We start from the raw sequence: 66,655 nt of genomic DNA, 5'->3' as shown, positions 1-66,655 counted from the left end.
TTCGCTATGCTCTATGTTTCATACTACTGCTATCTAACACGCATAATGCAGTGTCTACTAGTGTGCCAAGGTGCGCTAAGCACAATACCCCAATAACAACCATACTTGCTTCTCCATTTGGCATAAACTTTGGCGCAATGGAAGCGAGCGCCCACGGCCGCGCCACGGCCGCGGTATCCAGCTGAGCCCCCCCCCCCCAAAAAAAAAAGCGGGCGGAAAGCCAAGAGGGTCGTAAAGAAGAAGGGGGGCGGTGGGGACGAGGAGGAGGCCGCAGGCCTCGGCAATGAGGGAAGTGATGGTGGTGAAAATTCTGATAGTGATCAGAACGAGACAACGAAAACTGGGGGTGACGACGCGGTAGAGAGAGAGCACCAAGAGTAGGAAACAGTGAAACTGCGTAGGTAATAGCCCAAATGACTTGCTTTTAGCAAACAGATACAATACACAAATTTGCTTTCGTGACTCCGTCAAAAACAATTCATTCCCAATAAAAGAGCCATTTGCACATGCATGATGTTGCGTATGGGCTTTACGGAATTTACTCGCCATGCTCGATACGAAGCATGTGGGCTCATAATACGTACGCTTGCAGGATCTTGTAAAAATATACCGACACCGATCTTTTTTTCCCTATACAAATTTTACGCTGTTACTTTTTTTTACATGCTTGATATCAAGCATGTGAAAAATAGTCTGTGCATTCAAGAGTTGCTCTCGTAACGGAAGGGTTAAGCTCCCATGAAAGAGCATCTAGAAGCCGTTAGCTGCCGCATTGGACATATAAATGTCAGATATTGCTGTGAAGCTCCCATGAAAGAGCATTTAGAAGTCGGTCGCTGTCATATTGGACAATAATAAACCCGATATTGCTGTGAAGTCTCTATTCATTGCCGAGGATTTCAAAAGCCCCTATGCTGACGGTTCGGCAGCATCTCAGCTCTACAAATATAATCGTGGATGTACCTCTAGAGCTCTATTAGGACATCAGCAGACAAAATAAAAATGGGTACTGTTTCGAACCGGTTATTTATGAGATCCCCGGGGCCCGGCCAACAGTTTCAGATGCTGCGTCAACTGCGCCCGTAGCTGTACAATCAAATAGGAATAGATTTACCAGCGCAAGCATAAGGCTCTGTTTGATGATGTAGCCTCGTGGCCACATAGATTACAGTCTATGCTGGGGGAATTCGACAAGAATGTAGCTTTATTTGAGGGAAATGACTCTTTTTCGCACGCATTTGCAATCACGGTTTCTAGTTTTAGAGCCTAAAAATGTCGGCAAAATAATTGCAAAGCAGAATACATGCTATTGAATATCAGGCAGATGCTCTGGGCTGCAATTCTTTTTGTTGAAAGGCACGTCAACATGTAGTCATCTACCGTTGATTACGACGTACAGGCAAGGCACACGCACACACAGAAGGCTATTGGTCGGTGGCACCATGCTCCTTCAGGTGACTCCGTGATTGGTGGCATGCAGCACTCTTCTGCGTGCTGCCCAAGACTTTACCCTTTTGCTACAGGCTAGATGTAGATCAGCTCGAACTAGAACCACAAGTAGCTAGCGCACGATTAATCTCACTCTTCAAATTTCCAACAGCTCAACAGGTTACGAGTCCAAGGCGCTTCGACGAAGAGTACCATGAAGAAGCCCGACCACCTGCTCCGTTCCGACAATTACTTCGATTGGGAGTTTAATATGAGGATGACACTTGCACGAAAGGGCCTCGGGGACCATCTCACCGTCGTGAAGCAAGAACACGAGATGACTGAGGCGTGGAGGTTGAGTGACCAGAAGGCGCTGGCACTCATCGCTCAGGGGGTGTCTCTGGAAAACCAGACCAAGATACGCACTGCTGTTACAGCGAAGCAAGCGTGGGACACACTGAAGGGGTACTACAACCGCTCTACCCTGCAGAATCGCGTGACGATGACCTGCAGACTGCACGAGTTTGCAATGGAGCCAGGACAAACTATGGCCAGGCATCTTGACCGATTCGACGAGTTGGTAACGGCGCTGGAGGCTGTTGGCGACGAAATAGATGGCGCACGGCAACTGGTAGTGTTGCTCGGCAGCTTGCCTGCTGAGTACAGCACCATAGTGTCGATTGTCGAGAATACCCGAGACGTAACTCTCATCGAAGTGAAGGAGAAGCTGCTTAAGGAGCACGACAAGCAAGCAACTCAAGCGTCGGAAGAGGCGGCATTCAAGGCCCGCCCTAACTCACGAACAAAGTCGAAGGTGCAGCCGAGGGCTACCAAGAAATTCGGTAGCCCATCCATAAATAAATTTGGTGGCAAGTGCTTTGCTTGTGGAAAGCGTGGGCACAAGGAGGCAGACTACAGAAGTTCTCACCAGAATGGCGGCGACGAGACGCTGTTCATGGTTCACCAAGGTGGTGGTGAAGGGTGGCTGATTGACAGCGGTGCATCTTCGCACATGTCGCCGAAAAAGGAGGATTTTGTCACGTACCGACCACTGAAGGAGCCTATTCGCGTAGCCGTCGCAGATGGTGCTGATGGAGGCGGTGGGTATTGGGAACATCCACATTCGAGGCTACCAAGACCAACGAATCGCTGTGCAGAATGCACTTCATATTCCGAAGCTCGATCGTCGTTTACTGTCTGTACCGCGAATCACTTCTCGGTCACTCGTAGTGAAGTTTGGAGCCACGTTTTGCTGGTTCATGCGAGGAAATAAGACGATTCTCAAGGTGCCAAGGTGGGCAAAGCTTACGAGCTTTATGTTGAGCCCGAACGAGCTGCTGTCGTGAAGCACAAACCCGTTTCGACGCAGTGGGAGCTATGGCATGCTCGTATGGGTCATGCTTCGAATGCTCGCATCTTGAGTACCCTTAAGGGCACAACAGGATTACCGTCGATCACCGCGAGAGGCGACGGATTGTGCTCAGGCTGCATGAAAGGGAAAGCACACGATTAGTAGCTTTCCGGGGAGCACAGGTGCGGTGAAGACAAGTCGCGTTCTCGAGCTCATCCACAGTGATCTGATGGGCCCGATGAAAACGGCATCGAGTGGCGGATCGAAGTATATACTTCTGTTTGTCGACGATTACTCCCGTTACATTGTTGGCTTCTTTTTGAAGAAGAAGAGCTAGGTGGCGAACTGCTTTCGGAAATACAAGGCCCTCGTAGAGAATCAGTTTGGCCACCAAATCAAGGCGGTCAGGTCGGACAACGGCACAGAGTACGTCAACAAGACGTTTGACGGTATCTGCAGAACAAGTGGCATTGTTCACCAGCTGACGGCACCGTACACTCCCCAGCAAAACGGCTTAGCAGAACGCACAAACAGAACTGTGATGGAAATTGCTCGCTCCATGCTGCATCACAAGCGCGTAAGTTTACAAGTGGGTGGGCGGAAGCGGTGAACACCGCAATCTACCTGATTAACCGTTTCGTGAGCAATGTGAATCCCCACGTGACGCCATACGAGATCTGTCATGGCAAACGCCCAAGTTTGGATTATCTACGAGTTTTTGGCTCCATTGGCTACGCGCATGTACACAAAGGAAAAGCGTACTAACCCTGACGCTACGAGTTACAAGTGCATGCTGATCGGATACGCAGAGCAGGCAAAAGCGTATCGCGTCGTCGACTTGGAGACAGGGAAGGTGAAACTCAGTTGATCTTTACCGCTAGATGAGCGTGAAGTTGATGGTGTCTACGCTGAAGCTCCTCGTGACGGACCAATTGAGTACATTGTGTGGAAAAACGTGGACGATGAACTTATGCAACCAGAGCTGAACGCCGGCAGCATCGACGTGGACATGGACCCTACAAAAGCGGAAGGAATCACGGACGATGACATTACCATGGAAGATGTCCAAGAAGCCCCAGCTCAAGTTGCTGCACTTCCCGTCCCAAACGGCTTTCTGCTCTTCCTTCCACTAGCCCCGCCGCCCCAAGGCGATTACCAGCTCCAGAACCTTCTCAACGCCAGGATGCTATGGCTTTTCATCCCACGGAGAGCCGCCGTGTTAGTGACCAGTACACGACAAGTATTGTGTCTTACAGCGGATCGGGCAACTGAAGTGACTATCGTGCTAGAGATTCCGTCGTCGCAATTGAGAGCGATTCGGGCACGATGGTGGTTTATGATGGCAGTCACGACAATGAATTGGAGACCGGAGATCGACCATCAAAGCGATCACGGACGGAAACAGCCCTTATTGCAGGAGAAGTTGCGTTTGCTGCAGATAAACCTAGCACGTTTGATGAAGCTATTACTGGACCCGACTAGAAGGAATGGCAAGAAGCGATTGCTGCGGAGCTCAACGCCTTGGAGCGGAATAACACCTGGATCACTATTCCGCGCACCATCACGATGAAGCTCGTCGGATGCAAATGGGTTTTTGCACTGATGCGTGATGCTGCTGGAAAAATCATTCGCTACAAAGCTCGAATTGTTGCGCGTGGCTTTACGCAACGTCAAGGTGTTGACTTTCACGATACATATTCTTTAGTGGCCAGCATGAATGCCATTCGTATATTCCTGTCGGTGTGCTGCCAAAAACAGCTCTTGATTTTTCAGTTTGATGTGGATACGGCTTTTCTATATGGCGTTCTTAAAAAGAAAGTGTTCATGAGAGCTCCGCCAGGAGTTAAAGCTCCGTCAGGATCTGTTCTCAAACTAGAAAAATCAATCTACGGACTAAAGCAAGCTTCTCAGGTGTGGCACAACACCATCCACTCGGCGCTCATCGAGTTTGGTTTTGCTACGTCGTGTGCAGATCCTTGTATATTCGTGTATCGGCATGGTGACGATGATGATGACAACGCTGGAAGTCTGGTTATTGTCTGTCTTTACGTTGATCACCTATTGATCTCATCGAAGAAGAGGCAGCTTGTTGAAAATGTGTGCAACTTCCTCCAAGAGCGCTTTCGACTCAAGGAGCTCGGAATTGCCAAATTTGTGCTGGGAATTGAGCTGAATCACAATGTCGAACAGCGCGTCCTCTGTCTTTCCCAAACGAGATACATCATGGACGTCGTCAGTCGTTTCGAGCAAGATGGTGCAAAAACTGCTGAAAATCCGTGCGAGGCGAGTCTTAAATTGTCGAGAGCAGACTCCCCATCGACTGGTAAAGAATTGGCTGAAATGCGTCGTGTGCCGTATCGGGCGCTTATGGGATCTCTGCTTTACATTGCTGTCTGTACGAGACCAGACATTGCTTACGCCACTACTCATCTTAGCCGATTTCTCGACAATCCTGGGCGGAAGCACTGGAAGGCTGCTATTCGTATATTGCGGTATCTGAAAACGACTTAAAACCATGGCTTGCGCTTTGATGCTTCGATTAGCCCTGGAAAACTTCGCGCCTACACCGATGCGGATTGGGGAAGCAACCTGGATGATCGACGCTCCGTATCAGGTGTGCTCCTGCTGCTAAATGGCGGCCCTGTGGTGTACAAAGCTAAACACCAACGCTCTGCGGCTTTGAGCTCTGCTGAAGCTGAGTACATGGCTCTATCGCTGTGTGCGCAAGAAGTGATGTGGGCGAGAACATTGCTACAGAAGCTAGATTGCGAACAAGTGGGAGCCACGATCATTCTCGAAGACAATCAGGGAGCGATTGCTCTATCGAAGAGCGTGGGGTACCAGACACGCACTAAACACACTGATTTGTGCCACCACTACATTCGCGAGCGCGTCCAAGAGAAGAGTGTTGCCGTAGAGTATGTCGAGACCAAGCTCCAGCTAGCGGACATCTTGACCAAACCAGTTGGGACGGCACAGTTTCAGTTTTTATGGTCGTCGACTGGTATTATTCCGGTGGTGAAGCGTGACGTGAGTGGGAGTGTTGAAAGGCACGTCAACATGTAGTCATCTACCGTTGATTACGACGTACAGGCAAGGCACACGCACACACAGAAAACTATTGGTCGGTGGCACCATGCTCCTTCAGGTGACTCTGTGATTGGTGGCATGCAGCACTCTTCCGCGTGCTGCCCAAGACTTTACCCTTTTGCTACAGGCTAGATGTAGATCAGCTCGAACTAGGACTACAAGTAGCTAGCGCACGATTAATCTCACTCTTCAAATTTCCAACAACTCAGCACTTTCGCGCTTTTTCGTTGTGAGCTTCAATAATTTTTCATCTTCAAAAAGGCCTGCTCTATTTCGCAGTAAGATGCAACCTTAACAGGGTACAGGGACCGACAGCATCGCAATAGAAAACAGGCTGCCATTAGAAGTAGTTTCTCAAATGATTCAGCCTTCATGCGAGAGCATTGCACGAACTCTTCCTTCAAGAGAGTGTTTGTTTGCATAGATTCCAGTCGAGTCTCTTACGGTGCACGCAATAGGAAGCCCCGGCAGGGAGAAGTGCGGTAGCTGCCGTCCCACAGGATACGCTGCTTCTTCATTCATTCGTTTACTTTCTTCATCCAGGACACCAACTCTTTTTCAAATCTTTAACTGTGCTGACGCCCCTCGTACGATCCGCTCGCTGCGCGATCCGAGCCACGGGTCGTGTTGATTGCTAATCGCGTATGCGCTGCATCTCCTATACCGTTTCGTCGGGTGCAGCTTATCTGCTATACAAAACCGGATGTTTTTCAATACAAGTTGCATTGGATGGAAATCGATACTTCTGTATGTACAATGAAAATCGTGTGGTATTAGAAACTACTATGATTATCACCACGATGTCGTGAGTCACGCTTCGACTAGAAAAGCGCGCTGTAATGCTAAGCTCTTAGTGGTGGCCCTTGCTAATCAGCGCAGCGAACTGCTCTACTTCCAACAATTCCCTGCCACCATTGTTGAACTCGACCGCCCAGTTGTAGACACATTTTGGCCCAGTGCAATCTTGCCGATCAACAACTCGGCCATGCACAATTCTCAACGTGATGTTTCCGTTGCTGTCTTGAACCGGAAGTTCTTTGGTCACGTTCCACTCAATTGAAAAGGATGGTTTTGTTTTTCCAATTTTCCAAGACCCTGTTTCGCAGATACAAATTCCAGCGGATTGGTACCATTCCAGCGATATTTTACCAGCCAGCGGATTGCTCAAAACTCTCCGTGTTCCGAATGCTGATTCTAGAGGCAATTGAGGCGATATCCTCTATCCTTTATCTGCCGGAATTCGGGCAGATAGTGGATATTTTAGCAGGCGAACAGATAAACCCCTGTTTTATCAAATTTATAAATAAAAAACTTAAGTCGGACAAGACTGTTGTTTGGAGACTGAGCAGGTCGTAGGACGCCCGGTGTCAGAAATATGCACGCACCGCTGCTTTGCCGTAAACTGTTCTTTGGAACGCGCTTGCTCTAGGAGGTATATATTCATCTCGACGTAAGAGCTGTAGAATCCAGAGTCTTTCAATAGGCTAACTTTTTGGAACGCTTTTTTGAAAAGGTGTGGATACCAATTAAGCATTTTGATAGCAGGCCAGATGGAGGGAAAAGCTGTTGCAATGTAGGAAGCATGATCTTGGCTTCCGTACTTCAAAATTAAAGATTCGCTGAAGTAATGAGCGACGAATCGATTAATTGTAGAGAACAACGTTTTGTAGGCACATTCATGCTCCGTACGTACAAACAGGTACATCCAAGGTACAAATAAATACCGGAAACGTTATCTTTCATACACTGAGCAAGAACTTCCTAGTGCAACAAGAGTCCAGCGATCTTTAATAAACGTAAATAATATACGTGCGTTAGCAACTGTAATAACTATTATGTAATAATTAACAATAACTGAAATCGATGTGGTAGGTGCCATCGGCAACACCAACGAGACCGGTCTCTCTTTGATCACAAATACTTCTGTACAGATCTCGAAAAAGACGTCGCGATGTGAAAATAACACACGAAGTTTCTTTCCGGGTGTCGCCATCAAATTTTTGGTCAAATGTGTTCAATATGAGTAATTTATTCTGAAATTCGAGACTTTGTTGTGTAAAAGCCGCCAAATTTAGTAAACCATCAATCCCCAAGCTTTCGAAAAAGCTATCAGCCGGAGTACATATGTGCGGGTGGGTCCACTCCATCAGAACTGAAAAAAGGAAATATCCCAATTAAATAATAAAAATAATAATTTTTATCTGACTGGCTTTTCTCTTCGTTAATTTGGTTTCGTCTGGAATCTTGGCTTACATGGCTGGGTCAAGTTTATATTTCTTCTGTAGTAGAAGTATGCATCGTTTTGGATCTGCGCCACCTTGAAGAATGCTATCCACCTCTGGTTTATCTGCATGTCAATTTTCCAGATCTCTTTCGGTGCGTAAGCGACTGGCTATGGGTACCACAAGCTTTTACTTTGTATGAAGAAGTCGTGTAGAGTCAGTAGAGCTCAAATCTGAAATCTTAAGGATCCGTAGACGGCGAGAGCACGCCTCATGCGAAATGCAAGTGTAGACACTCTTGCGACGCTCTGACGGCCCATATGTTCGTAGATGGTTGTATTCAGATGTATCGACACTGTGTAGCGCAGTAACAGCAGTATCTTCTGTAAAATGTGTTGATATAAACCGGAATGAACTCTGCGCGACGTTAGCCGTATCACCCTTAGGCGGTGAGACCTCTGGATCTTGTTCTTCGTCGCTCATGACTGCGGTTTAGGGTCTATTAATGAATGAGCGGTCTCGTGTCATACCAGTATGTCTAAAAAGTATTAATATGTTGTAACACGCACAACTGTAGTATAAATAATCGGGACAGAGTACATCAATGCCACCTTTTCACTACTGAAATGCATCCTTTTTTTAGAAGTGCTGAACTCCATCCTTTTTGTTTTGAAATAATCTGTTTCCCCGTTTCGTCCGCCAATTAACGCGCGACAATCGGATCGAGATCCGAGACAATCTCAGGTCGGAACGACCCTTCGACATGATACTTGGCACTGTCGATTGCTACAGTATCCCAACAGGCTTGGCTCATTCGCATTAACACACGTGTAGGGAAAGCCCACCTGCATTTTTTGGGTCACAACATATTTACGCGCAAATGCCGTAACATGTCTTTTAAATATAGACAAATGATGTAATTACTTAGGCTCTGTTTGGTTCCACAAACAAATTGCAATAATCAAAGCTCGATTGTAATCTCAACAAAAATAGAATCATATTCGTAATTGAAGATCCAAACATGCACCGCAATCGCAAGTTCTGCAAATGACAATTGCCGATCAGAATATTCGAGTAAATCAGTTGTGTCCAAACGCGGGTTGCCTGATTGTAATAATCAACTGAAATGCCAATTCGTAATATTCTACTCTAAGCAGAATTACCTCACCAGAAAGCAAAGGAAACCTTTGAACTTGAGTCACGGCGCGAGGTGTAGCGACGGCAAAAACATTGAACTGACAAACAACAAAGCGCGCCATCTTCCGTACGTAACTACCTATCCATACGCAACCTGTACAGCCCATGTCACTTACTGTGGTCCTCATAACGATTCGTACTTCATTCGCAGATACAATGTCAGCCCGTTCTTCTAGCGCTGCCGCACGTGCTTCTTGGGATTTAGACATGGACGTTTTCCTGGTTGAAGCCATGACGGACCAAGCAAAAGCTGGGAAACGTGCGGACTCTGGGTTCAAGAAAGAAGCATGGGTGGCAGTACATGAGTCGATGAACGAACGATTCAACAAAGAGCTCACAATTCAGCAAATCAAGACCCGCGTCCAAACGGTAATACGTTCTTCAGAATTTACGGTGTTCATATGTGATCTTAACCTTGTGATGACCACAGCTAAAGTCCAAGTATACCACAATTTTTCACATGTTGCGAGTTTCGGGCTTTGGATCGGATACCAACCACAATGTTGTACTCGTGCACGACGACGTATGGGATCGTTACGTCTCGGTAAGGATTCTAAACTGCATTCTGTGCTAATTGGACATCTTACCTGAACTTATGGTGTAAGGAACACCCCAAAGCCATCAACTTCCGAAAAAAAGCCGTCCCTTACTACGAAGACCTCGTAGACCTCTTTGAAGGGACATACGCTACTGGAGAGCACGCACTCAGTTCTGACGAGCCAATCGATTTCGACACAGATACAAACGTTCCTGAGGTACGAGGAGAATTTACAGCAAGTACAGGGGATTCAAATCCAGCTCCCGCTGCTCCGACGCTTCCAAACGAGGCAACAGCCACATCAGCTACGTCAACAGATCGGGGAGACCTGAGGGGCGGCAACAAGAACGATTCCCAGCAGAAAGGAAGTCGTAAACGCAACCGTGATAGCGGTGGCGCTTTGATTGCTGATGCTATCAACGAAGTTGCGACCGAAATGCGGAATCGCACTGCTCGAATGAAAACATTGACCCCCTCGCAGAAGGCTATAAAAGTCCCCCAGAAGACTTATGCTGAGCGCTTCTCTGCGTTCGAAATGGCACAAGCATTTGATGTCATGCTGGACGAAAACAAGGCTAGGCTCTTTGTGGTGATGGAAGAAGGAGAGGTTCGCGATATTTGGCTCGCAAACCAGGTGAGTTCGAGCCATAAACGACATTGAGTTGTCTACGGAAGGTGGTACGTTCCAAACGTTTGCATTACTTAAATGAGTTTACGTCAAGTCCGACGCATAGTCCGTGTAGGAGTCCCACATCGCTTTTGCAATTCTATCCCGAAAAGAATTTGTCTCTTTCGTTTTTGCACGCCTTTACTGAGCTGTTGTTCCAGCGTTGGTGTCCGTAATTCCACAGCTAGTAGAGTTGTCCTGCAAGTCATCAGGCCCGTATACTTCACCTTCAGGATCGTCATTTGGATCATTTTGAATGCGAATAAAGTTGTGTAGAACACAGCAGGCCAACACGATTTCAGCTTGCGCTGTGATGCTAAACTCAGGTGGCGTTGTCAATACCGGAAACCGTCGTTTTACCACACCAAAAGCGCGTTCGATGACGTTGCGAGCTTGTGCATGACGCAAATTGTAATACTCCTTATAATTCTGTGGTTTAAGAAACCAAAAGGTAGTTTCAACAGTGATATTTGAACTCATAACATCTCATGTCGTACCGTTCGTTTGCTTGACCCCACTCACGAAGGTGATAACGTACACCCCGGTATGGTGTAAGAACCTCCGTTGTTAGGCCATACCCTGCATCACCCAAGTCAAACAATTCGGAAGGAGTGGCGAATCCTTTTCGACGCGCATCTTCCAGTACCGTAGAGTCAGCAGCAGAGCCTGCATGTTGTGAAAACAATACAAAATAATAAGTGTTGACAGAACACATAGTAGCATGGTACAAATTTACCTTCCCATCCGGCTAAGACAAAAGCAAGTTGCATGTCAAATGTGCAAGCTGCAAACACGTTCTGGCTTAAACGCCCTGTTCGATCACGAAAAGGTTTTGCATCTTTTTCTGGAACATAGGCAGGAATATGTGTACCGTCAAACGCAAGGCGACACTTGTCGAACTGCGACGCATATTTTGGATTTTTTGCCAATTCATTAGACGGTGTCCTGGGCTGTACGATGTACTTCTTTGCGAGAGAGCACACGACCTTCAGAACACTGTGGAAGTGCCTGTGATTAATTTACATCGTCAATTTCATGCTTGCCACACATCACATAATAGACCTACCTGTGCACAGTTTCCCCACTGTGCTGGAAGCGTTCCATTAGGTCGCGGTTGGACGTGTTCTTCGAAAGACAGTAGAGAAACATCGCCACGCTCTCTTTCACCTCAACACGCGCCCACGGAGAGGCAGGTACAGCTTCTTCCACTTCAGTACATAAGCGCTCAAACACTTCCTTGGTCACTCGAAAGTTTCTAAAGATGCGCAAAGGGTGGCCCTCCTCTAGCTCGGCGACCCAGCCGGCGCCGGTCAGTGAAGACGTGTGGCAATCTTCCTTGCAGTAATATGTGGCGCCGTAGTAGGCGGCAGTTAGCGCGAGCACTTGTGCAGTCGGTTCCAGCTCGTCGTCGCTCTGTTCCTCTTCGATCTGTTCTTCGCGCTCGTTCATTGTTTTACTTGCGTCAAATCAGCTGTGAAGGGGTTGCATAGAATATTTTTTTTTGTGTTTGGATGCACAAACACAATAAATCCGGCGATTGTGATCACTGAAGTTTCTGAAAGCTAGCTCGGGGTGCCAAACACGCCAAAACACCAGTAATGGATTGCAATCCTAGGATACCATTTTGAGTGAAATTGTAATTTATTCTAGACCCGGATCCAAACGGAGCCTTAAGTAACCTAATGTTTCGTAGCGATACACATCCTACTTCAAAATAGCGATTTCGTGCATTCCATTTTTTAGAATTGTCGGTCAAGAGAAATACTGAAAGATATATAAGTATGTTTTACTTCTAAACTTTTGTACCCCATTCGGTCTGTAGGACAAATAAAGGACAACATCTTCTCTGCACTCTCTTGGCAATACTGTCACAACAACCGAGCTTATATGGCTTTGAACTAAAAGCCTAGTCTTTGTTCTATCTGCGCATGAGCCAGTCTAATGTCCTTCTTGACCCACGCGGTCATAATAGCAGCTGCGCCTGACTCAAGAAGAGGTGGTGACCAACGACTTTGTGGGATCCACCCATGGCGGATCCGCATTAGCGTCTGCGCGTGGAGGGTAGCAGCAAAAATCACTAATAACACATCAAACCGACCATTTCGTCCTACCGGGACAAAACTGCTGAGTTTACTTGAGTTGAGTATGTCGTTTAAGCGACGACTGCTAGTTCTAGTCACCGATACCAGTACATGAATTGTTATAACGGACGCACCATATATTCTAAATACGAAATCGCTTCTTACACAAAGAAACCCTACCGATCGTCTGATAAGACAATATGAGGTGCATAGACCACATCCGAATCCATGCTTGTCATTACTGCTAGGACAAATTCGGATTGGGGATTAAGTACTGTGAATCCACAGCGACATTAGCCACTTTCAACCACAACTCACACCAGTTCTAAAAATAATTAAACTCGACGAGGGGGTTAATGGCAAGTTTAGCTCAATTGTAGCTCTAGTAATCTTAAACGGTACGAAATCTATTCAGTGTAAATTGGATTGCAAGTTGGTCTTGGTGCTGTTGGATTTCATTATAATTTAAAGACCACACCTCACCCCATACTATTTATAGCGTAGCGGAGCCGCTAAAGTGCTACTCACCACATGTTTATGTTTGTAGTAGGAGCTGCGCTGCTTCAGCAGAATAGTCTAATTGGAATAATCTTAATTTATGTTGCTCAAATACTGATTGATCTGTTGGTACTATTTTTGTATGAATATATGTTGCTCTGTCTGAGCGTAAGGCTATGAATAACTGTCGCCTTAACGACTAACATAGCTTTAGTGATGACGGTCTGGTTTTAGTTTTCAAAGTCATTGGTGGGAATCAAGTCAGTTTCAAATAGCCCCTCCCCTAAAGCCATTGTGAGACCCACGTGCAAGCTTACATGCAGTCGGTCGGGGCCTCCCCCACCAATGACAGAGATGTTACCGAGAATGGTGACGTGACCTGCGATTCAGGCGTACAAAGCCCTTTCGTCGCAGATGATGACGCCGACATGTATAGCACGACCGTGTTAGCCGACGATGACACGCACAGTACTACAGAAGCACCTGACAACGTAGTGTATAACACTACAAACCGACACTGTGAAGCAAAGTACCTTCGTGTCCCAAGTATGCTAGCATTGATACCGAGACAAAAAAATGGAGAACTGTAAAGCTCATCTCAAAAGGAAAGTCGGAGAGGGATCGGAAATTTACGAAGTTTGTCACATTAAAAAGCTGGACAGGTAGCAAACTTTGCTAGGGTCGTGCTGTTTTTTTAGCGTGGATGAAAAAATCGTTGCTGATATGAGCAATATGATCGTTATGGATGAAATTGAACATTTCGCTGAAATTAACGGAGTCTTGGTCCCTTCGATAGGTTTGATAGTGACATCAAGGGCACTTTTCCAAAATACTTGCCGGGCCGCTCGAGAACAAGGTGATACTTTAGTTCTATCTACAGATGGGACCTTTATGATTCATTTTGGATGATGGACCGTTGTAGATTGCGGTGGTATTTGTATTGATCAATCCGCACCAGGATACGTTCAGCGCTTCTGTCCATCGATTTACATGTTTATGGGCACTGAGAGCACATTAGAACGGATGTTTGGTGCTTTGGCAAAAACGTTTTTTTCGATGTGGACGTGCACATCCACAGTGTAAGCATAGATTACTCGGACGCAATTGCGTCGGCACTCCAATTGGTATGGCCTGCTGTCGAGATTATCACATGTTATGAACACCTACTACGTCAGGGTAGCGAGCACACCCGACTCGAAAAAAGAAAGGGGTTCATTTAAAGTCGTGGTTAAGCCTCACATTCGTCTACTCCACAAGTGTAGATCACTATAACGGTTTAGATTACTGCCTAAGCGAGTATTTAAGAACTGGGAATCGCATGGCGAGCATGCGTTGGCTTTGTGGCTTCAAACGTTTATTTGACACCATGTTGGGAGCGTTGGAGTGTGAATAGCTCCACTATACCTGACTTCATGTCCACACAACAGCCCATCGAAAGCCATCATCGTGTGATAAAGTCATAATTTTCGATTACAAGAAAGCTTCGTTCATAACGGTCCTGAGCCTGGCGTGCTTCTGTATGATGTTACTAATTTTGCATTCGATCGACACCGTCACTTTGCAGAAGATAAGTGGAAATTAGTCAGTTATTAACTATCACTCATGGTTTATATTAATACTACTTTGTTGGCATGCAGGACCACTTAGCGGGCAGTCGTCAAAAAGCTAAATACAAGTTGCTCCACCCCAGTAATCATCGCATTACCAAGGCGAAAACAACTGGTCGCACAAGAATCTTTTTCAACAGCGAGAGAACAATGGTGATGCAGGTTGCTGCAAGCAACTTAGCCGCTGCTAAGGTGACGACCGAGGTTACAAAACTGTGAGTGGCTGTAAGCGTTCATCTTGCTTATATTCTAACACGTTGTCTTTGAGTGGGGTAGATTCGAGCAGTCCTTAACGGATAGCCTAGGCGCAGAGGAATCCATACAAACGTCGGAGGTGAAATTTCTCTCCTTGCAGTTATTGTGGATGACCCTCTAATTGAGGGCATGATCCCCCTGACACTATATGCTAAGTGGCACTACGACGATGTAAGTTTCCTTACATGTTTATACTAAGCTTAAAGCTTAACAGTTTTCTTTAATTCCTTTTTAATTTTACAGATTCAAGCTGCTCGAAGTGTTCTCCGCTGCACCTGCAAAACTACATGTACACGGGATGGGTATGTGCACATGTAATTGCGTCTCTGGACTTGCTTTGGAAAATCAAGACTGGGCTAACCATGGCGGCAATCCCGATGCGTGGACTTCCTGGACGCCCGCGCGCGCGGGTCAGCACTACAGCGCGAATCGGACTGGTATGACGTCGATCGACTGATTGAGCTGTTTAATAAAGATAACTGGTAGGCCACTTAAATGGCCTGAAGTCCAAGGAGATTGTCAAAGGCTCGACGTAAAGACAAAGGAAAGACCTACAAAGAGCATCGTGTCGGCCAAGTAGCAGTGTGCCGTCTATCTGAAACAGAGGGGGTGTATATTTGGAGCGTGGCTTTTATCCATGGTGGCTCATTAGAATAACAATTGGAAGAGCTAGCCCACGCCATTCGCAGAGCTTGCGCGCTTGGAACTCAGTAAGAGCATCTTCAGCAGATACCAAGAGTACATTCATTTCACTACCAGTACTGTAACAACATCTCATACATGACTTACTTATGTTCTGTTGCTCTTTTTCAGCACTGATATTGTGCTGCTCTATATAGAGCATTCCTACAACAGCCGTTCAGAGTGACCAACATTTATTTTACATATGAGACCACCCAAAAGAAAATGATACTTACGAACCTAAGTACGAATCGCGATTTAAGCACTCTAAACGAAAGCGGGGCGTCTCCTGAGCCATTATAAACTACAGAATGCTTAGAACTGAAGAAGTTGTGGTCGCTCAAAACAATTATCTCTATTTATGGGCCCTCGAAATGACGATACATTTAGGAGTGTTGTGAGCTCAATATTTTTTCAATTTTAAAGATTCAAATGTTATTCAAAAGCCCTTGTTAAACGCAATTGAATAAGGGTACCTTTACAGGTTTTTTCGATGGAAGTTTATTATAAATGCCACGGTTTCGGCTAAGTGCGAAAATTAATTGGCCAACTTTAAGCTCGATTATCTCGATGACTCTAAATAGTTCGTAAGAATCTTTTTGTTTGACGCAGTCTCATATACAGTGCCAACAAATCATTCCGAAATTCAGCAACAGAAAAAATTAGCACCCAGTCTAGTTGCATGTCGTGTCAAGGTAGATCCATGGCTCTAACAATTTTAATGTGTTCTTGATCAAAGTACGAAGGGGCAATTATTTGTGCTTTACTGCCTTTGGAACCCTTGGGGGGGTTGAAAAGCTGGAAATAAAATCACACAATAATAATCAAAAATCTTTAATGTAGAGATTAAATTTAGTTTTATATATTGTATTTTCATCTAAGTTTTGTATTATTATGATAATTAATACTGTATACTGTATGACATATATAAACATGTATGAAAATGTCTGCATAATAAATGGATACCGGAATTAACGTATTTCTTGCAACATCGTAAAAACGCTTTTGAAGTATAATCGTAAGAACTGAAAAAAACGTAAATACTCATAACCCTGCACTAATTTTCCCGCCAGAAGTACTGGTGGCGGGCAGCACCACTGGCGAGCTAGATTGCTTAAATATTCATTTTCTAAATGGGCAGGACATCACCCAACAAGAATCGCAAGAAGCACGAAGCGGCAAAAGCGGCAAAAGCTCAAGGAATCAGCCAAACACTCGCCGACGAGTACGACGTTAGCAGGACGACGTTGTGGCGCTGGGTTCAAAACGCAAAGCGTGTCGAAGTGGCTGCATAGGATATGCCCAACAAAACCTTTGTCACCGAAGGCAAGCGGGGCCCAAAGCATCGGTTCTTGGCAATGGATCGAAGGTAAAGCTTTGAAGAATTAACAATTATGTTTTATCGCTAACATTGTTCTTCTTCTTACTTATGTACCACATATTGCTTAACTGGGTTATTGAAATGCGCGCAAACAAGTCCCGCTGTAAAAAAAAATTGAGCTTTATGGCTGGTGGAATTTAGGTAACATTTAAAAACTCTTTTTTCTATGTACATTTTACAGGTGTGACGACCGAATGGCTTCTTATCATGGCAGCCCGATTTGAACCCGAGTTTTTTCTCTGGTCGCTCTGAGATGGCGGCAGTCATGTACCTGCACAGATTTCGCAGACGATACCGCTTGTCCATTCGGCGCATCACTCACCGGAGCACCAAAAAACGAATTGAAATGGAGGTAGCCTGTGTTTGCATTGTAAGAGCTCTCTAATTTGGTTTTATCATTCTGTATTGAGCAGTTTTAGAAAACTCGTCAGCAATTTTCTAGAAACATTTATAAAAATGAAACATTGTGGTGTCCCACATTGTTGGTTCTGCTAAGTTCGCGTCTGTCTTCAACATGGATCAAACGGCAGTCTACATCGACATGAATCCCAATCGACTTCGTGGGTGCCAAACACGTCGACGTCGTCCAAGGTAAAAAAATGTTTTCCTTTTATTATTCAACCTTTTCTAATATTTTATTATGTTTAGGGATGACGGAAAATGCTTTTAGAGCTTCTGTTTTTCTCTGTGCGTCCGCCACCGGGGATAAGCTCCCACCGATGATTATATTCGCTGGAGTTGTTGGTGCTACTGTCGAGGAGGAAGTGCAGCAAAATCCGTTGCATCGTCACCAAGCTATTCTGACAGTTCAGAAAAAAGATTATTGCGACGAGTCACGCATGCTATATTCGATTGACGAGGTGAGCCACAGTTTCATTTTTATTGTTGCTGAAGTTCTAATTTGAATGTTCTTTTTTATAAATCTAGGTCTGGAAGCCCACCGTATCTGGTACTCGATTTCTACTTTTAGACAGCCTAAAAACACAGAAGATGGACTCTGTTAGACTGAAGTTAGAAGGTGAATGCAGTACTGAGGTCGAGTTCATCCCGCCTGGAATTACGGGCGTGGCGCAACCGATGGACGTTTCTGTCATGCGAGTGTTTAAGAAGCGATGCCGTGAGCTCTATGTAGCCCACCACATCGACAACGGCTTCTCTCCCGACCCAGCTGCCCGCCGCGATCTCATAACTCGCATCGTTGTCCAAGCTTGGAATGAAGTTCCCGATAAGACCATTCAGAGGGGTTTTATTCGTGCGGGTATTGTTCGGTTTGAACCACGGGAGAGTAATGGTCGGTTTGGAGTAGCTAAACCAGCTCAATAAACTGTTTTTTTGGCGGCTTGAATGTCTTATATTCTACTCAATACTACAATAAAACGTTTTTGCAGCTAGAATATGGAGGCTGGTTGGAAGAAGGGGTGAAAATATAAAGAAATTGTCGTCTTCCAAGCTGTTTACGCGTCGTTGCATGAAATAGAGTTGTTTATAAGAAATACGTTAATTCCGGTACCCTGTTCGACTAATTTTGCTAGATTTGAAGATTCTGCGATAAAAAAAAAGTGATGCTTCCCAAAATCGTCGACGCAAGTTGAGCCTTACCATTCACAATTTCAGCTGTTCCAACCTGGCAGTCCTTCTGTGATTCCTTTTCGACGGGCATATGAACGAATGGGAACCCCTATAAAAAACTTCACTATTTGTGTAATGGGGCTATATACTGTAGTCTGACGACAAAGCAGAACTCCAGAGGTTGAGATAACAATTTTAATAAAAAAAATTCGCACGGAATACCTTATTACTGCAGCTTAGTAAATATGCAAAATATATCTACAAGACTTTGTGTCTTACAAAATGTAAGAATAAACCAAATTTGAGCGAATTTTTTGCAATACCTGATCCAAATGCCATATTATTGATTAGTCTTGTATTGTAATGTAAATTACTACGAGAATATCATATATATTTTTTTCAACCTCTGTACATTCATAATATCGAAAAATACAGAAAGGTTCTCGGTACAAAAGCGCTGGTGCTGATCAGACATGAAGCTGACGGAATGGTTGAGCGGATATTTTGCGTCGCAGGAGAGTCTAGCGGCTTCTAGTCAGGAGGGATTCTAGTCATGGGACCATGCAATTGCTGTAGCGGTGTATTTGTAACTTGCCAGATCGGGTCACGTCGATGGCTCTTGATACTTGACGTTGTCGCTGAGGTGGCTGAGAAATAAAGTAGGCGACCTTGGCATCACTCTTCCTATAGCTCCTTCAAATGCAGAGTCCACCGAACCTTTGTTGCCCAAAACGGTATGGTACAACGTGCGCGCTATAACTGCAACAAATAAATAGAAGTCGAAGAGTAGTACAGCAATAGCTCTCTTGTTTAATTGTAAGAAAACCTGAGCCAAGGCGCCTTTCGAAAGAGCAAACATGTATTTCGTTGGTTCGAAAAGTTAGACGGTAGTGTCGTGTTCATCTCTCATCCGCAGGTTGAGTAGTCTGTCACAGCCTTTCAATGTGCGAGTGTAGGGGGCTAAATCAACCGATAGAAATGACACGAATGAGGCCCTGATCACCTCACCGTCGGTAGCTTGCTTTTCCATTTGGGATGATTTTTCTTCCACAGTTCAGAATATGCCTGCCATATTTTATACCGAGGAGTTTCTCCGATCGTCCAACTCACTCGATTATCTAGCTTCTTCAGTTGATGGTACCTGTACACTTGGTCAGGATCGATATTCCTCTTCATTATTGATCGCCCAATCTCGTCATTATAGATGAAAGCGGACTGATACTTTACGTATGTCGCATCCCACTTGTCTTTCAAAACACCTTTCGTCTTCGTTTTGAGCTTATTGACAGCGGCCAAAACGGTCCTCTCTTCCGGGTACGCCTAATCGGTCGTCAACTCTGCTCGGAGAAGTCTCCCAGCGCTGGTATCCATTTTGGCACCACCTGAGAATTTAATGGCATTCTCGGACGAGGAGGCGGCGCTCAACACAGTGGCAATGGCCAGAATGAGGATAAAGAAGGCACGCATGGCTGATGGCTCGAGTCGCTCTTACCCTTGATGCACTCAAGTGCTTTGTTTTGGCTGTGCAGGCAAAATGGAAGTGTGTGGCATCTGCCCAAATGCAACGAATCTACGTATGTTTACTAAAAAGCCGATTACGGGCTCGAGGCATCATCAGTTTCTTTAACGTAAACTACAGCACGCATGCAGGGGCTAATGGTAACCAAACATCATATGATATTTTTGATAGTAGTAGTAATATTTTCGATATTAAATAGTAGTAGTAACTCATTTTTGCAAAAGCTAACATAATATTTTAATATTAACTCGGAGAACTGAAAAATATTAGCTACTAATATAATATTAAGTTGATATTTAATAATATCATATTGTCTCAGAAGAAAATATTAGGTGATATTTTTTTATATTAACTGGTCTACAGGTAATATTTTTGCAATATTAACTTCACCGATTTTGGAGTTACCATTAACCCTTCTAATACGAAGGCTGTTCCGGATTATCCGTGATTATAACATATGAAGTAAACTATACCGGAAAATCAGTACTTTATATCATGTATGCAGCCCTTTTGTCTGACACGTGGATTGCCTAGAGAATGTGATTGGCTAATCGTTAGAGATGGGCAGTACGAAAATCGTCCTAATTACTGTCAATTGCGATCCTCTGCAAAACCGTTGGGCATTACCCAAACGACAACACAACAAAATGTGAACATCATTCCCAAGTGCCATTCATTAGTCTTCTTCACTCTCGCTACAGACCTCGCGTCTACGCTTCTCTACAAACCGAATTTTGTGCTGCATCTCAGCAGGAATAGCCATGCCGTTGCGCCAGCTCTGGTGCCATACTTCGTTGCAGGTGAGAGCGCTACCGTGGTCTAGTCGGCGAGCCTTATTGCATAGAGTAACGCGCCCCTTCTTGACTCTTGAGCACGTCGCGCAAAAATAGCTCGTTTCGAAGCTGCGGACGCCAGGACCCGCGTACGCTGGGCAGACCTTACAGAGCCACTGGCGGCGCTTGTTTCCGTTTTTCTCTTCCGTCTTCTCGAGCGTGTGCGCGCTTCGAGGAAGTGGCTCGGTCACGAGGTCTGCTAAGTCATCGTCCCCGGCAAAATCTTCGCTTGTCTGACTCAACAGGGCAATATGTAGTCGCCGCATGAACACGGCATGCGTGGGAACGGGCTTGTTGAGACGACGCAGGGCGATCTTGTGAATAATAAAAGCATTTACCATAGCAATATCCACGAAGTCAAGAAAAATGGTCCTGTAGTACTTTCGCATGCGGATGGAGCGCTGGATTGAGTACCGTTGAAGGCGTAGTTGATCATGAACGTCCACACCTCCCATCGCTTCATGGTAATCTTCAACCAGCTGAGGGCATGGGACTTGGGAGCTCGATCCGCCGGGCTCTCTACGGGTGACGTGAGTAATTTGGGTGGAGCAACCAGTCGCTAAAAATGTAACTGGCTTGCTGTCCATCCACGACAGAGCTACGAACTCGGGGCGATCTCTCCATACAGCTATACGGTAAGTTCCTCTGGCCATTTTCTTCGGTCTCTTTTTCTGCGTAAAGTCAATCGCTTTACACCACCCTTTCCGGTCCTTGCGAATGGTCCCGACGTGGTAGTGGCCCATACTGAGGAGTTTGTCCGATAACGGGATTGACGTATAGAAATTGTCTGTACAAATAAGCCTCTGAGAAGGCTGTCCTTGTAGTACGCGCGTCACATTCTTCACCACAGCTCGCTGCGCCACAGCGTCTTCGTTAGCGTTCGCTTTCCCGCAGTAAATTTCCAGTCTACACATACAAACACACCATATTGTTAGCGATAAGGCGAATACAATATGGATAGTGCGGAACACATTACGGATGCACTGAACCAGAACTAGCACGGATATCCGCCACATGTGCCGGATATCCGTAATAAACGTACAACATACCTCGAGCAATACGCGGTGTCCGCGCAGCACGTCATGTAGAACTTCGTACCCCACTTGTTCGGCTTGTTGGACATGTACTGGCGCATTGGATTGCGGCGGTGACGCATTGGCACCATCCCCTCGTCGAGCGAAATTCGCGCACCGAGCCGATATCCGCGGAAGAATGTCTTCTGCAAAGCTTGAATAACAGGACGGATCTTGAACGCACGATCCGCACTGTCGTGCTGCCGGGCATTGTCGTTGAAATGCAAGTAGCGAGCAATGTCGTGGAAACGATCCCGACTCATGAACTGTCCGAATGTACCGCGGGATAGTGCACCCTCAGCCTTCGTAATCCAATGACGACTGAGACTCTCTCGGCGCGGCTCCAGCGTTCTCGCGACAAGTAGTCCAATAAAGCGAACAATCTCATGGGGCTGTATTGAGCTCTTGCGTTCCAACTTTCTTCTGTAATCCTCGGTAGTGAGTACAGCAGTCGACGGAACGGTCTCACGACGGAGAAGGGCACGTGCTCGCATCTGCTGGGCGATAGATTCCGCACTGCCTCGGCGAAACTTGTTCGTTTCATTTGCGATTTTTCGCCACAGCTCCTTCGGCAAGAAGAAATAGAAGATCGCCAATGGGTTTTCAGCGTAAGCTAATGCAGCGCGAGTTGGACCAGACGGACCTTCGTAGAGAGAAGAGCCCTCCCGCAGTACTTGACAAGACTGCTGCTCCATGTAGACGTCCCAGCCTCCTGCGCGGAGGTTATCCAAGTCTTCACTAGTCAGATCAAAGTCCACAGGCACATCATCGTCTTCATTCGCAAGATCGTCACCACTCTCGTCACTGGCGACTGAAGCAATGTCGTCCACAGATTCATCATCATTTCCATCTTGGAGAATGAGCTCTTCGTCACCTTCTGCATCCGAATCTAGGGCTCGCAAACCAGTCCTCTCCTCCCCTGTTGAAATCATCAGCATCGAGATCTCTGAATATAGTGTCCCCGCCGCAGGGCATTGATAAAGTCATCAGAGATCAAAAATCGTCAAGAGAGACACCCGGTTCGGAGAGCCAGCACGCGCGGGCATTCAGTGCTCTCGGAGATTGCCACTTCGCGGATTATCCGTCCCTTTCAGCAGGAAATATCTCGACCAGTCTGGTAGAGTAGTATCTGGAGCAAACTTGGGGTGGTATCCAGAATATGGGGGTCTGTATAAACCGTTATAAATACGTTAGTAAAGCTCAAGCAGAGGCCAACTGATATATTTACCAGCGCGACGTTGTTTAGAAGCTTGGCTCGACGCTGAAGACTCGTGTTGGCTGTCCGTTTGTGGTGTTCGTTCAACTGCATGCGCCCTGGACGTGTTGTCACGAGGGTTAGCCTTTGCTGCAGGCCTCGGCTGTCGTGGCGCATCTTTCGCTGCGGCTGAAAGCTCACTTTCACACGTCGTGTGTGGATTGGGGGTCTGTGCAGCACCAGACAACGTCAAAGCAACTGGTGACGCGGTGGACGGCGTTGGGTTTGGTAAAGGGTCAAAGGATAGCCACCCTTGCCTTCGGCAATAGTTCATTAGACTCTTGTCACCTATTCCAAAAGGGGTTAGATAGTAAAGCAGCATGAAACAGTGTTCATAAGTAACGTACCGAGGAAATAGTCAACGCCTTCCGTTCCTTTGAGACTCCCACCCGGCGGCAGATACCTCCGATCGTCGCTCAGCCCCAACGACTTTCGAAACTTCCAGCCTTTCTTGGTAAGCTCGTTCCACATATGGGCGAACGTTTTCTCGGTAGCGTAGGCGTACATATTCTCGAAACAGGAGTGATGGTCTCTTCTCGGGCGCAGATCTCGAAATGAAAGGCTGGCGAGCGCCCCCAGTTTCTTATATCTGCAACCCTAACCACTTTCTAAATATTTCATGTCTCATCGGTCGGAGCTGCTACAGTTGGCCTGCTAAAATTTATCCGATACAAATATCAATATGCGGATTTTCAGTGCTGCAAATCTGTTGCGGACAATGCGGAACAATTTCATCTTTGAAATTACATTCCGGATAATCCGTAATGGTCGTATTAGAAGGGTTAACCCCTGCACGCATGCAACAGAGCAAAACCCAAAAATCAAGAAAAGAAAAGCGCGATTGCTAGAAAAGTTAAAATAGGAGCACACAGCCTTATTTTTTTTTGTGTTCAAACGGCCTTCTATTTGGATATGCTTTTATCCTATAGATGCCTTACTATGACACGCTATTAAACGGTTCTCAATGGAGTCTGTCTTTCTGTTTGGCTGAGGGTTTGCCTTTTGTTGAATTTGTTCCCCCGTTCGCTGAAGATACTCTTCGAATGCACTTCGATGGGTCATCCTGTTTGTATTGTCGAATATATATGTTTCATTTTGGTCCATTGCAGCCCGTTTCTTGGCTGCTGTGAATGCTGCTAGCTTCGGTTTTCTCCACTGTATCCTGAAGAATGAGGCTAGTGCACTGAGATTACGGCAGTCGCTGTCGTCTGCCTTATCTTCTGAGTCTTTTCTGAGCATGCTGGAGGCTCGTGAATTGATCGTATCGAGCAATAGGATAATTCTCTGAGGCTCATCTTGACGACAAATGGCTTGTCCTGCTTGTTCGAGGACGAGTCGATCAAATATTGAGCGGGATTGCTGGTGGTTAAATGTGTTGCTACCAGCTACATGGAGCTTCCACACGTCTTCGCTTTCTAAATGGTATACTAGCCATCCTCCTTGGGTGGAGCACACAGTCTTATTTAAATCATAACCTCATTTTTACTGGGATAGTCTGGAAGGCTAGCCAGCCCAAATCGGATTAATTCGTCGCGGTAACTGAAGCCGGTAACTGAAGCCGATAGACTGAAGCCGGTAAGTGTCCGGTTTACCGGGTAAGTGTTCGATTTGACCGAGAACAAGGAACGGACTAGACCAGGTGCGGCACAGCTTGAGCTTCGAGGTCTTCAGCTTTACCCTGGCGCCCTGACATGCGGCGGCATCTGCAGCAGCAGCACGCTGTACTGCTGAGCTCGGACGACGGAGGCCGTAAGCTGTAGTAGTAGTAGAAGTAGTAGTAGTAGTAGTAGTAGAAATGCAACCGATGGTTGGTTGCAAACCAAGATGCTGGATTTACGTCCGCTGCAATAAACAATGCAGCAGGAAGCGGTCATCTTGCTCTTCTTCGATGGCTAGGTGGGAGACCTAAATTACCGGGATGCTCAACAGACGCTATGGATAATGCTGCTAGTCGCGGGAGATTGGACGTTGTTAAATGGCTTCACCACGCTCGACGCGAGGGGGGTACTTTTCGCGGCTTAGACGCTGCTGCCACACAGGGCAATCTTGCTATGCTGGAATTGTTTTACGAAAGCAGGCCGGAGCGTGTTTCAGACGCGGCTTTTCGTATATGTGTAGCAAGAGGAGATCTGTACACTGCTAAATGGATTGCCGTCCACTATCCAGAGCTCGCAGATTTACAAGTGGTGCTTCAACACGCAACGCGTAACAGATGGTCCAGTGCAATTCTTCTTGCTGAATTTCAGCTAAGCGCCTGATTACATCCTCTCGATAACGACTAACTACAGCGCCTATGCTTGCATGTAATTCGAAATTCATTGCTAGTTTCTGTTTTGTATTTACATGACAAAAAAAAACTAAGCGGTTAACAATGGCCAAACCTCTCGAAGCTAGTTAAATTAGATTTTTCCCTTTCAGTAACTTGCTGGTATTAAAGTTACTGAAACTGTGTAGTCTACTTGAACCCATCAATCGGTAATCGTCTACACTCAGTCGAATCGTTTCTCTTCTTTCATTCAAAGCACCTCTCCACTTTTTTCTGACATATTTTGTCCATCCGCACAATTTGCTCGCCAGCCCCTGTTGTTATTCGACAATTTTCGCTTGTCTGCACAGCTATGGTGACGCCTCGTCCATGTGATCGAGAAACTCTCGAGACCAAGCTACCTACAGCAGTCCGTGATCCAGCTATGGTGACTCCTCCAAGTAAGACTTCTCGTGCCGCGGTTAGTGAAGTCGCAGTGGGAACGGCAGAAGTGAAAACGGCAGTCGGTCTACCCCGTTGTGATCGGAAAACGCTCAAGCCCAAGCTTGTAGTAGGATCGGTCCGTGATCCAGGCCTCGCGATGATCTCTACCACAGCTTCGAAACAATCTCCTCCAAATTCCGGACTCGGGACAGCTTCGCAAGTGACGGAGAATAACCAAAAGATGTCGCCCACTGTCAAGGGCTCTTGCCCTCAAATAATCGTGGACGCGCGACTGGGAGTCTGCTTGGTATCTGAACAAGATGGTGCCGTTTGTGATTTTGCCGATAATACCCCCCAAACTTCAGTCAGCAGCGCGCAGACTGGTGTTGAATCTGCGGGCATTTTTTCTCTTCAGGACTTAAAGCCCAGCACACCTTCTCCGTGGGCGTTTATCGCGCGTGTGATAGCAAGAAATCCCGTGCGTGAATGGAAAACCTGGCAAAATAATGGTACATTGCTTGAAGTTTTCGTTGCCGACTCACCCAAGATCGTTTACCGGGTTACCCTGTTCAACGAGGCAATTACAAGTTATGGTGACGTCATTGTTCCTGGAAACAGTTGCTTCTTCTCCGGCGGCCGGATAAAACCTGCGTTTTCGGCGAAGAATTGCGTTGAGATATCCTTCGGATCCAATGCGGATATTCACCTGGCCCAAACTCCTTTGTTGGATGCCCGCAAATACCTACCGTTACAATTGCCAACCTTGCGGCAGTTGAGGACGGGTCTGTAACAACAACTATTGCTATTGTGTATCGGTTGGGCTCGGTGAAGCGTATTGTAACGCGGAAGGGGAAGACGACTGATAAGCGAGAGCTACTCCTTGTTGATGATTCCGGGTACCAAATAGTTTGTACGACGTGGGTCACCTCACCAATGGAGACATTTTACAAGGCAGCGTCGTCGTTGTGAGAAATGCTACGCTTTCTACGTACAACAAACTCCGGTATGTTTCAGTTGGTCCTGCATCGGAAATTCTACACGAACCTGCGATCGATCGCGCCGACCTACTCCGTAATTGGTACGGTGGTTTGGCGCCATCCCATACGTTCTCACCTCTTTCCGGGCTTTAAACTTAGCGTTTCGTACACGACAATTTTGCATTTTTTTTAAAAAAGAAAGTAAGAAAACAATACATTTTCGTTTTTTTTTAAACTATCCCAGCCTTCGCTTCGCCCTAGTAAGGGGTCCACATTTAGATTTTCAATTGGACAAAACACTGGTGTAAATTAAATGATTGGCCAAACGTTTTGGGGTGTGGCATCGAAATTAGCCCGAAAACCCTCTTTAGTCTTTATTTCAGAAAAACAGCAACAATAACTGGGAAGCCTACAACCCACTTGCTCAGTGTGACCAGCGAAACGTGTCCAATCCTGTTTTGATCAGCTTTCATTCGAACGCGACCATCAGTATCTTAACACCGTTCATAATTTTCCGGCTACAACCATCGCTGGCCGAAAATAGCGATCAGCCACAGTGTTCCACGCAGTGAAATTCCTTGTTTGTTAGTTTTGGAGCTGATGAAGAGTTCCAGACTTGTCTTTTCAGATCTACACGTATATTCCAGAACTACGCGGCATGTTTTACTTGTTGACGTCTACATCCTCACCGTCAAACTCTGAGAACGATTGCGCAAGTTACAATGTGGAGCGTAGTGGTTCGTCGCTCTCTTGGAAAAGAAACGGGACTTGAGCGAAACTTTCTTTCAGCTTTTCCATTGCGCTGCTCTCTAAGAACACCAACACGTCCACTCCAGGACTGTTTCTGGGTGGTTCGCTGAGAATCACAAAGCCGTCGAACGGGAGAGGTGGGAGGGAGACGAGTGATGGACGCATCCCCTCAAACTCTGCCTCGTACATGCCTGTACGCGCCCACGACGTGTACATAATGTCCGGTCCAAAGACAAAATTCGTTGCCGGTTGCACCTTCGACAAATTGCTCCGCTCAGTAAGGAAGTTGATAGCATCACGCAGATACTCGCTGTCACTCTGACTAATAGATCCACGCACACGTTGAGCCAGATTCACTAATGTATCTTGAGATACCACATCGTCGCTAGCCTTTAATTCCTGAGCCTGGTACGACGACAACGCACTGAAAATGACGTTTCCAGCGTTTTTTTTCGGCATTGGTGGGTTAAGCCGACTACGCGCATTCACCGCCGTCGTCACCTTTACATCCTTGACGCGCTTGAGATATTAGAGCCGTAAATAGCCCCGTGATGGCGTCAATAGTGCTCACATACGTTGGATCCGACGTCGATTTAGACTCGCCACGAGTTGCTACGTTTGAACCTCTGCATCATACACGGAGTAAAATGGAAGCGATGCTGAGCGGTACACGGTGGTACCGGCGCTTCTACATTACCAGCGACAGTTGGGTGCACGTCGACGACTTGGAACTCTGGATGAGCCAATTTCGATGGCTCACCCGTTCCTTTAAGTAAAATGCGATCGTAATTGCTCACTAAACGCTCCTGTTTCGGTACATCACTGTAATGCTGACCCCACGCCTTCATGAAGGTGAAGGTTCCCTCTCCGTCGAGTAGTGTGAGGCTGGTATCCAATCCAATAACGAGCCCTCCATCTGACAAGAGCGTTCCTTTAATACAGATAAGACCCGTCGAAGCTCTTGGAGTCGGCATTAACTCCCACGAAAGCGTCTTAATCGCTTCTTCTGTCGTCAATGAGCTGCTGAGATTCGTCTCAAAGCGGATACCGTGAGCTCCTTTCTGTCTTGCTTCAGCGGTTTGCTTGACGCTCACGACACCAGTCTGACGGTCGATGTGTAGCTCACCGATGAGAATGGAACAGTCTTCGTTTACAAGAGTGATGAAGGAGGTTTGCAGCTTATTGAGATCATAACCAGACGTCGACGAAGGGAACATATACAACAGCATAACTCCCAGTTTGTGCATCATTGCATCCAAAGGAGACAGCGGCAGCAGAGCGTCATCGCACCCAGCTGCACCCTCAGCCGTCAACGGCAACGGCAGCTCTTCGCTTTGCGTCGGGGGCATCTCTGGACGTCGAGAGAAATGCTCAATGACAGAGTGTGAGCCTCACACTACGAGTATCGTCGTGTTGCTTTGATGGACGTAAACACGGCAAATCTTAACACCAATTCAACAATCTTCTGGCTACCGGTAGTCTAAAGCTGCATTGCAAGAGTCAATACCAGGGCCAACATTGCAGTACTCAACGTAAACTCTACGTTTGCGCCGTTATCGGTCTGTGCGCTGCTGGACACAAGCGAGTTGTCGTCTGAAGCCACAGTCGAGTCGTACTTTGGGTCACATGTGTGTTGGATTGTGCATCGAGGCCTGGCGCAGATTGAAGAAAGCTGGAACAGCAAAGAAACCAGATCGTTATATGAGAGAGGGCAAAGGCCCGTGAGTGTTGGTCAATGCTCAGGAAGCAGAGCAACTGACACAAAGTAATTCAGTCTTCATATTTTCCCTTTGCAAACAAGGAGCTTGTTTGTTACTTCGCGGGGCGTGTCTAAGAGCCACAACTCCCAACAGGGTTATGAGCCCAAGTGGTGGCAGCGCAGGCATGAGTAAGCCGATGAAGTACACCAGCGAAGGGGTGCCGAAGAATTGGCAAGGCAAGGATTGGCAGACATACAAATGGGCCATGATGAACGTCTTCAAGGAGGATGACTTGAAGGACATTGCGGATGGAACTTTAACCAAGGACATGCTCTCCACAGCAGGTGCAGAGGTCCAGGAGAGGCTCAATAAGAAGCAAATCAAGATCATGCGGATGATTGGTACGTCTGTTCCGCCGGAAATTCTTCAGCAGATTCGCGACAAGGAGACCGGATCGGAAATGTGGGCAGCGCTCTGTAATCTGTGAAGGAAAGCAGAATGAAGCTATCAAGGCCTACACGATTCGTCGCTTGGAGAATGATCTCTGGGATAAGAAGCTCGCTTCTGGAGGAGATGCAAATCTCCATCTTTGCAAGATGTTCAGCATCAAATCGGAGTTGGTAGGCTTACAGCATACTATTGAAGATAGTACAATGGTGGATATGTTGTTGGAAAGTTTGCCGGACCCAAGTGTGTATACACCGGTACGGGCTCGTGAATTAATTCTTGCAGCCGCTGCTCGACAGAAGGAATTCAGGGGCAAGCGTCAAGGAAAGCAAGGAGGGCATAAAGGCGGAGGTGATAAAAGTGGTGATCCGGAAAAAGGCGGAAATGGTAATCAGCAGAACAAGTCAAGTAAACAGCGAAAAGCCAGGCTGTGCTTTGTCTGCGGGAGTGATAGCCATATTAAGGCCAAGTGTCCGGAACGTGAAGAGAAGAACAGCGGTGCTGGAGACAGAGAAACCAAGCGAAAACCGCAGGGAAACTTGACGATCGGTCAAGAAAACAAGAGTGGTGCTGGGAGTAACAGTGAACCCAAGCAGAAACCACAAGGAAATCTGACACTCAGCCAAGAAGGCAATGGACTGTCACAGATACTGCATGAACCTGCAGATCAAGGGATAGTGGCGGGATTGATAACGGCTGAGGCTCATCATGAGCACGAGACTCTGTACGATACTCAGGGAACAGGAGTAGATGAGAAGCTTCTGGAAGTTAATGATCAAGTACCTGTCGATGAAAACTTTAGCGGTTGGTGGTATTTTGACACAGCTTCGAGCTCTCACGTGTCGGAGATCGCTCGTATTTTGTGAGCTACACTGAGGACGCGTCACAACTACGCAGCATTCGAGGTATTTCCCCAAACATTGCAGCTCGTATCGCTGGGGTGGGCACTGTTGCCTTAACTACTGAAGTGAATGGAGAGCAGACAGTGATGTGTCTGGACACTACTGGTTTCGTGTTTACGCTGGCAGGCGGAGCTGTAGCATGGATGTCACGAAGACAATCCGTCATCGCGTTGTCGACCGCGGAGGCGAAGTACATTGCAGCGTGTGAAGCCACAATGGAGGCAGCTGCTGGGAAAATGTTTTGCAAGAGATTTTACCGCAGCACGAGGTGAAATTGCGTGTAGGAATTGACAGTCAAGCTGCTCACGTGATGGCAACTAATCCTACCTATAGCAGACGTACGCGCCACATTGAATTACGGTGGCATTACGTACGAGAGCAAGTGCAAAAAGGCACTGTGGAGTTGCATAATGTGAAGGGGGTAACAAACCCGGCCGACACGTTCACCAAGCCTCTGGACAAGAAGCGACTGAAAGGATTGTTGCTGATTACAGGCATTGGAGCAGAAAAGTAGTCGAAGACCAGTATTCGACATCGAAGACCGATCTTCGAAAAGGGCGTGTTGGATTGTGCATCGAGGCCTGGCGCAGATTGAAAAAAGCTGGAACAGCAAAGAAACCAGATCGTTATATGAGAGAGGGCAAAGGCCCGTGAGTGTTGGTCAATGCTCAGGAAGCAGAGCAACTGACACAAAGTAATTCAGTCTTCACATTTTCCCTTTGCAAACAAGGAGCTTGTTTGTTACTTCGGGAGGCGTGTCTAAGAGCCACAACTCCCAACAATGTGCTCGACGAGTTTACTGTGGCGTTAAAGATGCTCTCGTAGTGGAAGCTAAAGGAAATATCCACTGGGTTGACGATCCATTCGCATTGATACCAGCTACTAATCAGAGATTCGCGGTGGTTCTTGTGGTTGAAGTAGCACCGTGGTACGTCGTATCCGAGACGTCGAACGAGTCGGCCGCACGGGAAATCGCAGTCGGTGTTCACGTGGATATCGTAGGCACAAATGGACGCGTCCTTCACACACGACTCGTTCGCTGCTACAGTCATGTAGAAGGCCACCGTGTCTTCAATCCCCTCTGCCGTGCAGCTGGGCTCTACCGTCGCCACGCCAGCTGTAGAACCTAAGAGATTATCGACGGAATCAGCGTAAATACTGATATTTGTAGCGTTGCTCAGCGTCTCGCAGTAGCTGAATTGTGTAGCGATATCTTGCTTCTTGTTGGTGTTTTCGTTCGATAATCGGTAGTAGCAGTTCGGTAAGGTATGAGCGAAATCTCGTACGGCTTGAGCACATGGAGAGGTGCACTCGGTGTCGATGATGATGCTGTATTGTTCCATGTTCGTGGAGCTGGCACACGTGCCGTTGGCGGCTTCGTAGGAGGCGTTGAACGTGGCTTCAGCTTCTGCGCTCGTACAGTTGATTGTTGATGCTGTGGACGCGGGAGTAGGAGCTGGCGTGGCGCAAATATCGAGAGATCGAAGCAGTTGATCTTTCTCAGACGTTGAGAGTCCTGACGACGTGCGGTTCGGGATGGTGCTGGCTAGTTCGGTCATGACGCCAACGCAGTCTGTTGCAGAGCATGGAGGAGTGATGAGGATCAAGATGTTGGTGCTCGCGTAGCTGGAACACGCGCTCGTAGCTGCCGCTGCAGCGTACGCGTCCGTGATACTTTTATCTTCAGCGTCGGTGCATTCGGCGGCGTTGATAGCGTTATCAAAGCAGCAAAGAATCCATAGCGAGAGGAAGAGCAGACGCATAAGAACGAACTGGTGGTAATAAGGGATAATCGAGAGTGGAGAGAAGACTCCACCTGTCTCCGAGCTATTAACCCTTTTATCTTCTGACGATATGGTCATGACGTGGGACCTGGACGAAGTGTATCGGCGTTGATGTGCTTGAAGTGTGCAAGTTGCGGGAGAGTTATAGTCGTGATTATACTGGGAATACCGAATATAATGAGGTATGGACGGCCTCACGGCTTTAATTCCACGGTACTGCGTAATGTCCTGTAACCTCAGTCAACATTCGTACAACATGCAGGTTGTTGCGCAACTCGGCTTGTTCACCAGCCTCAATGTGTCGTACATCATTCTAACGAGAAGATCACGAGCCAGATGATGGGTCTCGTCGCTAGTCAACACCTATAATTTTTTCGTTTTGATTCACACTTCAGGATTTGCCATCTTCACGACACTTGTTGTGCACTGGGGGTGGTGTCTCGAGACCCTGGAGCCTTGTTGCCGGGAGTGATTCACCATCAAGAGCAGACTCCGAGATCATTGTCTTTTGACATTGAGGGTTTCTACTCTTGTTTCTGGTGTGCGCAGTGGTTGAAAGGATGAGTAAGCGCCCCGCGTCCGTAGTATCGAGTGAAGAAGACCTGCGAGAACAAAAGCGACGGCGCAAGGCACAATACATGCGCGAGTATTGTGCAGCTCGGAAGTTAGCTGATCAATCCCGTGTCGATGCAGACCAAGCCAAGGAGAAGCGGGACCAGCACGCGACATATAAAAGCGCCAATATCGGGTCGAGCAAATGAACAACGGTAAGGTCAGCGTATAAATGCTTTGTTGGAGTACTAAACATTTCGCTATGATACAAGTGCTTACCGGCACGGAACGACAAGATCCCAAGCAAAAGCGAGGCCAATGTGCAGATTGCATGCGTAACTATCGGCGCAAACAAAAGAAGAAGCGCGGTGAGTGTATATACAACATGAAACTTTGTCCCAAGGATACTAAAATCTAAACAAGGAATGTCTGTAGTGGACGCGGTTCGCGCCGGGACGATAGATCCCACAATCATCAATTGTAGGACGGGAGCGGACAAGATATGAGCAGTAGTGACCGTATGCAATTGCTCGCAGATTCAAAACTCGAGAAGATTGATATTGCTGAAGAAGACATTCTGTTAATGACAAAGGGCTAGAACTTTACGAGTGACCCGAGGCTGGCCTTGGCCTACTATTACTGTTGTGGAGGACCTCCGGATGCCTTCGTCTTCAATGATGAACATGTTCGTGAAGACGTTTCGGTAAAAGAGCGATTGCTACGTGTAATAGATCCGCCTCCTGGTTCACTGGAGTACTAGCAATGCTAGACATCGTCGACAGCAGCTGATCCATCAAATTACAGTATTTTTGCGTGTGCATCGTGTTGTAAATTTCTTGTTGGCTCTCAAAGCGGTCATGTATGTTTACCGTTGGCTCTCCTTCCGGAATCATTTCGAGTTTCTACGAGGGAGTACACAGAGCGTTATGATAGTTTTGCGTGTGACCTCTCGCTTGGTTTTGCCTCAAAGTGCGTACAAAATCCTCTTCAGCACCGCATTCATCTTTTTATTCCACCGCGTCCCCGAGCCAAGGACATGTGCTTTTATCACCTTAGAGGCAGACTCCCCCAACCACAGACCTTTAGGATGCGGGTCACTCGATATCATAGCAATCGCAGTTGCCTAAAACTCCTTCTTTGTAATCGCAGGCTTTTTCGTGCTCGGCATCGTTCGATTTCAAGATTGAACAAAGGCCTCCTATTCGATTACATTTCCAGCTATTTTCTGGTTCGATTCTTGTCGACCTTCTTCGGTAATCACTTTCTCTCTATCACGTATTCCCAGCCAAAGTCGCAGACGATCTAGTTCATTTTCTAGAGGGTAATAAAAGCTACATGGCGATACTTACCGCAGTGCACCAATCCACGATACTTTAGTTTTCATGGCGGTACTGTACCGGTATAGCTGTCGCTACAGCTGTTCGATGGGGCGGAGAATTCGTTCTTGACGGCGCTGCCGGACACGGAGGTTACGACCTCTGCTGTGCGGTGTAGCTCTGCCTCGAAACCATTAAGCTTATTTAAAAATCTACAAAACATGAGAGCATTTGAAAATATGGAAGACGCGATCACGAAAAATGCTCGAATCTTGGAGTTACACCTTTGCCCGGCCAAACTCGGATTAAGCGACATGCAAAGTCGGAATATAACTTCGGCTTACGTTTGGTTACTTGTGCTTATTACATTAAATTGCGAAATGTGCAAGCAAAGTCGGAGAGAGACCAGCTCATCTGCCATACTGCATATCCTCGAGGTCCCTAGCGGCAATGATAGCATCGCGACAGTGTAATTCCATCTGACCCACTAACGTGGGCGTCGTACACCACATGCTTGCTCGAGCTGCCCGCTCCAAGAACTGCATTTGGCGCTCTCCGAGAGTGATTAACTCGCCATTTTCATCGCGGTGCACTCCGCGACGTCTATCGCAAATTTGTTCTCGGTCGACAGCCAGTTCGCTCTTAATTCTTGACTTAAGGATGCCGAAGCACCCCTCGATGGGGTTGCACATTGGCGAATAGGGGCCCAGCCGCAGCAGCTTCAGGTCTGCGTGCGCGATAACACGCTCTTCCGTCTGACTATGAGCAGGCGCGTTGTCGAGCACGATCACGATCTTCTTGCCGCGGAAGTTCTCACGGAACGCCTCAGACTCTTTCACCTTTTGGTATACCTCCTCGACAAATTCAGCGTTGCAATCCATCTGAATGCTACCTCGTTGGAGGTGGTGGTGCACAAGCCCGATGGTCGAATTTACAGCACATTGAATCTGCAGGTGTGGCCCTTTGGACGGGGGCAAAACCACGACGGCTCGTGCTCCTTTCTTAGCACGACCGCGGTGCGACATGCAGTAGACGTTGAAGTTCGTCTCGTCGTAGTATACTATGCAATTGCCCTTGCGATGGTGCTTCAGGAGTGTTTTCGCGAACTTTTGGCGCTTTGCCTTGTTAACGTCATTGTTGCAGGTTGAGGGCTCAATTTGCGCTTGCTTGACTGTGTATGTCAAGCCCACCAAGTGACGGCTAACCGTGGAGGTAGACAGCGAGATGCCAGTGTCGAAGGTCAGCATGCTCACCATCGTCTTCAACGTGAACGTGCAGCTCTCGTTCCGGTACCTCTCCAAAAACGCCACGACCTCGTCTGTTACCTTCGTTGACTTTGCACGTGCGCCTCCACGTTTTACATCATTGGCACGATCAGGCTTGACCAAGTCGTATGCTGTCGACGATGGAAAGCCGTTGCTTACCGCGACAATCTTCTAGTCAGGGCGACCAGCACAGTACGCGTCGAGCATTCGCAGGTGCTCCATTGGGGTGTGAGGTGACAGGCGGGCGGCTTGGCTGGGCATCTGGGGCCTTAGGAGACGATTGGAAAGTGATCGTAGAAGCTGATCCACGCTACAAAGCCACCTAGCGTCCATTCATTTTGGCGCGCGCGGCTCTCGGTTTGGCGCGCTGGTCTATCTCCGACTTTGCGTGCGGCAAAATCGGCCTTGCTTGCACATTTCGCAATTTAATGTAATAAACACAAGTAACCAAACGTAAGCCGAAGTTATATCCCGACTTTGCATGTCGCTTAATCCGAGTTTGGCCGGGCAAAGGTGTAGTTTCGAAAAGTCAGAAGCTTAAGCTCTGTTTCTAATTTACGACATCACATTTAGTTTCCGATGACAATACCCGTTCCACCAGCCCGATCTCGAAATTACACTCACTGTGTTAGCTCTTGCACAGCTTGCGGTCATGCTCTCAGCTACTGTAGATTATAATATCAGAGCTTTTGTACGTTGTCAAAGAAGTCTAGCAGCACCGAATGCCGTCACTGCAAACACCACGCTCGAAACGGCGATAGCGATTGTCGAATCCATCGAGCTTCTTGTGTCGGGTGGAGCCGTAGTTGTGATGACTTTCTCGTTAGTACATGAAGTCGAATCTGTAGCAGCGGGCGTTGCGGAACCTGATCCACAAGAGATAGAATAGGCAGTTTTGGCCGTCTAACTCCTATCGTCGGAGCTGCCAGTAGCGTCAGCGCCACAATAGTAATCGGCAGCTTGTAGGCTCGCTTTAATGTTGACTCCCCCAGTGGAGCTCTGGGCACGCGGCAGCATCGGACATGAACGCGTTGTAGACGTTGGCTATGGTGGAGAGCTCACCCGACGTACACTCGTTTGTGTCGGCGCAGCCTTCAGGCTATCCTTATTATTGACATCAACACTGGAGCAGTCTGGCAGCTTGGAGATGGTAGTGAGGTCGTCTGTCGTACATTCAACTGCGAGTACCAACGCTGAATTCGACGTTGCGATAGCCATCAAGGGGAGTAGTAGAGTTGAGGCATTCATCGCGGTATGAGAAATGGCGAGATCGAAGGAGCAAACATAAATTTGAGGCGATAACGTACAGAAGGAAACATGCGCTGAACGTGAAAGTTCGACAGGCAGAGCGCAATCTACGACGCGTGGCCGACTCTATATTTGAATGATGATACCACTTGGCCTTCTACTAACGTTACGTAGAATTTTTTGTGTCAAGGGTGCGCTTGAAACGTATATTTCGTGGTGTGAAGTTGTTAGAAATGTCCTTTGTTCAAATTTCAAGCACAATGTAACAAAGCGAATGAGCAATCGATTTATAAATACTTTTTTAATTTCCGGGCAAATTTGCCTGGAATCAAAAGTCCTGTAACATGACTCCTGTTATTTCGAAATGGCACTTGAGTGTAAAGTGAGTACCATTCTACTATCGCGAATGGGTGCTCTCTTCATTCAAAGAACCGAGCAGTAAATACTGTAGATCGCTTAATAAATGCGAGCCTCATTTACGTGTTTGGCAAGAAGTTAGTGAGAAGTCCGTAAAAATATCCACTGCACTTACAGTTTTGAGAGCCTATTTCAGTAAAAAAAAAAAGGCTTATCTCTCACTAAAATGCATCCCCCCTCGCAATGATTTACAAACCAACTGCAAAAATGAAAGTCGTCATTGCAACGCCAAAGCTCGAGATGGTCAACTCTACCGTAGAGGCCGACGAGCTTCCTGTCGCCTGGTCAGCCGTGATCTTGTCGCTTGTGGACGAATCCGAAGGAGAGACCGTTCTCAGGAGAGAATCGGAAGACGACGCAGTGTCAGTCGCAGTAGCAGAGTTCGAAGACGAATCGGAAGAAAATGTTGCGTCCGCCGGCTTATCCGTAGATGAATCCGTCGTGAGCATCGAGCTGGATGAAGTGTCCGTGAAGACATTTGACATGTCGGCAGTTCCGCCGTCGCAGATATCAATGGCAGCTTGCACACCTTCTTTGATGCTGACACCGCCAGTTGTGCAGTCCGGGAGATCGTCCAGCATATTGGTCATGAACCTCAGACATTCTGTGAAGCTGCAGTAGTCGGAAGCATCCGTTGCCGTTGTCAAGTCGGGGCACGAAGCTGTTCCGTCGGTCATGGCCTGGCTGTAAATTTCGGAAATCGACATGAGATCGTCATCCGAACACTCAGCCGCATGACTGAGCATGGAGCTTGACGTTGCGATGATACCGATCAGGAATAGAGCAGAGGCCTTCATGATGTGGATAGTGGTGTGTCTTTGGTCAAAGGAGATTGAAAAGTGAGCAAGTGGAAAGAAGGAAATGTACTTCCTAATAGTAAATATTTAAGCTGGAAAGCTCTTCCATAATCCATAGACGAACAATAAATCGCAAAAAGATGGAAACTACTGAACACCACGTAAGATGCACATGGTTCAGTTACCAGAAATACCGAAAGTACATTCTGACAGGTCAACTACACTGTAACTGCACAATATTAAAGTCGCGTTTATCTTTATTTCTTTTCGGTATTAAGATAAATTTACAAATTCATGCCGGGAAGGGGTGATTGAATATTTCAAGTGCATGTTACAAATATATGCATATTGCCTCATTGCACTCAATGCCTTACAGTCCAGCCGCACTGATAAATGCTACTATAGCGAACACGACACTTGAAATGGTGATACCGATTGACGAAGCTGTCGAGCTTCCAGAGGCTGGTGGGATCGTACTAGCTGTCACCTTGTCGCTCGAAGTTGAGTCTGGTATTGTCGAGGTGGAGCCTCCACTAGAGGAGCCCGACCGAAGGGAGGAAGATCCGGCAGTTGCCGTGGACCCTGTCAGCACGTCCGATGTATCGGCTGTCCCAGTCTCACAGTAGTCGATGGCAGCTTGAATGCCAGCCTTAATATTGACGCCTTCTGTGGAACAATCCGGTAGCTCGTCCAGCATACTACTCATAAAGTCCACACAGTCCGGGGTGCAGTAGTCCTTGGACGTGGCGTCGTGGGCTGCGGCCACATCTGGACAAGCGGATGTGCCGTCGGTCATGGCCGAGCTGTAGAGGTTAGAGATGGTGGTGAGGTCGTCCATCGAGCACTCATCTGCGCTAACGAGCGTCGCCACCACAGCGACAGACAAGAAAAGCAGGGAGATCTTCATTGAGACTTGAGTATTGGCGTTGTGAAGTTGCAGAAAGCAGATTCGAAAGTGAGATTAAAGGCGCTGGGCATCACTGTAACGATGGTTTCGATGAATCCGGGTTGAAACTTTGCGAACGAACACTGAAAAATACAACACCGAGACACACTGGACGCGAAGGAAAGACGCAACTGGACTCCATACTTGCCACTTCAACGTGCACCTTTCCCTCTTCAACCTGATGTAATGGTTACCTTACGTACAATACATCACATACATAATCCCTTCAAACTCGATCATTTCGCGCCTTAAATAATCAAAAATGGCGTCACGTGGATGGGAGCGCGACGAAGACCTGGCTCGGCGTGACGACGCCTCTAGCGCCACCGCTAAAGCTGCACCAGCTACACAGGACGGTGGAGAAGATGCGAGCAATTTGGACGCGCCTGTCGTGACCCAGAAGCGGCGACGCAACATGCTGCGCGAGTCGCACCTCGTCTCGGCCGAGGGCTTTAAGAAGGTGCATCGAACATTCCCGTACCAGGTTTCAGCTGATGTATCTGGCCGAGAGTCACAATCTTTGGCGTCGTTGATCAATATGTACAAGCAATGGGCCTTCGACTTGTACCCGGGTCTAAACTTTGAGGACTTTATTGACCGGGCGGAGACGCTGGGCAAAGGACATCAGGTGCAAGGACTCATGATAGAGCTACGGGAGAAAGAAAAAATGAAGGCTGTGAAGAAAAGAGAAGAAGAAGAGGAGAAAGAGCGGGAGGAGAAGGGAGAGAGTGACAGTGAAGGCGAGGAAGCCATGCTTTAAGACCAACGCCTTAAAATGGATACATTTGTATGTTACACTTTGCAATTGCTAAATGAGCCTTCAACTGAACTTGGATTTTCACTTAAGTTGCTCTATGAATCTTACGAAGGCAACTTTACAGGTAATGCATGAGCTGCGGTAAAAAGAAATACCGTGTATTAGTAAAATCATCACCATGTAGAATTGATATGTGATTCTACCACACCGAACATGTGCGCAACGTTTCCTGGGGAGTGACTGTAGCCACTAATGTAGAAGCGGCCCTCTACATCAACGCTTTATACTCACTCCACTCCCACATTTGCTGATCAACAAAGATGGCTACAGCTTCGGACAAAACGCTGCTGCCTTTGTCGCCTATGGACGCGGTGATGCACGGCTTCGGCTTCGTGATCCTGTACATCTTCCCTCCTTCATCCTCCTCGTACAACCTCGACAAACTGCAGTCGTCATTTATCTCCCTCGTAGAACAAGACTACCGCATTCTCATCGGAGAACTGTACGTGGATCCAAGTACAGGGGTCGTCAACGTAAAGCAGACAGCGGAGTCTCTTGAAAAGGGGGCGGAAGGTATCCTATTCGAGACGAATCCAGAGAATCCTAAGACAACGGAGCAGGCGATCCAGGAGCGATCGTTGGACTTAATGCCGACTACACGAGGCGAAACTGAGCTCATTTGTGTCAAAGGAACGCTACTGAACGACGGAGGTTTAGCTATTGGGGTCAACGCTAGTCACACGCTGTTTGACGGTGAAGCCATGTTCACATTCATGACAGTGTGGGGTCAACACTACAGCGGCGTTCCGAAAGAACAGAGACTTGTAGTGAACCATGATCGACACTTACTGAAGGGAAAGGGGAAGCCATCAGCAATGCAGCACCCAGAGTTTCGTGTTGTGGCAGAAAGTAGGGCAAATAATGAAGCCCAAGTGCCTCCCGCGACAACTCATGAGTTGTTTCACTTTACTCCAAACAAGTAGCGAGTAATGGGTTGAAAGGCGATGACGCGGCATCGTCATATGTGAGTACCGTCGACGCAATCACTGCGCTCTTCACGATCTTGATCTCCAGAGCTCGAGGTCATGGGCAAAATGTGAGAATCACGACCGGGGTGAACGCTCGACGTCGTCTCGAGCCTCCTCTGCCTCCGAACTACGTGGGGAATGTTATTTTTAACGCTTTCTCGACATTTACCAGCACCGAATTGCAGTTAAGCGAGGAGAAGGGAGTTTCTCCCATGATACTGGGGAAACTCGCTCGACGAGTGCGCGAGTCGATCTTGCAACGAACTGATGAGTATCTACGCGATGCTATCGACTTTCTGACGGAGCAAAGCGATATAGCTGCAGTTCAGGTGGGTACGAACTTTGTGTTCGGCCACGATCTCATGTTCACCTCTTGGCTACACATGGGCATGTACAACGCTGAGTTTGATGGCATTCATCCGTGGTTCGCGTGTGCTCCTCAGCTGCCGTGCTACGATGGCTTTGTTATGGTCACAGAGGCTCGCAAAGGCGGCGATGGAATCGACGTGGGTGTGTTCCTTGAATGCACAGCGATGGAGAAGCTCAAGAAGATATTCGCTGAGGTGACGTACCTACAATAGGCTGGGAAAGATAAAATATATCTTTCTATTTAATAGTACATCGAAGCACTTGATTAAAATAATGTGGTAGTATTTTCATCACTTTGGTAGTACATGTAGTAGTACTCGATTTTTTTTAACCAACTAGTATTTTACCCACAAATGAATAAAAAACAACGTATTATGTGATCCACGATAACAACGTAGCTGGCCATGAGACAAACGGGCGGCCCTCTGCTGCTGAACTATAGTACTCGATCTTCATGCAGCCCGTGCTCCAGTCTTGTTGCGAACTCCGATAATATCTCAGGACGTCACTACGTGTAATGATGTGGCTTCCTTGATATTATCACCGTGTATTATATGAACGTCACTCACGAAATCGGCTAAGATACAACTCAGATCGATTGTATTAATGACGTCTAACTGGTACCTGGTTGTCGAGACCCATTTCTTGTTCCTCTAGTGCACTACTGTCCCTCCTGTACGCCTTACTTTCGCATTTACCTCGCTGTGGTCGAGTGATAAATTATCCAGCAAACACTCAATATCATGGCCACCATCGCTACCCCAGTGGAAATCGAAGGAGACGTACTGATTCCGTTGTCCGCGATGGACGCTGTCATGAACACCTATCGCGTCGTCGTGCTCTACATTTATCCGCCACCTTCGTCCGAAGCTTCTGCTTTCAATCTCGATAAACTGCAACGTTCGTTTGTTACTCTGGTTAACGAGGACTACCCCGTTTTAGTCGGCGAGCTCCACGTTCATGGAAAGACGATAAGCGTCAAACAAACCCCAGTGTCGAGAAACCAAGGTGCGAAAGGAATCCGCTTTGAAACGATTCCGATTAGCTACCACACAACGAATGACGCGATCGATTCTCTATCATGGGAGTTTATGCCAAAGCCTCGAGCTCAAAAAGAGATTATCGCCGTCAAAGGATCCATTTTAGCGGATGGGGGGATGGCCATTGGAGTGGATTGCAGCCACGTCTTGTTCGACGGAGAATCCATGCTCACGTTCATGAAAGTGTGGAATCAACACTACAGCAAAGTGCGCAAAAACGCTCGACTGGTGGTCAACCACGACAGATACCTGCTGTCAGGAACACGAGAGACCCCCAGACTCTCGCATCCTGAGTTTCTAATTGCTCCCTTGGAGCCTCTTGTTCGAAGAAAGGATGGGTCCACTTCCAAATTTGCGCGCGACTGCTCAAGACCCCAGCCGAGAGAAGGAAGCGCTCAAGCAACAAAGATCCCGGGGGGCGTTTGGAAGGACGCGAAACCCCCGGGTCATACAATCTTCAAGTACTATTAAAAGGTTGCGTCGAAACGGACGGAGATCAACGAGGGACTGAACGGTGGCAACAGGATCGGACGAAGGCCACATGGGAGGCAGAGGAATACACATGCAAGGAGGAAAAGGAGGAGATGATGAACAGGAAAATAAAAAAGGATGGAAGACAGTGGTGCACGGAAAGCATCAAGCAAGCATGGGCGGCTCGGCGGGGAGGTACGAAAGATCAACAGGAGCAAGAGAGCAGGGGAAAGTGGGAACGACACCAGAAACCAGCAAGCGTAGTCTACCAGGAGGGACAGCCGCACGAGGAGAGAGACCAAGGAGAACAAATGGGAGACAAGGAGCCCCAGACTCAGGAGATGGGGTTACAGTGTACGCCCAACTGCGTTCATACCTGATGGACAAAGCTCCTACGGAGTATGTGCTACACACAATGCTGAGATTGAAGGACCTCGCCAAGGAGCGGCGCTTCAAAGCTCACCTGGAGCAAATGAAGAAACAAAAAGCCACGGCCGAAGAAAAGGACAAGATCAGGGAGCAATGGACAGATGAAATTCCTTTACACTTGAGGGATCAATACAAAGAGCTGCTAAGCACATGGGACTGCGCCAAGGCAGACCACCGGGAACGACTAGGAGGACCAATGGAGGAATGGCTGATCAAACAAGCTGTCAACCAAGAGGAGCTTGAAGCTAGACTCATGCAGTTCACCTTCACAAATGACCCAAGAGAGGCTCAAGAAAACACAGACGCGAATAAACCGAGCAGATCTTACAAGGATGCCGTAGCGGAGACAGAAGAGCTGCCTACCAAAAAAACGGTGAAGACAATGAGGACCTTCAAAAATGGTATCAACTGTGCATGAAGAAAGCGGAACCAATCAGGGTCTTACGAGATATGACGGACGAAGAGAAACAAGCAATCGAGAGGATACTTCATCACCAGTTAGAGGTGCCGATACCTCGGCGTTTCCTGATTCAAATCATGGACGCTAGGGAATTAGCGGCTTTCACTGACCTGTTCATGGCGATAGAATATCCACTATACGCTCATTTACTCCCTGGACAGCGTTTCGGGCCCAACATGTCGATACAAGCAATCCTGCAGCACATGAACATGGGAGCAGAAGCCGCTTATCCACAAAAAATGCAAATCATGGAGTTTAAGAGGGAGATCTCAAGAGCAGCAATCAAGACAAGAGTCGTCAAGGTGACCTTTAAATGGAAGAACACTGCCATGAAGTGGGTTGGATGGGGCATGCCGCTGGGGATGAGAATGCTCAAATTGGTGGACTACGAGACGCAACGAGAGGAAGCCAAGACGAATAATGCTCTGATTCATATGGACTACTATCGATTCACGATTGCAGCAAAGAGGGGCTGCCCCACCTCCTCTGACCTGTATTGGATACTAAGCCCGAAATTAGGGGTACGAGTGCAAGCACTAGCACACGTTGAAACGGGAGACGGAAACGTGAATGACAAGCAATGGAATGTCAGCATCAAGGCGGAAGCGTGCCCAGCGAATCTACGGAGAGTATCCAGCATGGTGGTGGGCGACATCTCATTGACGGTGTACCATCACGAAGTCTATCCCCATTGGCCATGTACACTATGTGGAGCACCTGATCACTCGGGACGTTTCTGCAGAACGCTACCCGAGCGCATCAAGGAGACACACCAGAATCATGCAGTGCAACTAGAAGGCAAGCTTATATCACAGCGAGGAAAAGGAGGACGCGAATACGGCAGCAACGCACATCCAACAACCATCGAGCAATTATTAGCACAAGTCAAAGGACGTCAACTATCGAGCACCTCCCAGAATATGAAGCAAGGCCAGGAGAAGCAGCAAGCGGCAGCAGACGGACGTGAGAGGCCGAGTATTCCCAAGGACTGAGAACAGGCCAGGTGGGCAATGGCGACCCCAAAAAAGCCGGGTAATTTGGAAACAAGCAACAAGGGGTACAGTGCAGTCAAGACATCGGAGCGGACAGAAGCTATAGAGGCACACAAGGAGACAGGAGTTAATGCAGAAGGTGATCAACCGACGCAGGCCGCAGGCTCCGACTATGAAGAAGAAGACTGGTACATGAGTGAACAAGATGAGGCCCATGCGGAGCAAGACGCACGCCACAACCGGACTGACACTGGTGTAAACGAGGGAGGCCACAGGGCGGAGAAGAAGGAACAAGCAAGCAGACCCGAACAGACACAAATGTACGACCCACGCAGTGCCAAACGGAGGCCTGAGGCAGGTACTGCGGAGCACGAAGAGCACACGCGGTCACTGTCGCCGAAAAGACAACTTTCCGAAAATTGGAAGCTGGGCACCGACAATGACAACGGCAGAAATAGTAAAGCACAAAAGAAGAACGCAGCAGAAGAACGAGGCATCAAGCACCAAGAGACGAATAAACACGGATCTAAAGGTAATATTCTGGTAGGAAGACGTGCCATACAGAAATACATGCACAACTACGTAACATCGGCAACCACCAAGCAGGAGGAAACCGAGAGCAAACGAGCCCAGCCGCGAGAACACGAAGAAACCCAACACCTGAACGCCGAAGGTTTCCTAATGACAGGAGTCAAAGAGGGAGACGATCACGGACTACCGCTCAAAATTTGGCTAGACATTGTGGGGGGAACAATAACCGACGTGGCCGCAAACGGGCACTGCGGTTGGCTGGCTTTCCTGGCCGCGATACACAATGTCAGGGAGGGCCTCAAGCCCGTGGAGACAACGACAGCAGAAGCAGCGAGCATCCTGAAAAAACAAGTCATCAACAGCATGATTGCGAACTTGGTGGACGAAGCAGAGGTGCACGACGCGGATTTTGTAGCAGCAGTGGAGGCAATCGGAAAGGATATCCCCATGCATGCTCCAAAGGCGGAGAAGCAGAAAGCGTTGGCCAACCACTACGCAGACCAACGCAACAGATCAGCAAAAGCGTTCGTGCCCATGAGCTACTGGGTGAGACCCGAACACATCAAAGCAATGGCGATGCACTCTAGGGAAATGGTGTATGTGCTAAATGTGATGCAGGACGAGAACACCAGGCTGCAAGTTTATGGCTACCACGACGTGGAGCTCCCAGACAAAACAATGATCGAATCCGGCATGGTAGTGCCAATGCCCTCTCAAATAGGAGAAGACCTACTGAGAGACCTCATAGCAGTTGGCACGCTCCCTATCATCATGATACTCAGGTACAGCGGCACGGGGAACCACTACCAAGCGGTCACCTACGAGGCCACAAGATACCAAGAATACACGGAGCGATGGAGGGAGCTCACGGAACGCCGCAACAACATTATCCAAAAATATGGAGGCATTGGGCTAGATCCAGAGCCTTACGATCCAGATAAGACCGCAAGAGCAGCTGCCAGGGAATAAAAAGCTATCAGAAGAGAAGCGAAGAAACTGGAGACAGAAGCACGGGACGTACAAGGGGACGAGCAGGAAATGAAACGAGGAAGCGAGCCAGCGCAATCATGGGGAGACAAGGAAGGACAGTACAGCAACAACCACTTTTCTGAAGAAGAGACCCAGTCGGAGCCGACAAAAATTACCGCGACGGAAGATAAGAAACTGGACGGGGGTGTAAGACCCGGAGGCAAGTCAAACAAACCTGAAGCAATAGTCACGGCACCTACAGCACACTACCCACCAAGCGTGACACCGACACACATAACACAAAGGAACGATCACGAAGAGAAGCCCAAGGAAAGGACGGCAGTGGCGCCGGAGAGGCAAGAAAGACCCACGACACAAGCCGGTGATGGGGGAACCATGCAGTGATCCAACCCCGCAAGGGATCGAGCGGCTGCAGCAAGGAAGGGGGAGGCAGCAGCTCATACGAGAATTTTTCAGGCAAGTTACGGAGCAAGATCGGATGGAGACAATAGCGGAGGACCACAAGACTTTCAACAGACTTTTAACGAGACAACGAAGAACAACGAGGAGACGTAAACGACGATTAGCGGCGCAACAACACATGAACGACAAAACTGTGGGCTTAGCCACTTACAACGTCAGAGGAATGGCAATGCACAAGGAGCACCTGGGTGCATATTTACAAGTACTGCGGGAGCGGCAAGAACACGGAGTGAGGGACATCACCTTTATCCAAGAGACCCATTTAACAAGTACAGAACAAGAAGCAGCAGCTGCACAGTATGCGGCGATGTGGGGGTACAAAAAGTCATGTATCACCACACTCTCACTATGGTCGTCAGGCACTGCCAGAAGAGCAGGAGTAGCCATCCTCATCAATCCGTATGGAGCGGTGAAGGACCTGAAGGCATGGGGGGAAGAGCACTGGACGGAGCATCTAGTGATGGCCACAGGAGAAATACAAGGGAAGCGGCATCTCTTCGTCAACGTGTATGCTCCGTCTCACGGACCCACAAGGACGCTTTTCTTCAACAGGCTCCGGGGGATAGAGCTGCCGAAGGAACATACCGTCACATGTGGAGGGGATTTTAACTGCGTAACGATGACAGAGGTAGACAGAAGCGGAAAAAATGGGACAGAAGATGCGGGGGCTAGGACACTACGTCTCTTCTTGCAGGACAACGCGCTAGTGGACACAGGAGAAAGCAACATGCCAGAGGCAATAACGGACATCGAGGTGGACACGTACGCCCGAACACACCACACATACGCTTATACTACAGCGGACGGATTGAAGAGAACTTCGCGCTTAGACAGATGGTACATCAGTGGACACGAATGGAAACAAGTACGTGGAGTAACCACGGATGAGGGTATATGCGACTCTGATCACAGGGGAGTCTTGCTGGAGATGCACTATCCAAACGGAGCAGTCAGGGTCAAAAAGAGGGAGACAGTATATCCCCCACCGATGTACGTGCAGGCGGCAACAAAAGACATGATAGAGAAGAGATTAACGAACTGGGGGGCCGGACTAGACGACATCAGCCCAAGTACATGGGCTTTGGAATGGGATCGCTTCAAAGAACGAGTAAAGAAGGAGATGGCGCAACTTAAGCAACACGCACGAAGAAGGACGACCAAAGGATGCAGACAAAGAATAAGCAGGCTGAAGCGGAAGCTGGCAGCAGGAAGGAACGGAACCGGAGAAGACAGAAAGCAGCGAGAAGAATGGATAGCGGAGCTGAAACAGGTACAATCTCAACGCAGAGCCCTCAAACGGCGAGGCCTCATCAACAAAGGAGCATGGACGTCGAAAACGTCAACCAAATACTTCTTCAGCAGGATCTGCACCAAGTACGGAGACAATATCATCCCGGCGCTCAAGGCCGCCGACGGAGCACCCAGGCGCGGGGCACACATGACAAGGCTGAAACATTGGCAGACTGCTGGGAGAGCATCTTCAACGGGAAGGCAGAAGACGAGGGGGGTGCTCAAGACTTCATACGCAAATGCAGACAAACCTGGGAGAAGATAGACTTGGAAGATATCGACAGGACAATAACGGAGGAGGATGTAGCAGCAGCGATCAAGAAATGCAAGATCGGAAAAGCGTGCGGACCCGACAGCATAGGCAACGAATGGTACCGAGACTTCGCGGATATTCTGGTGCCAATACTAGCGAAGTTGTTCAACGTCTTTCTGGACGAAGGAAGCACACCAACGTCCTTCAGCGAGGCGTACATCTTCAGTATTTCAAAGGGGGGAGACACAAGCAACGAACTAAACTACCGGCCAATCGCGTTACTCAATACCGACTACAAGATTCTCATCAGGATTCTGGCGTGGAGAGTACGGAGACATGTAAAGAGGTTGGTACATCAAACACAGTACGGGTTCATCCCAGGGAGGACAATACACGACGCAATCGACCTTTTGGAGGCGGCGAAAGCAGCAGCGACGGGCAAAAAGGAGCTCACCTACGCGCAAGTGCTGCTCCTAGACTTTGCAAAAGCATACGACTCACTCGACAGGGAATACATGCACAAAGTGCTGGAGGCGAAGGGGTTCCCCCTAAAATTCAGAGCGCTAGTGCGAGATACACACGAGCACACGGAGGTAAAATTTATGGCCAATGGAACGTTATCGAGGGCAATACTGGTCACGAGTGGTATAAGGCAAGGTTGCCCGCTGGATCCGTTGCTATTCATACTGGCGTTGGATCTATTGTATGACGCAGTGCAGTGTGAGGGCGGAATCAGAGGAGTCAGACTAGGGGACCAAGAGGAGTAAGAACAGATACAAATAGCTGGCTTCGCCGATGACACGGCGATTTACATCGAGGACGCAGCAATGCAGGACACGGCGCTGAAGACAGTCAAACAATTCTCGGAAGTGTCGGGGTTACTGCTAAACGCCAGGAAATCGCTATCCATACGACTGGGGGACGCAGGCACGGAAGAGCTAAAACAAAGAGGGAGGGGGGCCCAAGCACTTCAAGAAGCCACCGAAACAAGATACCTGGGGCACATAACAGGATCCACGGACAGGACGAAAAGCGCATGGGCCAAGGCGTTTGCAACATTAAATACCAGACTAGCGCTGGCAGTCGAAAAGACGAACACAGTGCAGGAGAGGGCGACAATCGCGTCGGCAATCATAGTTCCAAAATTACTGTACGTGGCAAGGCACGCTTGGCCGGACGGTGACCTGGTCAAGGAAGCGGACTGGAGACTAAGGAGCTTTGTCTGGCAATCGTCATTCTCCACACCGGATCATGCCCCGAGGGGCTGGGTACCGGCCGTGGTCGCGGAATTAAGACCCAAGGAAGGAGGGCTGGGAGTGCCAAACATCAGAACAGAGCTGATGGCACTGGCCGCATCGACAATAGGGACATGGGCCACCGCTACGACCAAGAGCAAGCAGAGCGCAGGCAAGTTGCTACAGCAACAGGCAGGAGTCAACATCAAACACATTATACCATATGCGAACAGCGCTGAGCCAAAGCTACACGGAGACATCTGGACTACCGGCAAGCCGATAGTCGAGACAGGATTCGCACCTGAGATGCCGCAAGGAACCAGTGAAGACAGTACGGCGGACATAAGGCGGGAGATGAGGCTGAAAAACGGCATGAAGACGACCTGGAGTAAGATGGGGTTGGTCTGTGAATTTGGAGCACAAATACTGGGGCGAATGACACAAGCGAGAAGGCGGAGAGAAAAGGAATACGGCGGACTAATACATCAAACAGTGCCAGACCTGCCGTACAAGAGGCTGGTGCCGCGGGACGCAACTGGGGCAGTACGGAAGTGGTCGGCATACAGGAGGTTAACAGAAGGACGGGGAGTGCAACTGGTTGGAGACCTAATGGAAGTCAAGTACGAGAGCAAAGGCAGGGTGATAGTGCAACCGCACTCCACGGAGATGCCGATGGAAAGCAGGCAAGCGCACCTCTTCAGAGAGCTAGGGCTATCACTATTGGCTCAATTCCCGGAGCTAGTGTCCAAACCAGGAGACGCGACCAAATTAAGAGTCTCGCATGGACTAACGGACCCACACCATAGCTTCTGGGTCGAGAGCTCTGACAGGCGAGCGACTGTCAGGCACGGCTGGGCGTTCACGGAGAAGGAGGTGAGCATGGGGGACGGCCCGGCGGAGGAGAGTGCTAATATAGCAGAGCTACCGAAAACGACGCCCAAGGCGGTCTGGGTAACGCCTCATCCTGACCGGACACACATGCAGCCGCTATGGGCGGGGAAGCGAAGATGGACTAGGTCGCGTTACGCATACAAGGACGTAATAAGGAGGAAGCGACGCAGCGCTGCGGCAAAAGAGCAAGAACGCATGAGGATCAAAAGGGGGCAATCAAACACAGCCATCCGCAGGGCAATGGAGCAATTTTCGTGGAAGAGCGTGCAGCGGATGCATGGGGTAACAGCGTACCAGAAACAAAACATTGTGAGGATGAAAATGGGGAGATTGAGGGTGTGGAGAGGAAAGGAGATGAAGTACAAATGCGCAGGGACGAGATGCACCAACTGCACGGAGAGCGGGCAAGATCACTTGCTGTGGAATTGCCCCGACACCAAGGCCTTTTGGACTGTCTGGGTGAAAGCATGGGGGATGCCCGGGCTAGGAAGCGAATGGGGAAGTAACTCAGCGCTGAAACGAGATATATGCTCCTTGACAATAAGCAAGCTCCCACAGTGGCTGATAGACTGGGGAGACGGGCAGCAAGTGGACAGATGGGAAGCAATACAGATAGCAGCAGCAGCAACGTGGACAATGGGATGTGCAGCAACAATCACGGCAATCTGGAGGTGGAAGGTAGCGGAAGTGCACCCGGACGGCATCGACAGCGGACAGCTGGAAGATGCAGTCAACAGATTGAAGGCGTCGTTGCAGGACACGATACTGAGATACACATTAGGATAGTTCCCGCTAACACCAAGATCGCACGAGACAATAATTGTGGCAAAGCGGATACGCGCAACATGGGCGGCTGCCACTAGGCAGGCAGATGCAGAAGATGGAGGAGGCAGCGTGACACGGGTGGGCTTCTTCGATGGAGGCTCACGGGGAAATCCCGGACCCGGAGGAAGTGGCAGCGTGATAGTAGAACGGACCGGGGAGAGTGAGAGGCCAAAGATACTGTGGGCTGCGGCAACGAGCCTGAGCAACAAACGAACCACCAACAATGTGGCTGAATTTGTGGGACTGCAAAGGCTACTCGCGGAGGCAGTGGCTAGGAGATGGAGAGGGATGCAGGTCGTGGGCGACAGCGCCATGATCCTGGGACTCATGCGTCGGCGAAAGGTACCAAAAGCGCGAAAGTTGCAGCACTGGTTCAGACTAGCGAGGAAGCTGGCGGATCAGGGGCAGGTCCAAGTGTGGCGGCACCACTACCGCCAGCACAACAAGACAGCAGACGGGTTGGCAAACTTCGTCATGGACACAGGTAAGAGCGTGATGTTCACGGCGGAGGCGGAGGGGATGGAGCACGAGCTGAGAACATTGGCGGAGATGTGGATACAAGGGGACGTCAACCAATGGAGGAAAGGAGTGAGCAGCGAACGTGATCCAGGCACCAGATAGCAAACTCGGAAGACAAAAGGAAGAAGTAGCACAGAAGGAGAGGAGCAAGGACAACTCGACGGTGCAACACAAGCTAGTCGGGAATGGTTATTAGAGTTCAGGCAGCAAGCTGGTAACACAATACACCTTACCAAAAAAAAAAAAAAGGATGGGTCCTTAGCTCCAAAGACAGTGACGACACCACCAAAAATGGACCAGCACGTGTTCCACTTTTCTTCGTCGAGTACGGCAAAACTCAAGAAATTAGCGGAAGGGGTGGAAACCGAGAAGACCCGACACATACGATGTAAAAGAGAGCGATTTTTGGCCAAACTCCTGTCGATTTTTAGCTCGAAAGACAAGAAGATTGCTCAAGCTCAATCACCTCCGTACGTTAGCACACTTGACGCTATCACGGCGTTGTTCACCGTTCTCATCTCTCAAGCTCGTGGCCATGGAAGATCTGTACGCGTGTCAACAGCAGTGCACGGACGGAACCGACTGCAACCGCCTTTACCCGAGAACCTTTCTGGAAACGCTGTCTTCCACGCGATATCGACGTATACGAACGAAATGCTTCAGGCTGCTATCAACGCAGTGCTGCTGCCTCGTGTTGCCCGTGGCGTTCGAGCTTCGATTCTGGAGCGTGATAACGCATTCATGCGTGACACTATCGCGTTCATATCCAGCCAGAGCGACCCAGTCACTATCAATGACAACGTCCACTTCTTCTTCGGTCCTGACATCGCATTCACATGCTGGGCAAAGATGGGGTTGTATGATGCCGAGTTTGATGGCGTCAAGCCCCGGTACGCTAAGATCCCTCGTGTTCAATGCATGGACGGGTTCGTCCCCATCACGGAGGCACTTGAAGGAGGAGATGGACTGGATGTCCTCGTGTGCTTAGAAACAACAACGATGGGGAAGTTGAAGACACTGTATGCCAATTTTGACTGCCTTCTTGATTAGGCCACCCAAGTTCCATCGATGCTAATTAAAAACCCCTTTTCACTTTAAATTGCGATAGTGTTTTCTTTCACAGCGTTGCCTCACGGGCGAGGGCACTTCTCTCGCCTCATCGATGATATTTCGGTGTGTTTCCACGTCAGCGTGTGCAATGTACTGTCATGAGGACACTACATGTACATTGTACAAATGTCCGATTAACGAATCTGCTGTATTTGGCACCACTGCTGCCTTAGCCGACTAAGCCGCTAGAACTCAATGCAATGATCTCGAATAGATACCATTCAAGCACGAACAAGGTTTAAGTCCGAAACGCAGTGCAGCTGTGTTGTTGTCGATAATGCTCAGCAAACGCTGCACTATTGCGCTGGTCCATCGTGGAAATAATGTCTTTATAGCCCTGCTACTACACAAATTGTATGTTGAAAATTAATCGCACTCGTCATTTACATTTTGCAGACTTCGCCAAAACTAGCTAATGCGCTTTGTACGAATGGCCAAAAACGACGATAATGTATTGGCTTAAAATTAAAATAAGAATACTAAAGAAAAGCCCCACACGGCTCCCATGAATCCTGACAATCAGCCTCACACTTTCATCTCGAAACCTGGCCATCTTAATACAGCCACATTCCAAGAATAGTCATGGTCAAGTGCATCCTGCATTCTATACGACTTGTCCAATCGATCTTCACAAGTTGGTCTTAGAACTTTTGTCGATACATCAAAATCTTTAAAAAAAAACGTCTTGAGACCCGAATTGTGCACACCCATCCGCGCCCAAGATCGAGAGTCTTCGTACGACTCGCCGTCTCTTATGATAGTTTTATCAAAATTGTTTTGTTTTATCAAAGCTCTGGGTTCTTTCCCTCCCAGCCCAACGTGCCAATTTTTTTTTTACTTTTGTACTACACTACTACGCTGTATATTACTGTACAGCGATGATTCATCATTGATAATAGGTAAATGTGTCATTGTCGGTAACGCCACATTTGCTACATTTGCTGGTACACGTATATTATTGGATAGTAGCGCTTTGTTGCTGCCTCCGTGAAATTACAATCGGAAAGGAGCAGTTTATCATAATTACCATCAGACTGTCCCAGGATAATAATACGTGAAGGACAGTTGATTTGTGTGTGTGTGTGTGTTTTTAATGTTCGTACAAAAATCGAGTGTCCTCCCACTGTCCGACGGTAGATCCCTCAGAACTATCGTGTGAATGTGAAGGCGTGAGAAGCGTAAGACCTTAACACTCAAGCTCGGTTACTGCTGTTGTCACGTTGAGTTACTGTACAAACGAAAGGAACCTCATTGTGAGAACAGCAATCAATGATAACAGAAGCTGGACAAATGGACATTTAATTGCCGAGACACAAAGCGATCGATGCATGAGGACTATATTAACCCGTTGATACTGCTTCTCTATCAGAACTGGAGCTGCGTACTAAAACTGGATTATCGACTCAGGTAAAAATCGCGCAATTAAACCCTGAGGGCCCCACATCACCAGTTAAATAAAATTGGTTAGGCTGCCCAGCCAGATAAAGCTGTCCTCCCAGTATAATTATCTGCATGTTAATATAATCCGCCCCAAAGGTACCAATACATCTATATACCTATACATTCGACAGGAGAGGTTCTCGAATGAAATCGTCGGTGCCGATATCAATTTGACCGTTGTCGTCCAAGAGCAAAGTGAGGAAAGCCAAGCCGATAACATCAGCTAGAAGCTGCACAGCCATCTCACACGTCGTCCATGTTTCTTGAATTTCGTTTCTAATGACACCGACCGACAGCCCACAGGACAGTATTGCCATCAAACAACAAGCGTGAAATGTGGAAAGCAGCCACCAACATCCTAGAGACAGTTTGAAAGCCCTTTTGCTCTTCATAGTCAGCGACAACAATCCACTCACACCACAGAGAGTCAACAACACGGCCCATACCACCAATTTTACTCCGGAAACCTCATCCCATTGCCCGAACAACGGGGCTCGAGCATGTTGGACAACCACCAGCCACAGCGCAACCAGCACGAAATGAACGGACATGAACCCAAATAGAGCGTGCGTGAATATCGCAGCCACATACTTCTCCGTCATTGTAAAAGTCATGCCACTCATAGCCGCGGTGTCAATTTCTAAATGGCGAGACGGGATCAACTAAGTGAGAATATGGTCGATCCAATCCGTCACAAGTCACAGATCTATCAAGTGAGTCGATTTATGTCTACCACACAAGTCCCACTTTGGCAAAAGCGATCATGGCGGACAAAGCGGAGGTGGTCGTGACCGTCGTCTTCGGCAAGCAGTCGACGTCCTTGAGCGTCCCTACACAAAACCCACAGGCACTCGAACTGCTCAAGACACATATCTATGAGAATTTCCAACTGGCACCCGAATTTCAGCGCTTAGTGTTGCGTGGGCGCGACGTCAAGAGCGGAACAACCTTCACTGAGGGCTGCAAACTGCTATTGCTGCGTAATCGAGCGTATCACGAGCAAGCTACTACTTCAAAACAAGCCTAAACTAGTACACACGCTCTATCAGTAGAATCTCCTCCTTCAGCGCTAAAATCGGAAGTCAAAGTGCCTTTTAAAGCTCCCGGAATCGACGTGAGCGAACTGGAAGATGACGCTCTACTGGTGCAGCTTTTCAGGGGTAAAGCTCGCTACGACCTCATTTTCCCACGGTCTGGGACTATTCTAGAGGTTAAAAAGAAGGTTAGCGCAGTGCTGGGACTCAGTTCTGCTCAGGCATTGAGACTGGTAGTCAAGGGGAAGACTCCAAAAGATGATACAGTACTGCAGACATTATCGACCAATAAGAAGGTGATCAAGGCTATGGCACTGCTGCAAGAACAGCAGCATGTGGTGCAAGAGAAGGAAGAAGATCTTAGAGAATTACTAAATGAACTTGCCAGTGCACAAGCAGCTCTACAGCGAGTACAGAGGCAGATGGCACGCAACTTCACGTCGCGGGACGAGAGCTTGTTCGAGCTGTCGAGGCTGCTGGATGAAGGACAACGAATCGCGGACAACTTGGAGCTGATAAAACATCAATTAGGAGAAGCGAAGACGTCTGGACCCCGTGCCAGTGAACAAACTTTGGCCGCTGTAGTGCAAGCGATTCACGAAGCCAACTCACTGACTGAAGTAGCTCAGATCTTGTTAGAAGAAACCCATTCGTCCTATTGAGCGAAATAGCAATTATCTGTAGAGATATATTGCGAGAATGGTAAAAAAAAACACAGATGGAATACTTCGAGACATCGTTGTTTGGAACATGGAGGCGTGCCAATGACGGCTTATTTATTTTTGCAGCTGGTTTGTAAGGCATTGCGAGGAAGATGCATGTTTTTGTGAGGGCTTAGCTTGTTTTGTATTTTTTTTTTTACTGAAATATGCAGTGACAGAAGACATTTTTTTACGGACTTCAAAATATTTGCCGCATTGCAATTTGGGAGCTCCCAGCGGTTCTTTCAATGAAAAGAGCACATAATTACGCAAATTGAATGCTGTACCGAGCTCACTTTAGAATCAAGTGCCATTATGAAATATCAGGGATTCCAGGCAAATTTGCAAAGTTCATAAACCGGCTTCGAAGTACTTAAGTACTACCTCCGTTCTGAAAAAGATAACCATTTCAAATTATATTACAGCCTACCCAAAACAAAATACCCTCTCTATGCCGATCACATTTTGGATTTCGAATTTTCCGATCTTTCCCGACCAGACTGGCTCCCCCACCCACCTTTCATTGCCGTCTGGGAGACCTTACTGCTTCGCAGCGTGGGAGGAGTGCTCCAACATGGAGAGATCGTTCGGGTTGCAGCGTACTTCCGTGTGGACCGCCAAGTTGTCGAGCGAATTTGGAGGCGTGGAATCAATTCGATCGGAGATCGAGTAGCAGCCGTGGTCAAGTCAAGGAAGAGCGCATGTGGTAGGAAGAAGGTGGATCGAGCTGAGCTGTGCGAGAGAATCGCTGCAGTCCCTGTCAATGAGCGCGAAAACCAGCGTCTGCTTCAGCGCGCGTCCAACATGAGCTGCTACCTGGTTCAGCAGCTGATCAAGGAAGGCTACATACCGCGTGCGCTCAGACAGACCCGCCCACTACTTACACCCACGCATGAGTTGGCGCGCCTCCGGCACAAGGACAAGCAAGTACGAGCTGGCACTCTCCCTACGTCACTGCCTTGTGACGCTATCTCACTCGCCAATGCTAACGCGTACATGCTGTTTCTTGCAGCGAGCAGCCCCCCACCGCCTACCGCTGAAGTTCCAGAAGGCCCACTGAGCGCCCCTTCAGAATGTGGCGATGTAGTTGCCGTCTTAGATCCGTTTTTGTATCTGTAGTTGCACGGCGGAGCATGAACGCCTGTGCCTTGCTTAGTTTCTCACTGTCAGCTCTCGGTCATTAAGCTAGCTAGTCAGCCTCTCACAAATTAATAAACGCTCAAATGAACGAGGCGGAGCGCTGCGCAAAAACTAAAAAAAAAAGTTATCTTTTTCCGAGCGGAGGTAGTAGTTTGAAATGGTTATCTTTTTCCGAGCGGAGGTAGTATTTCGTTGGTTTGAAAAGTTTGACATCTCTATTATCCGCAGCGTAGGATTTAAATGAAGCACTGCATTCGATGCGAATGAAATGATAGAGATCTCGGTTAGTCCACCGTCTGCAGCTTGCTTTTCCATCTGGGATGGTTTTTCTTCCACAGTTCCAAATAGGCCTTCCATAGTCCATACTGAGGATTCTCTCCGATCGTCCGATCAAGCTTTTGCTGCGTCAGGTATTTGAACACCTTGTCAGGATCGATATTTCTCTTCATTATTGATTGCCCAATGCCGTCATTATAGATGAAAGGGGACTGATACTTCACGTTTGCCGCATCCCACTTGTCTTTTAGTACATCTTTTGTCTTCGCATTTAGCTTTTCGACAGCGGCCAAAGAGGTCCTCTCTTCCGGGTACGTCTCATCTGTCGTCAACTCTGCTCGGAGAAGTCTCCCAGCGCTTGTCTCTATTTTGGCACCACCTGAGGATTGAATGGCATTCTGGAACGACAGCATCTCGGAGGTGGCGCCCGACACAGTGGCAACAGCCAGGATGAGGATAAAGTAGACACGCATGGCTGATTCTCGAGTTTCTGGGTAGTCAAGTGTAATAGACTGAGGAAGCGTTTGTGTTGTTCGGCAACAAATTGAAAAGTGACTATTGTTAGCTAGAATTTCTAGGACGTCTACACTCTATCGTGTCCACTCCTTGATCTTGTTTAGTCACTAAATTTCGTCCCGATCTGTCGTGCTGGTAATCAAAAAGCAGTGATTATAGAATGATGAAGCCGCACACATGTTCCAAAAAGACACGCAGGATCTACAAAAGTAGACTTTGACAATAACAAACATCTCTGTGGGACTAACAGCGCCGAAGAGAGCCCGGAGTTTCTCTCCTTACTAGAGAAAGCTGCTTCTCCACGCTAAGGATTAATCTGGATCCTTACCAAAAAATAATTTTAAAAGCTGCAATTCGCTTACTTGTGATATGAGGCCGGCGGCCAGGCCCGCTGCTGCGGGTAAGCCCGCCGAGACACGCTCTCTCTATGTCTCGATACAGTACCTATTTCAGCCATGAGTATTTCAAACTGCTCTTAAAGAGTAGCTAGAACTGGGCACTCCAGAACGTATTTGAGGACACACCGTGGTAGTTTAAAATATTGAATTTTACACCGTTTTTACCGGCCTCCCATCCGTACTTAAAAGCCACTAGTGATGGCAGGCTTTAAAACTGATACGTATTTGTTCTGGTATTTCACTGCGACACAGACAAAGCCGATTGAAATGGAAAACTGCAAATGGTTGCAGTTGTTTGAAGTCGTAAACCTGCAAACTGCGACGCTAGATAAATGCGCTCAACAGTGCCAGCACACCATATCATAACGACTCCGACCAGCCAAGCACCTTCCGACTCCGATCCGACGTATCGCAAAACTTTATAATTGGTTCATTGAGCGTAATTACTCCTCGTAAACGAGTGGCGCCGGTGCAATATTGACTGCGCCATTTTGCCCTGCAAGCTCAGTGCTCGATTGACCACCTGGAACGGTGAATTGAGGGGGGCGTACCGCGCATCGGTACACCTAAGAGGGTATGTCGCGGCCACAAAGAACAGTGGATCACCGTTAAGTCCCCGTCGAGCACCCAGATGAGTATCCCTGTGCTGTTGTTGTCTAACCCCCACCGATGTAGCTCAATGGTAGAGCTCCCGAAAGGGAAGGAGGTGGTTCAAATTCACCCATTGGTAAAAAAATTATGCTCGAATGCCTTGCAGGTCTCTACATGATTGACATGATATAAGAACCAGCTACAAGGACACAGAGAGATTGGATTGTGTTACGGGAGCAGCTTGAGCATGCTTTGGTGCTGTGTTGGTGTAGGGTCTACAACTCTGCCGATGGTAAAACGCTGATGGTAGGCACTGATGAGACTATTCAGCTTGCCTTCGCGGTGCATCTGCCGAAGAACCTTAAGCACAGCGTTGGATCCCTTTGACGGTACGCCCTGCTCGCCTAGGAACACTGTGACTTTGTTTGACGCTAACTCTCCGAGCTGACGTACTGTATCTTTGTAGCTGGATGATAACTCGTCGAGCGCGTACCCGTCTTCGATGAAGAGCCTCATGAAGGCCACGAGCTGCTTGGAAATCGATTTCTTGTGCTTATTAGTACTCTGCCATCCACGCGGAACAGCCGTGTACCACGCAAACCACGTGTCAACAAGCGGTATTGTCTTGGATCGACGGCGACGCTTTACTGGTACGATTTCATCTTCGTCTCTTACTCGCTTGGCTTGATTATCTCGTGCTAAAGTTTCCCCTTCGGTGTTGTTCATTGCAGCTTCTAGCGAGTTAACTCGAGCTTCAAGGCTACGGTTGACCTCAATTAACCTTTCAATCAAGGCAGTTTGATAATTCAACGCAGCGTTGGCCTTTACATTTTCTTCAGTCATGGCTTCGGCGGTGGTGTTGGCGTGTTCATTTGACGCTGTGAGCCGTTGTGACCATGCAAGCAGGTTGGTCGTCGTCACTCCAGAGGCTTCCGCACATAGGTGAATTGTCTTCATTGCAGGTGTCTTCGCGTTGATCTTCACTAACGACGGGTAGTGGAGGAGGAGGGTTGCTGTTAGCACATCTCTCACAACAGCGCAGACGTTAAAGGCCTTGTTACCCAGATCATGGCTCGAGTTGAAAAGCTTCCGGCTAACCTCTCTAACCTTTTCTAGTGTTGCAGCGTCGAAGGAATCCAGGGACGGGAGAGAAGAGGCTTGCTTTGGCGTCATCCCACTCAGCACCTTAGCAACTTGATGATCTTCTTTAGGGGTGTTGAAGACGTACGCAAAGGCTTTGTTAGTCGTAGTTAAGTTCCAAGCTCCGCGATCAAAGATCCATTGAGCTGCCAGCTCTGAGTTTGCGTTCGCGTGTTGCGCGCCGCCACGGCGAAACGAATGTGACGTCAGCGACACTTCGACTCCAGCAGGACCAGCAACGCGATCGAGCACGCGGTTGACAAGAGCGTGGATTCCAACTGTTGGTGTCGCGTGAACAGTGGTGCTACCTGGCGACGTCTGAGAAGAATTCAGGGCACTATTGTCGTCAAGAAGTTCCAGTAATGGTATCGAGGCAGCTAGGTCAACAGGAACGTCCTTCGACTTCACCGGCAAATGGTTTAGCAACGCTGCGCACGGAGACTCCTGCGTATTCAAGGCCAGCGCGAGCGCTAGCAGCGGACAAGTCATGAAGTCAGCGTCAGGAAAAAGTGACAGTGACTGCTCATCGGACGTCTTCACGCGGATGAATCGGATAAAGAAAACCCCTCCAGCTCCGACGGAGAGCTGCTGCTTCCGGACGAACGTAATGTCTGATGCACGGCCGAAGAGGTACCACAGGAGGCACAACAACGCAGCATCTTGGTAGTCCGACGCACAGCGAGCCGTTGAATATAAGTAGCGTATCATCTTTTTGAGATCCTCTTTTGTGCACGCAATAGCCTTCTTGACGAACCCACCACTTTCACGCTTGATGCAGTGCTGTTCAAGGGTACGCCCCATGCTGAGCAGCTGTCGTGCTACAGCGCCACCTTGAACAGGATACTCATCCAAAAGCCAGCATTTCACCTGGCGGAAGTATTGAGCGACGGAGTGGCGCGACAGAGGCTGCCCCTTTGCTCCTGCGTGGAATGTCAGGTACACACCAAACTTGTCCATTAGAGTCACTAGTATACTACTCGCGCGACTAGAGTCTGCGACGATCAAAGCCACGACGTGCTCCATGGTAGTATTCTCTAAAGACAGGAAGCGCTCAAACGCTTTTAAAGCCGTCGCACGCGCGCGCTTTGTGTTGGCGGGCTTCAAGTCGTTCAGACTCATTGTTCTTGGTCGGAGAGGTAGAAATATGCAGGTGATACGTGGCAAAAACCTTTAGCAAGTATTACTATACACATATCTGGTCGTCAACTCCGACTAGATACGTCGGAATTCCGACTGCACCCTAAACTATAGTTTTAATTGGATATAATTGTATTCTTGAAGCAATTTGATTCGCCCAATGCAACGGAGATCGCTTTTAAAGAATAAGAAACGATCATCATTGGCTAGTGCGCAACATACTAAAAGTAAGATACGTCGGAGAGATAATGTTATTCATCCATACCAATCACATTGTCTTGGACTCGATAGTTATATTTCAGCTTGTCGAACTTTAACGACAAATGATTGGTAGATTCTTACAGTATTAACAAATACTATTAATAAGTTGATATATAGTAAAAAAAAAAAGGTCAATGGAGAAAATATTAGGTAATTTTTTTAAAATGAAATCGTCTACCAAGTGAAAGTTTCACTATATTAACTTCACCGATTTTGGAGTTACCATGAACCCCTGTTTAGGCGCTGCTGGAGTCCAGTGTCGAAGGCTGTCTAGCCTGGACAGGCTCCGACGCTCGGCTACGGGTATTTGCTTAAGTATGCAATTAAATAAGTAATCGTGATAATTGATCATTGAACACGATCTCTCTCTTTGTCAGTCACTGGCTGCTTGCCGCACGTAAGCCAAATCGCAATAGCTACTGTATACCAACTTTACAATTTAACGTTGTGTGGAAATCCATACGAAGCGACCAGGGATATGGATAATGCTACTGCCAGTTCACAATTCGCCATTGAAGGAAAAAGGCCTTGTACGCATTGCGTGGCCTTACTGCGCAATGCATCTAGTCTACATGTTGCTCACTGTCGCGGCTTTGCTTCGTCCCTGTAGCGCTTCGATGACTGCTGGCTACTCGGTCGCGGGCTTGGCTCAAGGTGGTAACGATAAGAGACTTCTGCGCGGCAACCAGAAATACAACGTCGACAGCGCAATGAATGTTGCTGCTGATGAAGAGAGAGCTGGCCAAGGACTTTTCAACAAAATTCTTGGGAGGAATGACCTCAAAATGGAGAAACTATCCAGGATGATGAATGACGAAGCGTTCAAAATGAAAATGTTTAAGAATTGGGACAACCACCACCAGAGCATCGGTAAGATCCGAGAAAATATGGTTTTCAAGCGTAACCCGCACTATAAAAAGCTTCTGGTAGAGTACCTGAACGAGTTCAAGCGTACATCCCCAAAGGTGAAAAAGTTCAAGCCTAGCAAGCCGTCTACTGGAAATCGCGTACGCTTCTCCTGAGAAATTCGAGATCAGCTTTTGATGAAGCACTTTAGTTAGATGCATCATCTAACGTGAATGTTTGTATGTTTACGAGTAAAAAACACAATTCAATTTTCCGCTAGAAGAGACTACATTTTGTGGTCAATTGAAGCCCGAGCGTGCTTGGTTTTTCTGGGTGATGTGTAGAGGTACAAAAAGATCGGCATAGAGAGGGTACTTTGTTGGGTAGGCTGTAATATACTATTAATACCTCCGTTCTGAAAAAGATAACCATTTCAAATTATATTACAGCCTACCCAAAACAATACCCCCTCTATGCCGATCACATTTTGGATTTCGAATTTCCCGCGCTTTCCCGACCAGACTGGCTCCCGCTCCCACCTTTCATTTTGAAAGCTGGCACCTGGGGGAGATCACAGACAGTGAGCGCCAGGCCGTCTGGGAGACCTTACTGCTTCGCAGCGTGGGAGGAGTGCTCAAACATGGAGAGATCGTTCGGGTTGCAGCTTGGACCGCCAAGTTGTCGAGCGAATTTGGAGGCGTGGAATCAATTCGATCGGAGATCGAGTAGCAGCCGTGGTCAAGTCAAGGAAGAGCGCATGTGGTAGGAAGAAGGTGGATCGAGCTGAGCTGTGCGAGAGAATCGCTGCAGTCCCTGTCAATGAGCGCGAAAACCAGCGTCTGCTTCAGCGCGCGTCCAACATGAGCTGCTACCTGGTTCAGCAGCTGATCAAGGAAGGCTACATACGGCGTGCGCTCAGACAGACCCGCCCACTACTTACACCCACGCATGAGTTGGCGCGCCTCCGGCACAAGGACAAGCAAGTACGAGCTGGCACTCTCCCTACGTCACTGCCTTGTGACGCTATCTCACTCGCCAATGCTAACGCGTACATGCTGTTTCTTGCAGCGAGCAGCCCCCCACCGCCTACCGCTGAAGTTCCAGAAGCCCCACTGAGCGCCCCTTCAGAATGTGGCGATGTAGTTGCCGTCTTAGATCCGTTTTTGTATCTGTAGTTGCACGGCGGAGCATGAACGCCTGTGCCTTGCTTAGTTTCTCACTGTCAGCTCTCGGTCATAAAGCTACAGCTGTAGCTAGCCAGCCTCTCACAAATTAGTAAACGCTCAAATGAACGAGGCGGAGCGCTGCGCAAAAAAAAACAAATGGTTATCTTTTTCCGAGCGGAGGTAGTAGTTTGAAATGGTTATCTTTTTCCGAGCTGAGGTAGTATTTCGTTGGTTTGAAAAGTTTGACATCTCTATTATCCGCAGCGTAGGATTTAAATGAAGCACTGCATTCGATGCGAATGAAATGATAGAGATCTCGGTTAGTCCACCGTCTGCAGCTTGCTTTTCCATCTGGGATGGTTTTTCTTCCACAGTTCCAAATAGGCCTTCCATAGTCTATACCGAGGAGTCTCTCCGATCGTCCAACTAACTCGATTATCAAGCTTTTGCAGCGTCAGGTATCTGTACACCTGGTCAGGGTCGATATTTCTCTTCATTATTGATTGCCCAATGCCGTCATTATAGATGAAAGCGGACTGATACTTCACGTATGCCGCATCCCACTTGTCTTTTAGTACATCTTTTGTCTTCGCATTTAGCTTTTTGACAGCGGCCCAAAAGGTCCTCTCTTCCGGGTACGTCTCATCTGTCGTCAACTCTGCTCGGAGAAGTCTCCTAGCGCTTGTCTCTATTTTGGCACCACCTGAGGATTGAATGGCATTCTGGAACGACAGCATCTCGGAGGTGGCGCCCCGACACAGTGGCAACAGCCAGGATGAGGATAAAGTAGACACGCATGGCTGATTCTCGGGTTTCTGGGTAGTCAAGTGTAATAGACTGAGGAAGCGTTTGTGTTGTTCGGCAACAAATTGAAAAGTGACTATTGTTAACTAGAATTTCTAGGACGTCTACACTCTATCGTGTCCACTCCTTGATCTTGTTTAGTCACTAAATTTCGTCCCGATCTGTCGTGCTGGTAATCAAAAAGCAGTGATTATTAGAAGGATGAAGTGTTTATCCTGGGAGGACGTGTATGCAGGGGCTAATGGTAACCAAATATCATATGATATTTTTGATAGTAATAGTACTATTTTCGATATTAAATATTAATAGTAACTCATTTTTGCAAAAGCTAACATAATATTTTTATATTAGCTCGGAGAACTGAAAAATATTAGATACTACATGATATTTTATGATATTTTCCCACTTAAGTACGTTTCTTGCCAGCTTACCTCTGTGAACCGAGCGGAGCCAAATAACTTTTTCGATCAGGTTCTAGAAAAGCAGTAGGCTTTAAGACTGACGAGTATTTGCTCTAGTATTTCACTGTGACACAGACAAAGGCGATCGAGATGGAAAACTGCAAACGCTTGCAGCTGTTTAACGTTGATAGAGCGAAATCAAGACATTTGTTCTTGTTCTCTTCCGATCTCCTCGTCGACATCGTGCGTCTAATAAACCTGCTGCCTGTGGCGCTAGATTAATGCGCTCAGCAGTGCCAACACACAACGCCAACCTTGCCGTCACTCACAATTGTCCCGGTACTCACGGTTGATTAGTAATACTTCAGCTAGTCGAGCGTTAACGACATCTGATTAGTTAATATAGCCCGATTACGCAATCATTGAAAAATATAATATCGTATTAACTAATATTAAGTTGATATTTAATAATATCATATTGTCTCAAAAGAAAATATTAGGTGATATTTTTATATTAACTGGTCTACAGGTGATATTTTCACAATATTAACTTCACCGATTTTGGAGTTACCATTAACCCCTGCGTGTATGGACAGCAGCACACATGTTCCAAAAAGACACGCAGGGTCTACAAAAGTAGACTTTGACAATAACAAACATATCTGTGGGACTAACAGCGCCGAAGAGAGCCCGGAGTTTCTCTCCTTACTAGACAAAGCTGCTTCTCCACGCTAAGGATTAATCCGGATCCTTACCAAAAAAATAATTTTAAAAGCTGCAATTCGCTTACTTGCGATATGAGGCCGGCGCCCAGGCCCGCTGCTGCGGGGTAAGACACGCTCTCTCTTTACATCGATACAGTAGCTATTTCAGCCATGAGTATTTCGCAGTTTGAGCTAGATAGAAAACTGCTCTTAAAGAGTAGCTAGAACTGGGCACTCCAGAACGTATTTGAGGACACACCGTGGTAGTTTAAAATATTGAATTTTACACCGTTTTTACCGGCCTCCCATCCGTACTGGGATAGCAAATTGACTTAAAAGCAGCACTAGTGATGGCAGGCTTTAAAACTGATACGTATTTGTTCTGGGTATTTCACTACGACACAGACAAAGCCGATTGAAATGGAAAACTGCAAATGGTTGCAGTTGTTTGAAGTCGTAAACCTGCAAACTGCGACGCCAGATAAATGCGCTCAACAGTGCCAGCACACCACACCAATCACATTGTCTTGGACTCGATAGTTATATTTCAGCTTGTCGAACTTTAACGACTGTGGTCAGTTGAAGCCCGAGCGTGCCGCTCACAAGTTGGTTTTTCTGGGTGATGTGTAGAGATAGAGTACAAACGATCACAGCTGTCTTGTATTCTTCGCACTTGCGAATAATTGCCAAAAAGTTGTCAACATGGTGGAGTAGTTACGGCGTCCCCCTGCGCACGGGTAAGATACCCCACCGATCCCCGCCCAGCCACAGCGGGACGCCGTAACTATGCTGACAACTTTTTGAAGTCACTGTTTTTTTGTCACAGTGACTTCAGAAAGGGACAACATTTTCTTTCTGAAGTCGTTGTGACAAAAAAATGTATCAATATAGTTAAGCCGTCTCGAAATTACAGCTAAAAGCGTGGGTGTGATTTTTACAGTTATCCCAGCCCCGAAAGCAACAGAATGTAGCCGTCTTTGAGGGATTATGGTGTGAATGTGTTTGAATCGACAGGCGACCAATGCACCACGGACCATGATACATTTTCAGTGGGAGACATGGCTTCAGATAAAGCTTGACGTTCTCTTCGTCGTCGAGTCAGTCGATTACAGTGCACAGCTCGTGAGGGGGGAGTGCTACCAGAGCATCTCACCCGGCTCCTAAAAAATCGGACTCGAACTTTGGTTGCACGGGGCCCATACTCCAATTGGAAAGATGTTGAATACCACGGTAATGTTTCGACTGGCAATAGCTCGATTTCTGGGTGGTTGAGAATGTTCAACAACTTCGGTAAATTGTTTTCCTTGCAGTACGCAAGTATTTAGCGCAGAGCGAGTAGCTATGTCACTGTTAGGTGACAGATAGAACGAAGCCTACGAGCGTTAGTGTAGTGAGGAAGGCTGCTCAGCAGAG

General features: G+C 47.8%; 9 protein-coding genes across 9 annotated transcripts; 6 read left to right on the top strand and 3 right to left on the bottom strand.

Moving 5' to 3' along the window:
• Positions 1–28,189: 28,189 nt before the first annotated feature.
• On the bottom strand, positions 28,190–28,911 carry PITG_13100 (uncharacterized protein; the record flags this gene model as incomplete). The annotated part of the gene is made up of 3 exons (XM_002900581.1): positions 28,190–28,227; positions 28,278–28,320; positions 28,384–28,911. The coding sequence occupies 3 exons, from the start codon at positions 28,909–28,911 to the stop codon at positions 28,190–28,192; spliced, it is 609 nt and encodes a 202-aa protein (XP_002900627.1).
• Positions 28,912–31,371: 2,460 nt separating this feature from the next.
• Positions 31,372–32,473, bottom strand: PITG_13098 (elicitin-like protein; the record flags this gene model as incomplete). Its single annotated transcript, XM_002900580.1, has 2 exons — positions 31,372–31,394; positions 31,456–32,473. 2 exons carry the CDS (start codon positions 32,471–32,473, stop codon positions 31,372–31,374), a joined length of 1,041 nt encoding a protein of 346 aa, XP_002900626.1.
• A 6,824-nt stretch (positions 32,474–39,297) lies between these two features.
• On the top strand, positions 39,298–39,840 carry PITG_13097 (uncharacterized protein; the record flags this gene model as incomplete). The annotated part of the gene is made up of 1 exon (XM_002900579.1): positions 39,298–39,840. One exon carries the CDS (start codon positions 39,298–39,300, stop codon positions 39,793–39,795), a length of 498 nt encoding a protein of 165 aa, XP_002900625.1.
• A 272-nt stretch (positions 39,841–40,112) lies between these two features.
• PITG_13096 (uncharacterized protein) lies at positions 40,113–42,700 on the top strand (the record flags this gene model as incomplete). The annotated part of the gene is made up of 3 exons (XM_002900578.1): positions 40,113–40,701; positions 40,794–41,383; positions 41,918–42,700. The coding sequence occupies 3 exons, from the start codon at positions 40,113–40,115 to the stop codon at positions 42,698–42,700; spliced, it is 1,962 nt and encodes a 653-aa protein (XP_002900624.1).
• A 4,171-nt stretch (positions 42,701–46,871) lies between these two features.
• On the top strand, positions 46,872–48,119 carry PITG_22991 (uncharacterized protein; the record flags this gene model as incomplete). The annotated part of the gene is made up of 1 exon (XM_002900577.1): positions 46,872–48,119. One exon carries the CDS (start codon positions 46,872–46,874, stop codon positions 48,117–48,119), a length of 1,248 nt encoding a protein of 415 aa, XP_002900623.1.
• Positions 48,120–52,318: 4,199 nt separating this feature from the next.
• Positions 52,319–52,627, top strand: PITG_13095 (uncharacterized protein; the record flags this gene model as incomplete). The annotated part of the gene is made up of 1 exon (XM_002900576.1): positions 52,319–52,627. The coding sequence occupies one exon, from the start codon at positions 52,319–52,321 to the stop codon at positions 52,625–52,627; it is 309 nt and encodes a 102-aa protein (XP_002900622.1).
• Positions 52,628–54,890: 2,263 nt separating this feature from the next.
• On the top strand, positions 54,891–55,823 carry PITG_13094 (uncharacterized protein; the record flags this gene model as incomplete). Its single annotated transcript, XM_002900575.1, has 2 exons — positions 54,891–55,107; positions 55,228–55,823. 2 exons carry the CDS (start codon positions 54,891–54,893, stop codon positions 55,821–55,823), a joined length of 813 nt encoding a protein of 270 aa, XP_002900621.1.
• Positions 55,824–57,286: 1,463 nt separating this feature from the next.
• PITG_13093 (secreted RxLR effector peptide protein, putative) lies at positions 57,287–57,751 on the bottom strand (the record flags this gene model as incomplete). Its single annotated transcript, XM_002900574.1, has 1 exon — positions 57,287–57,751. The coding sequence occupies one exon, from the start codon at positions 57,749–57,751 to the stop codon at positions 57,287–57,289; it is 465 nt and encodes a 154-aa protein (XP_002900620.1).
• A 4,127-nt stretch (positions 57,752–61,878) lies between these two features.
• PITG_22990 (secreted RxLR effector peptide protein, putative) lies at positions 61,879–62,343 on the top strand (the record flags this gene model as incomplete). The annotated part of the gene is made up of 1 exon (XM_002900573.1): positions 61,879–62,343. The coding sequence occupies one exon, from the start codon at positions 61,879–61,881 to the stop codon at positions 62,341–62,343; it is 465 nt and encodes a 154-aa protein (XP_002900619.1).
• Positions 62,344–66,655: the final 4,312 nt, after the last annotated feature.

This window comes from Phytophthora infestans, genomic scaffold (genome assembly GCF_000142945.1).
Source record: "Phytophthora infestans T30-4 supercont1.25 genomic scaffold, whole genome shotgun sequence".
NCBI classification, from domain to species: domain Eukaryota; phylum Oomycota; class Peronosporomycetes; order Peronosporales; family Peronosporaceae; genus Phytophthora; species Phytophthora infestans.
This window is presented reverse-complemented; position numbering and strand designations above follow the sequence as displayed.